The sequence below is a fragment of the Micropterus dolomieu genome, linkage group LG23 (genome assembly GCF_021292245.1).
Source record: "Micropterus dolomieu isolate WLL.071019.BEF.003 ecotype Adirondacks linkage group LG23, ASM2129224v1, whole genome shotgun sequence".
NCBI classification, from domain to species: Eukaryota; Metazoa; Chordata; class Actinopteri; order Centrarchiformes; family Centrarchidae; genus Micropterus; species Micropterus dolomieu.
In genome coordinates this window covers 24,277,343-24,348,670 of record NC_060172.1, presented here as the reverse complement: position 1 = coordinate 24,348,670, position 71,328 = coordinate 24,277,343, and the positions used below count along the sequence as shown (strand labels likewise).

The following is a 71,328-nucleotide window of genomic DNA, read 5'->3' as shown; positions in this document are numbered from 1 at the left end:
GAACAGCTTTACACTTTGTTTCACTTGTAATGTGTTACAGACAGCAACTTTCGAGAACTGTAAGCTTCTTTTGAATCAAATAATTCTTGTCAATGGTGTCAGCTGAAGAAAGTCTTTAAAGGTGACTAAAGGTTTAAGTCTACAGATTCTACTACTTGCTATTTGAGTCTTTAATAGAGCGTGTCTTTCAGATCTTGATTTAATTACTCTTATCAAATGTGCAAAAGCAGAGTCAAGTAGCTCTTGAACCCCTGTGCCACATAAAATTACATAACGCCATACTTACCTTCAAAAACCACAAGCTCTCACTAAAGAGACAGTGGCGGTGCAGTAGGGAAAATAAAAGACGGGCTATCAGTACCATATGTTGTTTTATTCTATTGTGTTTTTCATTATCCATAAATGTATTGATGCATCCGAGAAATAAGTCAGGTTCAGTATTAGTGTTTTGCCTGGGAAGGTTCATAAATTACAGTGGAAACATTTGCTTTACAACGCAAACTCTAAAACTGTAATGACTGAGGAACCAGTCCACTGTGTTTAGTTTACTTTATGTTCAATTATGATAATCCTTCCTTAATCCTCAGATTACCATGAGCAACCTGGGTGGGGTTAAAACTGCTAACATAAGCATGATAGCATTGTCATTGGGAGCATGTTAGCTCAGATCACTGCTATGCTTAAAGAGGTGGTATTATGCTCATTTTCAGGTTCAAAATCTTATTTAGGGGTTGTACCAGAACAGGTTTACATGGTTTAATTTTCAAAAAACACCATATTTTTCTCATACTGCACATTGCTGCAGCTCCTCTTTTCACCCTATGTGTTGTACGCTACACTCTTGAGCTACAGAGTGATGCATCTTACTTGTACAAAATCTTTGTTGGGAGTTGCACATGCGCAGTTCCCAGGTAAGGACTACTAACCAATCAGAAGCAGAGAAGGGCAGGTCGTAAGAAACAAGGTAGTGTGATCCAAATCAAAGCCGCTTCAGACTGCAACCGTAACAGATGGTATAAGTAACTCACAAGTCCACAACCACACAACATCATTGTTCCACATCTTACAATAAACCACAACAAAAATCACCATATTTCAACTCAATTTTACATAAAAATTGGCCAAACAATTTGAACATTTGCTCAGTAGCTTTCACATGTAACATTAGCATTATAGCTATAAATTTAGCTGTGTTAGCCAACGTTTACCACAACTCCGCACTTGAACAGTCTGTGAAGTTACATTGCTGTGTTTATTTTAAATATAATTCACAACCAATAAAGCATACTTACAGGTTGTGATTGTGAATTTCCAGGCCCAAACAGAGTCGGAGTTACTTCGTCTTTTAGGACTAAACGTTGAACTGTTGCCGGTGTTCTGACGATCTATGCTGCTTTGCTGAAAAATGCTACCATATTGCAAATCGATAGACTCGACTCTACTCGGCCCTGCTCCGTTTTGCATTGCAGACAGTACCCAGAGATAGTATGTAGCTGGTCATCATAGCGACGCCACACACAACTGCCACGACATAATGTTCAATGCGACACACACACCAGCGAACCACACAGCTTTCTCTTTTTTAAGTTAAAACGTTTCAATATTACTCAGAATGTAAATACAGATAAGCGGTATGAAAACCTTCCAGCTGTGTTTTCCTCTGCCGTTGTTGCTGCAGCGGTCTGTGTGACGGCGGGAGCAGAGGGTTCTGTGAGCGGGCGGGTGGCCGGCCTCACACGCTCCTCCCGCGGGTTGGCACAGGCATCACCCTCAGCCACTTGCAGATCTCCTTAACTCCGAAAATATTCAAGCACATTTTTGTTCTGCCATCACTTCTCGTAAAACTGTCAATATTTGAAATCTACACAGCTGATTTCTCACCTCAAAACTTCTCAGAAGTGGATTTAGTGATGAAATTCCATACAAAAACTGTAAAATATAAAACTTTCTGTTGCTGGTCTCTGTCTGGCGCACGCAATGATGATGGAGTGAATAGTGAATATTCTCTCTGACCAATCAGCAGTCTGTCATGTTTTCACTTCACATTATAGTATCCCTCAGCTTGCTTGGAACCTCTATGGAGGTGAGGTGATACGAACAAGAAGTACCTGGAAGCAGGTACAGGTACAACATTTCTACAATGGAAAACCAAACAAAGGCGAGTCGAGCCAAAGGGCCTCCACTCAGACTAGCTTGATTTGAGGGCGTGCCTGACCCCGCTAGCTTCATGACGCATTTTCATTGTGATGTCACAAGTAAAGGAAGTGAAGAGCTGGACTACAAACGAGCTGTTTTCAAGCGGTTCAGAGCAGAGCTTTCTGTGGGAGATGGGAACTCCCTTTGGGCTGGACTTTGGGGCTTTTTTACTTTGCAAACCTGTTACATGCACAAAAAAGAGATATTACTCAATAAAGGAGAGGGGAAAAGCCAAAAAGCATAATCCCGCCTCTTTAAGTATAGCCTCAGAGAGCCGCTAGTATGGCTGTACACTGTTAAGTCTTAAAAAACAAGGATCTATTTACACCCTTCAGTTTCAGGAGGAAAACTGAGTGCCTCTCCTCATTTTATCACTTGACCACATAGTTTTCAAGGTCTCCCAGGAGTATCACCGCCACACTGTGTTTCTATGGAAACTTTATCATAATAATTAAAGAGTTGCACCATTGATACTCATATTACGCACGTTATATTGTTAAGTTGAACTGATTAACTTTGATTCAGTTTTTTGTATCTTGAAAGCTGTATGTCAACACTTTTGCTCTAAAAGCTGGTGCCATGATATATCATAAATTAAAGTTCTGCAATGTATCACATTTCATTTTTTACATACCTTGATACTGTAGGATGTGAGTTCAAATATTATGTTTTTAAATGCATCACACAGGCATTCAGTACATGAAATTCTTTTTCTTTTTGTGGATCCTATACCTTCCTCTCTGTCCGACTGGAAATGGTCCCCTTGGTCCCCTTCATTTCAATAGGAACCCTGGAAAGGAAAACAGACATTATTCATCACCACAATATCAATCATTACTCATGTTGATCTTTGAGTTTCACAGCTGGAGAATGATGATCTGAGGCCGGTTTGATAAATCCAACTCACAGGATTAAATACTCGTAGAGACTGAGGCACCAAAAAAACAAAGGTGCACCTGATAATAATCTATCAAGTCTGGTGTCTGGTTTGCACACATCTAGAAGTCAACTGCAACTGGAAAATTACAAGTTTTTCAAATATGTTTTAATACCGTCATACTTTTGGCACCCCTTGATGTGGTGGACTGTATAAAGAGAGTTTTATTTCTTTCATTGATTTAATTTTTGATGTGACTGAAGCTTGATCAAAAAAATAGAACTAAATGAATAATGAGATTGGAAACACAATGACGCTTTCCATATACTTTGGCAGAACATGAGAGAGACCTGCAGGGACATTTGCTGACATTTATGACTTCAATTGCACTGCTTTTCTGATATGATTCCCAGTTCACCTCATGCTGTCATTGAGAAGCCAACAGGAAGACTTGGCTCTGCTGTTCTTATATACATTGTTCTGCTGGAAATCCTCATTCTTTTTCTCTTTTCGCTTCTTCTTTGTTTTATTTGTTCTGTTTTCACAGAGTTCTGGGCAGGTTTCATGATGGAATATCCACTTGCACATCTGCATATCATCTTGACCTGAACATTTTGACCTGAATGTCAGATTTGTGTTGCTCAAACCAAAGAAAACTTAAAAGTCTGAGTTGCACAAATCCTTTGTTCCTCTTAAGAACTCTATGGAGCTGCATCAATTTAGAACAAGTATACGTCCCTTTCTGCATATTATTTCACTAAACAGAACATGAGTTTTTGTCTTCACCCACTTTCATGAGTATATTATCCACTGTACAGCACAACCTTGTGTGTCTTCTGAACAGATCTGATGCATTTTCCAGGAATGTTTTAGGGTGTTTTGCCCACAGCAGGTTTGGATTAATGGGACCCTGGCCTTGATTGCTCATGTTCATAAATCATGACTTATGATTAGAGCTCTCAACTGCTCATTTAGGGATTAGAGACTTAAGGTTTGGGCATGAATTTCTATAATGCCACTTTGTCTGTTGCACATCGTAGTCCACATTTTAATTCAGACAGCGATACAGAAAAGTAAAATGGCCTTACTCTTGCTAAACACTATAAGTATAATATAGTAATAATAAGTTTATAGCATCAAATGACTTCATCCTCTCACTTCTCCCTTCAAGATGCTTGGCCAATGAGAAGGGAATTCAGTCTTCGGAGACTGGCGGGGCCAGACTGATGTGGCAGAAATCCAAACACACTAACTGCAGGCAGCAGGACATTACTTCTCTTCTGGGCCAAGGTCAAAGGCATAACTTGATGTTTTGAAATTCAGCAGATTATTTCTCGCCGCCAGAAACTTGTCACATTATAGGAAAAACTTGCCATTTTGTTTCCCTAAAATGGCTCGCTAGCATTAGCATTCCCTGTTGAAACCAGGAGGCACAGCCAGCCAGATACTCACAGATGCACTGCCGAGAAAGACAGAGAGTTTGCTCTATTGCTGCAAATGAAACCTTCACCTGAATATGTTATGCATATGCAATACTTTTTTTTTCTCTCCTTATGAATTACAGATTGCGTATATTTGCAAAAAGGTAACTCTTTGTCAATTTCTGTCCAGCTACCACTGGACTGCTCCTGGGCACATTATAGGCAAGTCAGACTTGCTCCGAGTTCAGGTTAAACAAAGGATCTGAAGCAGCCAGACCACCCAAAACATTCATGCGTAACATTATGAGCGGCCAAAGCTGCCAGCTCGTGTCCTGCTCTTCAGTGTTTTGTATACTCTCTTTGATCACAGCTCCGTGATTGATGCCATATTTTTCATTCGCATGGGTTTGTCTTTGTGCTCCAAATTATAGTGTGAAGAATAAATGTCAGAACTCTAAAACAAGCCCCCCACTTTTAGGTACTTACCATCTCCCTGCTCATAAAGACACACATGGTTCTACTTAATCTTTCTCTTCATTCTGGGACCTTAAAAACCTCTTGATTAGAGTAAATGGAATATGAAACCCCAAATGTGGGTCTGATGGGGTGCCTTTGGAAAAACAACTCAAATGAAACATTAAATTATTTCTCATACAGCTGCACTGAAGCAATGTTCAGCTGGACTTTGGTGCTGTTTAACATCAATATATGCAGTTACATACTGAAGCTGATGCTCTTAAGTTTTTGCTCATCTGAATATTAACTACTTAGTACTCCAACAAATCATTTACATTCCACCCTTGGCATCAGTGCAGCCAAAGTACATCAAACACACACCTTGCATTACACTGAAGCTCCTATAATGGCACAAATGTGTTAGTGCCTTTGGCTCACATGGTAAAATTTGCATAATGCACATGTCCACAGCATTAATAACATCAACAGCACGTAATCTGCTTTGAGCTTATTTTTAACAGGAATACTGCTCTAACTGATCAATTCATTCTACTTTTTTCTTTACTCATTTAGCTGACGCTTTTATCCAAAGCGACTTACAATTGCTATATATGTCAGAGGTCGCACACCTCTGGAGCAACAAGGGATTAAGTGTTTTGCTCAAGGACAAATTGGTCTTTCACTGTGAATTCGAACCCTGGTCTCTCACACCAAAGGCATGTATGTTATCCACTGTTCCATCACCCACCACATACTTTTTCTGTTATGTGGCTGTTGATAAAAGCCAACATTTCTTGCAAACGTTTCACAATAAAAGCCCTTGTGAGAAAGTTAGGAATTACTACATACCCTCTGTACTGCTGGAAGTGCTTTAATGTGAAATAGATGGGGTGTTGAATTTACATTAACAGAACACAACAAAAAATTATTATGACGAAAGGGAGAGGATCAGAAAACAGAAGGGCTTTTCTCTAAATCAGTGGTTCCCAACCAGGGGGTTGATGAATAGCACTGGAACCAGAAAAACTTTCCTATAATGTTTGCACCTTCTCTAGTCAATTTGTATTTATTTTTACCTCTCCAGGCCACTAAAAATAAACATATTTGACATATACTACCGCTGACGAGGACACAAGAAGCCTTTGCTTTGTTTTAAGCAAAAAAAGCAGGTGGACAATGAGTCCTGCTGCTTCGGCCCTAACAGGTTAACCTGCAACTGAAGATATGTTGTGAGTGCAAAGACATAATTAAGTAGTCCTTATCAATATATTTCCATCCTTAAAGGGGCTATATGTAGTTTTTAGTGGCCAGTTTTTAGATTGCAACAACTACTTTCCCAAACACGTTCTCGTGCAATGCTCAAACTCAAGATCGAGCACATTCCAACACACTGCTGCCACAAGTTACAGTAATAATTATAGTAACTAATCCATGCTCGTTACATGATAATGTCACACTGATTGCGTTTAGTGGACATGAGACAATCTGCGTTAGCTCGCTTAGCGGCTTTTCAATAAATATTTGTGTATCTTTCACCAGAGAGGCTCAGTGATATGAGGCCAGCTAAATATATATATATTTCACATACTTTGCAGTAATGTAAGTTTAACTGTCTAATAGGATGAAAGCCAGCTCTGTCGGTTTTGTCAGTTTCAAAACAAAGAAGACGTCTCTCTGTGATTCAAGCCTTTCTGATGTTGACTGTGTTTTCACCCAACGTCAGTCTGATTCTCATTTATCCTGATGGGCTCCATCATACAAAACTTAGTTGGTTTTTATCCTTACATGGAGTTTGTATTGTGCAGGGAGTTGTTTTTGGGTTGTTAGCAGACCGGATTTCTTTCTCTGTGTGAGTCAAAGGCTCGGGAGCGTGCATGCAGAATATCCAACCCTATTCCTTCACATAAGAACCAAATAATGGCAGTTCCAAGGGGCAGGCATGTGTTTCATTTTTAAGTCAGGTTACAGCCTTTTGACAGATAGGCAGTAAAAAAGTGATTGATTGAATTGATAAATGATTTTGTTAAAAAAAAAAAACTACCTATAGCCCATTTCATTCTCTAGGATAAGAGATTGAACTCACATTTTGTTTTCACCTTACTGGAGGCTGAGGCAGAGGTTTTCAGATTCTTATAGCAGGCTGACAAAGGAAAAAAAATATGCGCATTTTCTGTCTTCTAATGTATCTCATGGTTAGAGATGGAGGAAGTTGTTTATTATCTATCTATTATAATAACCCTGTTTTTAACAGAATGCCAGTAAGGATGTTCAGATGATCATGTGGATATTGAAACTGCACAGGCACTTATACTAACGTTTACTTTCCAACTTAAAGAAACACATTTGCACACACTAGTATTAGCCAGAAGCCTGCCTACTCTACCAATGGTTTGGTTTCTCGTCCATCGAATATAAATACTTATTGTTTGTCACTCAACACACTCAAAGAAAGCACACACATTTTAAATACACATCTCCTAATGCTGAAACTAGAGGCTGGTGCCATTGTTGGCTTGGTACTGATACCACGGTAGATTATGTAAAATGCGAGTCAGCAGATCTTTCTTTATAATGCCAGCCTTAACATTAAAGGGAACAGGTCTGTTCATTCCCATTACAATCAGGTAAAAGGCTGTTGTTTTCTGTAGTGTCTGGTGTCTGTACTGGCTTAATCTCATGAACATCATGGATAACGTCTAAAATGTCTGTATTGTGTAACCTGCTATCAAAGCTTTGCATTCACAGCACTGACACTAAATGCTGGAGCTAAGAAAGTGGTCATTACTCGTCTTAAATACTCTGAGATTTTGTAAATAGTAAGCTCTGGCAAAAGGAATGTTCTCAGTGACCCTATCCTCACACAGACATGCCACACAAACAAGCTCACACTGAAGTCAGGGATTTAGCTCTTTTCAGATCTCCCAAATACTCCCTGCAGTTGACTGTTCTGTCCTTTCTCATCAAGTTTTTTTTCAAGAAGCTATTATGAACCAGACATTCAGATTGGGCACAAAAATGTTCTCCTTTGAATGTTAGTTTTAAAAAATACCCAATATAGACAACAATATGAAAAAGCAGAGCAGATTTGGGGAGCTGTGGAACCTTCTCTGTCCCATTTGTGCTCATACATGCTTCCCCAGACAAGGTCAAAGGTGAGTGTTACAATGGCAGGTGACCAAACCATCTTTGTTAGTCTTGGAGCTGTGCCACAGTGCTGCAATCACACTGTGTCATCAAAGTGAACCGGTGCCGAAGTTCTGTATCAACAGAGGTTTTCTTTCCTGCAAAGTTCCCATATGACTAGTGTATAAATGTTCACATGAAACTGTCAGCTACAAGCAAACAAATGTATCCCAGATCCCTCAAGTTTGACTTCAAGTTTGAACGATAGGCCGCCGCCATGTTGAGTTTTTGCAACCAACAGCACCGGACGTGACCATATTTGGACGAGACGGTGGAGCTAACATTCGTGTGTGGAGCTAGCTAGCTTGCTAAGGTGTATCTGTAATTCACGTTAACTGTCGTTTAAACAGGGCTGACAATTTTGTCTAGCGAACAACAGTCTTAAAACTAAATGTTCTTACCAGTGAAAGTGAACAGTCAAAGAATGGAAGTAGGGGGAACCAGCTAGCCTGGCTCTTTCCAAACTTAACAAAATGTGCCTACTAGCACTTCTAGGGCTCACTAAATAACATGCTATTTAGTTTAATTGTACAAATATGGAAGCATTAAAAAAATTACAAATGGCGCAATGTGCTACACAAGACCAGTTGCCCCACATTTTTTATTATACCTTTATTTTACCAGGCACGTTAATTAACAACAGATTCATATTTACAGTAACGGCCTGGTTATGGCAATGGAGACTCCCGAACAGTAACCAGAAACAAAGGACGATTTTTAAGGCGGTTACCTTTGGTTTCTGTTTTATGTCTCTGTGCTAAGCTGAGTCAGCAAGGAAGTAGCTTCATATTTAGAGGAGAAGAGGTATTAATATTATCAACTTTTTCATTAAGTTGCTTTTTTGGTGGATACTCAGTTCAACAGTGCAGCAGATGACTAAATGATGTGTTCAGACAATTGCATTTGACTTGTTGATGATGTTTGGTGGCTTGCAACGCTACAACCACACAATAAATGTGTCAAAAAAATGCCATCCAGTTTAACTCAGCCACACTAAGCTGAATCAGTAGAATAGTTTTCCATGAGCAGAGGTCAGCTGTGGATCTGTTATCACTATTGTTTGCAGACCGATCGTGTTTCCACATACCCACTCAAAATCACATGGCCTGTGTACAAAGCCCTTCTTTTAGAGTGGTTATCTTTAAAATGGTCTGTGGTGTTCAGTCCATCTGACTCTGCAAAAACAAAAGTCTGCTGCTAATCAGACAGACGACGCCACATAGAAAATTTGTCACTGGGCTCCCCACCCTAATTACTTACAGAAACACTCAGGTCTTCACCACTTTATAATTGTTTCACTAATTATGGGTAAGGCTTTTTGTGGTAGAGGAACTATAAAAAGGGAGCAAAAGAATATGGAGTTATGGCATGTTTTTTTAACAGGAAATGCAATGATGCGCTGCTGGCTTACCCAGATAGATAAGTGTCAATGTTAAGAGCTGATGTGTATGAAGGAGCAGTCAGTGGTTCAGTGTTTTGCAGAAGGACAAATAATACTTAATATTTGTTCAAATTTGGGCCATGTTTCTGTATCTTTGGCTGGTTACGATAGCATTGTACTCACCAAAGACATTTCTGAGATCTGGGAACACTTCAACACCTCTACAATAAAATCCAATTGGGCTAAAAATCACAAGCAGTTAAATTATCAGATGGGTTGTGTTCAGCCAGATTATCTCAACCACTTTATTTGGAGGTACAATTGATATATATTTTATTAAACAGGAAAACTGTACGCACACATAATTACAATCCAAATGTGGACCAGGAAGTCAATCTGTAATCCGCAGCTGAAGATTGTTACAGTTTATTTTTGTTTTCTCTTTCAAATATGTTTTTTCTAACCTTTTTTAATAAACTACAATTATTTGTCATAGGACCAAAGACTTGGGTCCAACTTGTGAATTTCAATCATGTGACGATCGCTCTGTCCATTACCCCTCCCTCCTCTTCCTACTCTGAAGAATTCATGTTTTAGAGACTGAGATCACTTATCCTTGGTATTAAATTCAAATTTAACATGGGCCTCCCAATGTATGAGATTTATATTTCCAAATCAAAAACTTTCCTTGAGAGAAGTTGGTGAAGCCAAACATTCTTCTTGATAAGGAGCCTGGCTCAATTAAAGCCATCAAACCTGCAACTAGATATGACTATAAACCCAGGCAAGAGGCAACTAGGGGAACAAATAAATATTTCCATTGGCTCTTCTCCAGGTTTTCCTCTATCTGCTCTTATGTAGGTCAGACTATTAGGTCCATTTTGACATATCACTTCCTCCCCAAAAAGTTTAAAAAATGTCTGACACAAAACCTCCCATCTGACCTTTTTCTCTAAGTCCTCAGACACGCATAGGTCATTATATCAAAATCGCACAATTCAACATTTCTACCTTCTCACACACAGCTGCATTCTTGGACTGGTCATAGACACAGACAAGCAGAAGGAGTCCACGTCAGGCAGTGGAAAATATCTGTAGTTGAATGTCTGAAATGTTGACTGTGAAACAATTGCATGGCAAAGTAGAGTTTATAAACTGCAAGGCATGTTGGCCACCCATCTCACCTATTCACTCACTGTAGCTGCAAATGTGAGAGTAATTAATTTGGAAATTTCACAGAGAGGAAGCAGAGAACTTGGGCATATGTCCTGGCACATGTTTTATAGTCCACACTTCATCTGCATCTTTCTTCTGTTTAATTTTAATGCTAAACCTTGCTATGAGTGTGCTCAGCATGGGCACTGTAATATTTCTCCCTCTGGCAGTGTTGTACATTTTGTAGTAATAAAGACTTTATTGTGTTTTTAGAATTATATGTTCAAAGCAAAGCATCAAAATTTCTCGAGTTATACTTATGGACTAATGTGGCTTTCTTATTCTAAAAAAAGGTTTAGAATAACATGATTGTTAAGGATTTAAATGCACAATTTCAAATGTCAGGGCATCCCCTCAGAAATGTATATGTAAAAAATACTTGATTCATGTCTCTCAATAGTCAAATGATGGTTGATATCAATCAAGTCAAGAGCAACTGGACTTGCTATATGTTTTGAAGATGTGTCACCGTCATATCCAAAAAGCCATTTTGCTTTTAACTAACTGGTGCGGAGTACCAGGCATTTAACCTTTGTAGGGTTATTTATATCTTTGAGTCTTTGAGCTCACATTAAACCCATTAGAGTTAAAGGCCTGGTCACACCAGGAAGTGGCACAGCAAATTAATCCATAAATCTTTGCAAAATGTTTGATTCTGGCAGATTGGTGATGTAGTGACTACTTGTTGGGCTAGTTGGTGAACTTCTGCAGCTGACTTGACTATTAGTCAAAGGCGCGACTTTGGGGGTCAAAGCCTAAAAATGTGCATGTATTTACCTCACCCCCATGATTGAATCTACTAATTGCAGCAATTGCACTGGAAGTAATTGTATTGGCTGCCAAATTTTGCTGTTTTAAATGCTGGTGTGACCAGGCCTCATTATTAGCCATGTTTCCATCTAATTGTCAAGCGTATTTTAGGCGAACCTTTGAAATATAACGCTATATATATAAGTGCTGTTATGTCAGAAGTTGATGTTATGTTACATGGCTGTAATAAACAAGAAGTAGAGGTGGCAAACCAGACACAAAACCAGTCACATGGACCTAGAGACCATGGATCTCAGAAAAATGGAAAGAGGTCTTCAGAAATGTGTGTCAAGTGGGCAAGTTGCTATCAGCCATGCTTCCACTCGTTAATTGATGGAAACACAACTAATGACATTAAATCATTGCAGAACCGGAAAATAGATGCAATAATCATTATAACTTTTCATAATGGCTTTATTTTAGGAATAAATATACAGAAGTCAAAGACAATTACAAATGCCTGTGTAAAAAAAAGATTAAAAAAGTATTTACATTTTATGCACAGAGCTGAGTAAATGTATACATAGTATACAATGCAGCCCATGTAGGTCATGTGTTTCTTTTGCTGTACAAAGTGCAAAAGCTGATTAAAAAAATAATAATAATAAAAATGATAATCCATCCTGTATATGGATGCTGGACTGGACAATGTGGCCCCTTTAAGAAACAAAACAAGAATATAATGGATTACAGGATTTCATCGAGTGTGAAGAAAGCTTGGCTCAGGCTGTGGGGCCATGAACAAGGAGATCCATGAAAACACACATTCTGTACAGCATAACAGAGGGCTTGCCAGTTTTTCTTCCCTTCTCCGCTTTATCATTTCATTGATAATAAATTATCTGTGTTAACTCTGCCAGACAAGCATGGCTTAACATGGCTGAATACCATGAACTGAGAAGACAATTATTGTGGTCAAATGATAAAGGAAGGAAGCGATCCAACAAGCTGCACACAGGGGGCTAGGAACGTGAGTGCATGTGCATGCATGGGTGTGTGTGCTATGTCAGGCTATCTCAAATGAGCAGTGCAATTTTGGGTGCAGCCTGATGAAATCGCTGAGCTGGCAGCCACACCAGCTGACAGGGAGCAAACCACTGGTCATTGTTTCATGCCCTGCTTTGTTTAGTCAGATCTGTCATGAAAGCCAGATCTAGTTTAAACTGTTTCCATGACTGGTGCTGAGTGAGGTCTGCAGAAAAATCAGGGTCTAAAGCGCAGCTGATTTCCTCCTTGTTTGGAAGAAGTAAAGCTGGCTGCATCATTACTGTTACTGAATGTTTTAGGAACAAATGAAACAGTGGTTTTAACTACAGAAATCTATCCAATGTTGTTTCAACCTTGAAGAACCTACAGCTTTTAACCAACGAATTGAAAATGTATATATTTGGATTGGACTGAACAATGCAGCAGCAGCACAGACAGTATGTTAAATCAAGGCTACATCTGCACAACCACGCAAATTATGTGATCAGGTTAATTTCTGAATCAATTTCAAGACTTCAAAAGATTCCCTGAAAGACCACCTAAAAGATGGCCAATGAAGATCAAAGTTATTGTTAATCATTAAATGGATTGTCTTTCTCTGTGTGAAGTACTGTGCAGCACACGGGTATTTTAGTACAGTTTGTAAAAAGTTATACATACAAAGCATATACCCCTGTTGCCTGATATATCTGCTTCTTGGAAAATAAGTATGTCATTTTTGGACACCCAGAAGGCTTTGCTGATGCAAGACTCAACTAAAACTTTGAAACCTGCACAGTTCAAATATTGTGACAGGTTCCAGTCTCATAAGGTAAACAAGATTGATTGCTTGCAAATGGGCATTCTGTATCTGCTGACACAAAAAGGGATTCAACAAAATTTTATTTGACCTTCTATTATTTGATTTTGCCATCAGTTAGACTTGAATAATGTCTTTTGAAGTCAGCCAAGTGATGGCAGTGAAAAATATCTTCCAGCATTTATCCTGCGGCTTTCACTCTCCTTCCGATAATCTTCTTGCTCTTCCAAGTAAGTGTCCCACAGTGTAGGTGGAAAAATCTGCACCTGACGGACACAGTGCGTGTGATACTTGCAGGTGGATTCAATTCAGTCCCTTTAAAACGTAGCAAAGATTTGTATTTTATAAGTTTTAGTCACTAACAAAGCCTTAAGTTACAGAAGTCCAGCTCCTGTGGCTTGCGTAAGCCAGTGCAATGGTCTCTTGGGAGCAGATGCCCACTTTGGGTTTGGCAGTGCAATGGTCGTCTCTTGAAGCCCTTCCCACAGGTTCTAGAGCAAGGCGACCACTGCCCAATATGCCACTCAGGACATGGGTCTCCACAAACCCTGGTGGCTGAGGGTCTTTGTGAAGGATCACAGTCCAACCCTGGTTTCCCATCCGGTCTCAGGCACTGCACCATCCTCCTTTGGATCCCTCTGCCGCAGGTCACTGAGCATTCGACCCAACCTGCAGATATCCATTTCCCAAGAGCGGGATCCTCCTTGCTATAGGACTTCTTCAGGCTGTCTCCTTCCTTCTCCTTGACATTATCCTCAGCCAGGACACTGTTGTGGGAGTTTACATGCCCCTCCTTCTTCAGAGTCTTGTGCTCCTTCGTCTGACGGGCGAGGTAGAACGAGTAGCGAATGCGAGGAGGTGTCATCTGGCCCGCACACAGCACCTCAACAGTCAGGGCTTCTCCCAAGGGCTTCACGGCCTGCAGGGTCTCAGAGAGGCCAGCTGTGCCGCTGTATCGCAACAGGCTGCTCTTTACAATGATGTCTCTCTCCCCAGCTGACACTATGTAGTTCCCATTGAGCAGGTAATGGCCCTCGCTGTTCTTCACCGCCAAATAGTTGTCATCACTTATCATTCCCTTGTAGCCTCGCTGACGGATGTCTATGTTGGCTGCACCCGCTGGCAACATGACCACAAAGTTGTAGCCGTGCCTGCATGCCAAAACATATTACAGTCAATGAGAGCTTATAATAGTGGAGTGAAGTTGATAATACTATCATGTTTAAGTAAGGGGGGAAAAGAATGACGTAAAAGCAATATTCTCTAAAAGCTATCCCATGATGCTGTCGTTTTACTTACACAGGCTTTGTGAAGAGTCCCGACACCTTCTTGCAACCCTTGTTATCACCTCCACAGATTCCACACTTATCAAACTTCTTAGTGGAGCCAATTTTTCCATCACAGCCAGCCTTAATGCACTTCCCTTGGACACACACTCCTGTGGAGTCTGGGGAGCATGGAGTCCCATCCACAACCTGGAGTGTGCAAAAACACCTAAAGGTTAGCTTATCATTATACACTATACAGTACAGAATTAAAAAATCTTCCACACACTGCAGTCCATGTAACAGTCCATGTTGAGTTTAGTTTATATATTTATTCCAGGTTATTTATATACCCAAGTGGGAATTAATTCCATTGCACATTAACTTCAAACTGCAGACACAAGCATTTTTTCATCTTACCCTAAAACTGACACCAAATGAACCAAACTCCAGCTCAAGTTTTAAACTAAACTGCACACATAAAGGACTGCAAACTCATGTTAGGTTCAAAGTCACGACTCTGTAACATCCAGCTGCTCTGATTCACGGTTACGCGTCCCCTGAGTGCTTTTATCTACTCTTTCTAAGCCGCTATGATGGAGTGAAGTGTGAACTGACTCTCCCTGCTGCTAAAGCTCACTCCACACCTTGCTATCTGAAAAAGCTAAACTGTCCTCTCCTTCATTCCTTCCTTCACTCTTTGCACTTAGACCAGAGGCAGCTGGCTGACATTTATTCACATTTTGCCACATGGATTGTTATCTTGGCCTCATATCTCAAAATCTAATCTAAAATCTAATTTATTCAGACTTTTGTCTAATCACCAATCAAATTGTCATTACCTTGGGTGCCAGGACGTAAAAGTAACCAGTGCCGTTAGCCCTGCAGATGAGTTTACACCTGTCATTGGCAGACACTCCAGAGTACTTGGGTACCCACACCACAGAGGGGGCGATACGGTTACTGTTGAAACTGCGGCCACTGGTCTCACATTGCTCCTCACGGTAAGTCTTACCTACACAGAGGGAAGGGAGGGAGCAGAAGGTGAGAGGTGGGAATGCTCTAGGGGGAAAAATAACATTGGACGTAGTTGTCGGTTCAACGACTCATACCAGTGTCAGGGCAGTGGTTCAGGTTGCAGGAGCGGTATTTCACCCGAACCCCTTGGCAGTATTTACCCCCATTTGACGGAACTGGGTTGTTACACTCTCTTTTAGACAGCTGGACGCCGCCTCCACATGTGCGTGAGCATGAACCGAATGGGCCCCACTTACCCCAACGGCCGTCCACCTGGAAATACACAAACCGGTGGCATTCAGAAAGTATAACAATTTAATTTAATTATGGTATATATTGATAACAAGAACTCAGTCCTTGCGTGAGCCTTACCTTCACATTTTGAACCTGTTTGTCAGAGCAGATCCCTCGGTCGCAGACCTGTTCGTCCCCACAGTGGGTGCCATCTGCCCAGGGGAAGTGTCGAGTCATACACACCAAATGGCCATTGGATTTTCCTGTGCACCACAGACGACTGCATTGTGGTTGCATGAATGGACAGGGCTTGGAGCCTTCTCCAAACGCAAGCTCACACTGACGTTCAAGGCTGTAGGATGCTCCTGGCAGCATGTCGGAGAGGATCAACGGTTTCTGAGGCTGGTCGAGCAAACATTCCCCTAGAGGAGGGAGACTCTGTAAGCATCACACTGAAGCAATACCAACTGTCATCTCTGGTTCTACCAGCTATGAGGATGTACACACATTTATTAAAGATGGAAGTTCAAACATTTCACCAAAATATTATTGCAAATCATGAAAATCTATTCTATAATTATGCATCAATGCTACAAGTATCCTTTTCATTAAATGCTTGTCTGTGATGTAGGTGGGTGGGATTGTGGGTTGGGGGCAGTAAGCAGCCATTACCCTTGTGATTTGGGCTCTTTGAAGTGAAAGTATAGCTTGATGCAGTGCATGCAGTGAATGCCACATACCACACACAGACACATACACACAAATATGCATCAGCTCCCCACACACCCCCACCCCATCCCATCCTCAAACTCTCCCTAAAAACCCACAAGCTCGTCCTCTCATGTTTGAGCCCACCCTTGTTGCATGACTTGCAGGGATGAATTTATAATAGAATAATCTCTCAGATTTGAGCTTTAAACTCTTGCTTAGCATGCAGCTTGAAAATAGTGCAACGGTCAATGGCATTGACTCCATTTACAATAAATGTCGCACAGAAACCTTTCCAGGAACAGGCTAATAATATGAAGAGTTTGATAAGCAGGTGCTTGGAAACATGAAAGATCAATGTCACTGAATGAGAAGCTTTCCGGAAGGAGGTTTTTATCACTCAGAAACACACACACATTCTCACCGTTATGGGGAATTTACACATTCAAAACAAGTCATTTGCACTGGGGAAAAACTGGCTTCACTTACTTTGAACTGTTTATTGTGCCATTCATTTTGCGGTGAATTCACAACAGATAAAAAGGCATTGAGTGAATGAGCTGGTGGCAAATTAGTTTCCTCCCATTTCACCACAAATTTGGAAGAAGAAACACACTCATTAGCTGATATATAAACAAGTTACTCTACACTGAATAAGCCCGACCTCACCTCTTCCTTCCTACTCTCTCTCCATAGAGCAGTCATCAAAAACAATAGCTGGTATTGTGTGTGTGTGTGTAGAAGTGAACAGGTTACAAATGATTTTGGGCGCAGCACTGCATGAAAACTGGCTCAAACATGTGGCAACACGTTTTTTTTCTCCCCACTGCTTTTTGAAGTCTAGATTTATGACAGACGGCCAGGAGAAACCAAGTTTCAACATTGTTAGATATAAATCACTCCCTGTCAAGTCAAAAATGTTCTTCCATGTCCCACTCTGGACCAGTTTGTGTTCTTTTGCTCTTAGACCATCTCGAAAATGGACACAGAGAGAAGCAAAATAGTTGTCTATTTGGAGTAAACCTGCATGGGAAACACTGGGCAGATGCACGTTGCTGTCCAAACCACTGTGGTGACTCTCCCCAGAACAAGCTCTCTAATTTGGTACAGATGTGGAGGCAGTTTTAAAACAAACGTTTAGCATCACGCCAAGGCCAAGTCCTGTGGTCTGGCCTGCTTGGCAAACAATCTGCAGCCAACCAAATAGATTTCTTTTTGGCTTTTGCTAGTCTTTTCTATGAGTATGGTACTTTAGGCGGTTAGGCAGAATGTCACATGTGAAGCATAGATGGACGCTGAAATTCAATCATGCCCTCACTTGCATTTACCTCAAATGATTGAATTCATATTGCAAATCAGGAGGCTGTTAACCCACAAAATTTTAGTAAAACCCAGTAAATGTCAAAAGAAGAGCCTGCTCCTCTTTAACAACTGCATGGAAGTTATATCTTCACCATTGACAAACAGAACCGTGAGAAGACAAGTGTCTGATTATGTGAAAAATTCAATATAGACATAAGCACTGAAGAAAATCACAAACGCAACATTTTTGTTTTTGCCCCCATTCATCATGATCTTAACTCAAAGATATAAGACTTTCTCTGTGTACATAAAAGGCCTATTTCTTTCAAATATGGGTCAAAAATCTGTTAAAATCTGTGTTAGTGAGCACTTTTCCTTTGCAGAGATAATCCACCTACCTCACAGGTGTGGCATATCAAGATGCTGATCAGACAGAATGGGTAGTGCACAGGTGTGCCTTAGAATGACCACAATAAAAGGCCACTTGAAAATGTGCTGTTTCCATAACACACGCCGGCCCATACCATAACCCCACCGCCACAATGGGCCACAGAAGTGCTCACTAACACAGATCTGACAGATTGTGATCAATATTTGAGAGAAATAGGCCTTTTGGGTACATAGAGAAAGTCTTCGATCTTTGCATTCAGCTCATGATGAATGGGGGCAAACACAAAAGTGTTGCATTTATAATTTTGTTCAGTTTAGTATGTGCTCTACTAATGTGATCAACACCTAACTACATATTTGCTAAGTACAGTTAGCGGCTTCACGTTCCCTTAGAAGAGTACTCCACTGATTTAGCATTGCACTCCTATAACATTGTCGACCTCACAATGGAAAGTTTAGAAGAAAAAGTATTAAAATCAATGCAGCAGAACCACAGACATGGTCTTTGTTATTCCACACATTCTTTTTCTCTGCTGACAGTTCGGTCATAGAGTCAGGTGTGTTATGTCAGTAGTGGCTCGAGATGTAAGCCTCAAGTGGAGATAAGGAGCGGGCTACAGAGGCCTGATAAGATAACTTCTTTATAACTTCACACCCCCAGGTTATTTTTAATTTCAAACTTGTAGTCTTTAGACACAATCGACTCAAGTGGTGTCACTTGAAGCAATTTATCAGACTTTACGCAGCTCCCTAGGGAGCCACAAAAGGCTTTTTACAACTTTTTTCACACATGCAGTAGTACTCCCCAAGACCTGTAAACAGACTTTGATGTGTAAAATCAGCCAAGTTCCCCTTTGTTAATAGTTTGAAGTCAAACACAGGGGTCAGGGGTCTTGGAAACTCACCATGTCCGCTGTCCAGGAATTCAGTGATGATGGCAGCACTGCAGGGGGACCAGGGGCTGGTGCGGTTGATCTGAATGAGAGTGGGAGACATCATGTGGTTGTCCTGCAGTTTCCCAAACACGTCCTCACAGGCCTTCACATTGTCGTGTGGCATGTTGAATACGTGTCCTGCCGAGGTGTGCCGAGATGTCAGATGTCTTTAATAATTGCACGGATAATTTTTAACTGTGATTGTTCACACGCACTCACACAACATTAAATATTACAGTGCTAATGTGTATTTAATAATGGATGGTGTTGCCAGGGCTCACCGAGCTCATGAGCAGTGGTGAAGGCTGAAGGTAGGCCATCGTCTTCAATCACAGAGCAGCTCCTCTTGGGGTCGCACATGGTGCCAACATCCGCCATGCCAAGAGTGTCACAGGTGGAGGCTCCACACAGGTCCTGGACAAAAAACAACATTTTGCATTAGTACATCTGAGCAGTTGTAAAGGTAAAAAGCCAACAGAACATGGCACTTAAGGAACTTCAGTTTAAGTTTTTATAGCCTTGGCCCTCATTTCTATCTGTTATGACGCAATTGTAATCTGGTTGTAACATACATCTTCAGATGCACTGGAATATATTATGTGTAATGCACAGTGGGGTCACTGGGTGTCAGATACCCTAAACCAGGTGACCCCATCAGCTAACTGGGCTTCTCCAATGACCAAGTTATTTGCTGTCGTCTGGGAACATGGCAAAATACTAAAACAAAGGGCAAGAAAACAGCAGTTTAGCTTGATTATTTAAACTACTTTATGTGGAAGTACAACTTAAAGTAAGCACTCCAGACATGTCCATGATACTCCCTCAGGGCACAAGTAAACTGTGTGTGTAGGACAGCATTAAGTGCAATGGACAGTTTGGGTAATAATTTTACAGTTGGCCTTTGTTTTCTCTCCCAAATACATATGGCTAACCTTGAAATGTATGCGACTGTCTGACTTCTTTTTCGTGATGTTACCTTGTTTCCAGACCTCAGCAATTAAATTGGTGAGTACAGTGTTATAAACGATAGACAAAAACAAGACCCAAGTTGTAGCAAACTTGGGTTTCCCTTTAAGTTGTCTTGTCATTACAGTAAGATTTGTTTTCTAGAGAATGGGCAAATATTTCATAGCGTTAAGCAAGGCTTTTCACCTCCCAGTCCTTGTGTTTTTAGTGGGCAACAGTGTTTAGAGCACACCTTCTTCTATGAGGTAATGTAACTGTCCCCAATCACAACATTTCTATGCCAGAGCAGAGTTTCCAGATGACCTATTTCTCCACCACAAGGTTTTAAAATCCAATCGTAGAGAGTATCCATTTGGAGCTGAACCTCGTAATCACAGGACAACTTCGACAGTAACCGCCACAGAGACTCGCCTATCTGCCTGGCTCCTAAATGGCGCTGTCTCTACATACCCAGAAACACAGAAAACCAGTAGCGGTCAGCTATTACAGATAAAACACAGCACTGGTTCAATGTCACACAGCGCCTGAACTCCTCTGCTCCGCTGAATGTACACAGAAAACACAGTGCCAAGTGAAGACCTCGAGTGCTATGACAAATAATTCCTAGAATAAACCACAAAACCACAATTGTTAGCGTGGTGCAGATCTAGTCCAGATGTGCTCATGTGCAGACGACATCTGAACGTTTGGACTATTTATGAGCAAAAAAACTAAAAACTGCAAGGCAAACGGGAGAAGAAACAGCAGTGTCAATGAGTTTGTTCTTTGCTATGACCTACTTCCCGCATCTGTCATCTATCTTTGTATTTTATGTGTGTTTCTGCAATCTAAAAACAATATACAGGTTATCTCAGCAAATAAATATTTCCAATTTATTATGTGTTCAGATTTCGATGCATTTAACTACCATCTGGCCTATTACAGTTTGTGTTTTGGGTGCTCAGAGTTTCAGTTTGTCCTTTTTAGAGTGGAAAAACAGGTCTGAGACAGCAGTAACACAGACATGGTTTATGACATCCGGACATATTTGGGTGAACCCCTTTCTTTCTCAACCCATTATCTATCACGTAAGCAAAGACAAACACACTGTGAGTTAAAGTATAACCACCCCCCTCTCTCCCAGGGGAAAGATAAATACGTCAGATTTACAGTTAGATTTAGTCTTTGGGAGACCGGGTGTTCACATGCAATGAACCTTCTGTGTAGCTTAATGAACTGAGTAAACATTCTTTACACAACAATCATGCTGGCTATAGAGTTTAAAGACAACTGCAGTTGCCTCTGGACAACGCTGAGTTGGTCTTCATAAAACCTACAAATTACACTGTGGGCTGGTAAACAGCAGACAATGGACGTGCCTTAAATGCCCACTGAAAGCCGTGGTAAAACAGAACAAGACCACTGACTAAACTGACTAATATGGATATGTGTGCAGAAACCTTGTTTGATATCTGAAGCTTAAGTGTAAAATATTCTCTAAGTACTGGATCCTGGATGTTTTGAACATGGTGTTAGCAAGCCGCAAACAATTTTGTATATTGCTTTATGGAGGAAAGTCCATTCTGAGAGACTGAATGTTATGTTTATTCAAAATAAAGCTGAAATGTAATTTTTCATTGCATGGTAAGTGAAAGTGAAATGCATGGAAAAGCATGGATGTTGTGCCTAAACAGAAGATGAATGGTGATAAATGAGGTGTAAAACATACATTGTGTTTGTTGTACACTCTAAATGCTGCTCTCTGTGCACGCAACACTATGTATCCATGTATTATGACCATTTAGTTTTTCTTGCACAATTTAGGAAATAAATACCTAACCTAAGCTTTATTTAACCAGTCCTGGTAAATGCAGCTGCCTCTGAAATACGGAACTTGTTACAGTTTGTCAAACCTCTGATCAAAGCAGCTTACTGTAAGTCACTCATTCAGTCCAATATAATGTGTACTCAAACAGTGAATGAATCTCTTGACGCCTGTATTCCTGCTTTATATAGCAAATTACAGCCCCATGACTCACTGTCTGTAGGCATGTCCAGTACAGTTAAAATGGGGTCATCTGAACTGGCTACGGAGTTTATAACATCCACTCTGCATGTGGAGCTTATTATTCCAAAGCCTGGTAACACCCTAAGTTTGTATCTGATACTTTTATGGAAAATACAGCCTATCTTTGAAGTGTCATGACCTGAATTGGAAGAGCATACTGTACACACAAAGGAGCCTTATAGCAAACACAATGAAAAAGACAGTAAGGGTAGGACAGATTGAAGAATGTCTTGTAACGATGCAGTGGGGAAGGCTGACTGCAGCTGTGCACAACTGCCCCTCTGGAGCAGCTTGTTTCAGCCGTTGGGCAGAAACACGGAGGGATGTGGCATCTCTGACATACACATAGGAACCCCATCCACCCCATCACTCCTCCCTCCCTTCATCTCTCCCTTCAAGAGCCTGTTAAATGAGGAGCAGGCAAGGTGGTGGGTAGGGCTAGAAAACCTACAGCTGGAGGAAGAATGGGAACGGCTGAGAGAAACAAGACACTTCCGAATGGTGCATCCCTGAGGGCAGTGAGGGTCCTTACATTTGGCAAAGTTACAGGTAAAACAAGCACTAGTTTGAGGTCCAATACCATCATGTGTTGTGTCATTCAGTCAAAGGTAATTCAGCGCCTTATTATTTTACCTTTGATGTTTTAACCCTGGTGGCATAGGATCTAAGACTTTAATTGCGCTTGCTGTTAACCCTTTGACTGCTGACTGAGCAATATCCAAACATTATCTTTCTCAGTAAATAAACATGTATCTGCTGGGTTAATTGATGTCAAAATGAAATCAGAGTGGCTCGATTCCACAAGGCAGTTCATCATAGATCAGTGGGTTACACACTGACCAATGAATGTGAGCAATGACTTCATCTCTGATCCTGTGTCGTCAGCCAAATATTTGGGAGTGCAAAGAGATCTCGGAGGTGGGTTCCAAGTCTATAAAACTACCCTCTAAGGATCCATGAATCGCAATCAAGACTGTTTCTCTGTTCAGCTCAAGTCATTTCCTCAGTGACCCAGCCTCAGTGTCAAAGCTGTAATGGTACTGGCCCGAGTTCACCAAAGGTGGAGAGTGTGTTTTGAGAGGAAACCAATTAACTTGCACTGCAGGAGTGTTTGGGGGGAGGGGGTCTGTCATGTAAAGTCTGCAGCAGTTTGTAAACCAAGTTCATCTCTTATTAACATTCCTTACTTATACATAGAAATTACTATGAACATTTTATCATTGTCGTCATTGCTGTCATTATTTTAAAATATCATCAAGATCAATTAAGGTATTTGCTGAGAACAATCATCAGATTTACGCATTTGTGCGCAATTACGCCCACTAAATTACCACATTCTCCCCTGTTGCCTCAGCGCCTGTAGTTTTAACTCAAATAAAGCAGTTTTACCTCTCTAGTGAAAAGGATTGCGGTGTCCCAGTAATCTGGATGCTTGTCGTTGTTTTTGTTCATCTTTTTTTGCCAAGTGCAAAAGTTTCGCAGCGTCATGGCTGCGTTCCCTGACACCTTGGGTCCTTTGTCCTCCTCGGATATAATCACGATCTTCACAACTACGATGCTGATGGAGTTCAGAATACTCGGGTGTCTGTAGAGCCTCGCGGCCACTGACATCAGGGTCAAGAGGTAGTGTTTTAGGTCATCTCCATGGAACTGCGCCATGGACTCGTCCGCCACCACCAGCGTCTCAACGTACCTGGGAATCGAAGCGAACCTTTTGGCTCTCCCCATCCTCTTCATCATGGTTTCGGTTGCATTGCTGTAACCTTTTAATTGCTTGTATTTCTCCAACGATTGCACAAGCTGGATGCTTACGTCGCTGTCCACTGCGCACCTAGAGGTTAAATTGAGCTTCAGGTCGCTGCTTCTGCGTCGGATGATGTGCGCACTTTCTGCGCTTTTGGTGTCATTTTGCACCGGACTAATAAAATATTCCCAGCCTTGGAAGCCAAATGCACCTTGTAGACCCTTACAGAGGCTCAAAGCAGCATAAGAATTGCGGTCAGAATTCACATATCCGGAGTAAAAACACCGGCTCAGGTCAGTGCTGACATCGGTGTTAGAGAGCCAGAAGGCGTCTTGGTTAGAAATGAGAGGGGCAATGAAATTAGAGTCCTGATGTAAATCGATCACCAGTTCCTGCTGGAAAGCTCGTATTTTTACGACACACTTTCCATAAAGGATATCCAAGTCGTTGTCAACCCCCCCCCTATCATGGTTGTGGTTATCTAATTTAATCGGGAAGCAAAGTTCACTTTCCATGCAACGAACACATTTTGAGAGTGAGGCCACAAAGCAGAGGAGAAAAGTTGTTCTGATAAACATGACGATGCTTGCATTAAACAAAGAATGCAATGACATACAGAGAAACAAAATTATATTGAATCAGCAAGTTCAGTGGAAGCCGGGAGAGCCACAGATCAGGATGAAGAGCATAATCCAATGCGCAGGATTCTAAAACAATGCAGCACGTACAAGTCCACTCAGTGCAAACTCCTCCTGGTCATGACCCATTCCCATTCTCCATCTGTGTGTGCTGAGTCGACTCCGTCCTTCTGTGGACGTTATGCATTTTCGTCATGTGTGGAAAAAAAAATATGGAAACTCAATCTCTCCTTTGGAGGGGGCTGTCTTTGGAGGCACTCATTGGATGCGCGTCTCAGCGTCTGTCAGGACTTTTTCTGCGGCCACTTGAAACTCAGCACACAGCAGGCCTATCATCATGTCTCAAACACACTGTTATGAATTATCAGATATCTTGCTTCCAGGTTTTTGTTTGCCGAGACCCTGCCTGCCTCCACATAATCTGCAGAGCCCCATTTAGTCTTTACTAAATTGATACTTTTGGAAACATTGTGGAGATGCAGTTGATAAACACATAAAGAGCAGCACACTGATCAGCAATTTTAATATACTTACGAATAATGCATTGATAACTTACAAACATTGCATTAAATGGAACATCGGTGAGTTGTGGGAATATGCATTAAAAGAAGTTGATCATGATACAAGTCAATGTAATATTAGCTGAAGACCTTAGAGGAACACCATGATACTGTGATTCTTTATCAGCTCTTATGTCATGGTCAGACCTGTTTCTCTGCGTAAATCGTGTGCGACATCTGCTGGACAACAAAGGAACTGGGACCCGTCATTTTAAAGACTAAGCATAGTCGAATTGTTACTGCCGTCTGTATTCTGTAATGACATGAGTGCAGAGATAAGGTGAAACATTTACAGTAACTGTTCTTAGGTGCAATTTTTAGTACTTGGACTTTACTGTGGGGTTTCTATTTAATGCAACTTTATACTTCTGCACTACATTTCAGAAGGATAGGCCTAAATGGTGCTTTTTACTGAGCTGCAGCAACTAATTTCTTTGCAGTAAAATTTTTTATTTACAGAAAATATGATCATTATTTAAAACATGTTTCTTATTGACTAAACTGCCCAACTGTGTAGGCCTATAGTTAAAATTAACCAACTAGCTACAACATCAGCTTACACTGTGTTTAGCTGTAACATGTGTGATAGTCTCATCCAATGAATTTATAATAATAACACTCTGAATGGGGAAATTTTAATGAGTTAGGCCCTGCCTACTTTACTTAGGCTACATTTAATTTTGTTGATGATACTTTTATATTATTACTCAACAGAGTGAATTTACACTGTGACAATGACATTTTTTCTTGTAAAGGAGCTGGATAAAACTTCCTCTCTACCACTGATATGATGAAGAGACAGGCAAATTGAGAGAGGCATATGGGGACTATGATGGTAACTCAAGACAGATGTGGAAAGAGTGAGAGGTTGAGAGGCAAACATGTTGAAAGAGAAATGTAAAGTCAAGTATGTAAAGTCAAAGCTATCTGGGGTGTGTAGATGGTGGTTCAATCAGCACAGAAACTACTGGGAATATTACCATATACAGTAGCCTACGTAGCATTTTTGACATTTCTGTCTGTATCTCAGAGCTCCTTTAAGCCAGTTAGTTCAAAATGTGATATAAACTAGTTGTGTCTGCTGTCAAATAATGGTGGAACCGTTATCTCTGCAACACAAACAGAAAATGCATGGTTTAGTATCAAACACAAGGAATAAAATGATACATTTCACCCCATAGTCTGCGTTAGTTGTAACAGAAACTGGGGTAAGATATAAAATATTTTTGGAAACTGATTACCTTAAACTTTTTAAGTAGTGGTAATAATATTTTTGAGTAAACCTTAACTTAAATATAACACTTAGATTTAAGAAGAAAAAACTTTAATTTCTGCATACTAAATTACACTGATTCAATGATGCTTATTAAAATTAAATTCCACTAATTCATTACTCAATAAATGTAATTATGCACAACTTATAGTCTGAGATAGTAGTCCTCAAAAATATGAATACAACTCCATTATTACAATTCAAGTTCTCTTTATTAAACAATCAGTATCAAAACTTTAAACATCTTCTGTCATTTTTACATTTAACAGACACAAAATAAGGCACATCTTGCATAAAGCTGAATAGACGTAGAAGTAATTGACTGCTTGATCAGATAATTATCCAGCAACAATTTTGATAATCAATTTGTTTTCATTATTTTTTGCAATAAAGTTGAACATTCAAGATTCTTCATGAGATTTTTTGGCGTTAAGTGATAATAACTTGAGCAAAGTCCTTTGAGCTAAACAAAATTTCTTTTTACTACTTAGTTTACTGTGTTTTGTGTAAAAAGTGACCATGCATAATTTTATTCCATCAGCAGCACTTTCACTTAAATAATATAAAAAAGGGAGCTTTGAATGATGAGTAAGAAAAAAATTTCCAATAAATTAAAATAAATAAGAAATTCAACTTAAATGGAATCATAAGCAAATAAAGATTGTTTAAAGTAAGAAGTCCCGCACTATACAAATTGTTAAGACAGGTAGACGAAGTAATGGAACTGTCAGGGAGAGCTAGGATTGTATGTTGTTTTAGGGGAATTCGCTGGAACACCTCATCCACACAAACACTCCGATTAGAGAGCTAGGCCGGACACAGTAGGACAGTTAACTTGGCTTTACTGATGAAGCACAACTCCAAATTACATATAGCTCTGTGTTTCTGGTTTGCTGTTTACAGTTTGATTCGTTAGAATTTATCTCTATTGTCTGTTCTGTCTGAGACTTTACATTGGTCTGATTGACTCTCTTTCTGTACTGGTATCTGCAATAAACAAAACACAATGTACATGAAAATACTAGCTTAAAGAGCACACGTTAACTCGAACTTAGCTTTAGCTGATTACCAAGTCAGTTGGCACGATAAACATCAAATAAACACTGCTACGTTAGTAACGTTATGTTATATTAGCGGCGAAATTCAAACGCTTCATTTGCATATCAAAGGAACTAATTAGCAATCATTAGCAGTTCGTTACCACCCAACTTCATCACACACAGGCATCAACGTAAAATGAACGAGAATGCCGTGAACGGCTCAATATTATAAGGACCCCATAGCTGCCCAACAAGGTGCCTGATGTAACACTAAATTCAGCACTGAACAAATCCTGCACCACAAACACAGTAATAATAGGGAATTTACAACAGGAACAATATACAAATGAACACCGAGCAAAAACCTTTGTTTTGAATATCCTCACTGTAATCTTGCAGTAAACATACTGAGCATATAGACAGACAGTTCAGAAGTTTGTACATGAGTTACATTTACCCATTTAGCCGACGCTTTTATCCAAAGCTACTTACAATAGCAAATTATGCTTAGGGACACATTGGTGGACGTGTCACAGTGGGAAATGGAACCCAGGTCTCTCACTCCAAAGTCATGTGTCTTTCCCCTGCTCCTAACTCATTTTCCAACTAAGTTACTAAATTACAATAAGTTAACAACATGTATCTATCAAAAAAAACACAGATTCATACACAAATATGATAAATATTCCACCTACTCATCATTACCTTTTCCCATTAGAAGGGAATGTGAACCTATCACATATCAACAGGGAAAATGACATTTAATAACCAACACAAAACCTATTTTTATAAACAAAATACAAATAAAACACTTTGAATATAAAACTAAGAAAATGCCCAGGAGCTGTAAACATTAACAGTGGACATTTACATTGACTAAGGAGCGGGAGTGCTACCTGACATTTTTGTGTGTTTTACCGTTACTGTCATTCTTAAGACATTTACATTGAAGGAGCGGGAGTGCTATCTGACATCATTCTTAACGGGCGTCCACACAGCAGAGTGTAAGTAACTTATAATCAAATAACACAATGAATACAAAAAACAACTTAAACACAAGAGATAATGATTCACTATGCCTAATTATCATTTCTGTGCTTTTGTGTAACTCACTGACCTGTAAAACAGGAGAAATGAACAACACTGGAAACTTGCTGCCATTGGTCTTGACGGTCTTACCAGAATGGCAAGATTACGACAGCTACGTCATCAAAACAGTCGCCAACCGGCAGTAGGAAAGCACTCTGCTGCCCCCTACTCTCTTAGTGGAGTACATATTCGTAATGCTAAAACATTGGAGGACTTTGGTGACTCAACATCAAATTTATACGCAGTGTTACATAAAAATAAAATGTGACCATACATTTTGTGTGCGTCACACTATGATAAAAGAAAGCTAGCGCTCTATGCTCAACAGTGCCCCCTCACACTTAAAAGCATATCTTTTCTTTTTTCCAAGCCTGTCTTGATTCAATAGCCTACTCACATGCCAAAATGTTAAGTTACTGGTGGCTGTTATGATTCCTTCTGTCTCTAGGCTACTGACTTTATAACACTTTCTTAATCTGACTCAACTGTAAGAGAATGAGGACAAAATTCTAAAGTTCTAGGTTTACTTATTAGCTGTTTTTGAGTGCTTCACCCATAATGCTTATGAGTTAGCAGCACTGTTCGGAATAGCCTACAGCATTTCAGGTTTTGTGCAATACTGATTCCCAGGAACCTGAAACAGTTCACCTGCTCTACCTCAGCACCACTGATGTAGACAGGAGTGTGCGTCTTTATCTCCTTTTTCCTGATGGGGCAGGTCTCTGTAACGATGTGGGCACATGAGTCTCTGAATTCTGTTGCTTGGTCAACATGAGTCCCATTTTGTCAAGACCGAACTCAACAAAACTACAACCGCTTCACATCACGTCAACAAAAAAAACAAAACAGATGAAAAACAAAAGTGTAGCAAAGTTTGAAGGAGCTACCGGCTGCTTCTTCTATAGCGCTGCCAGTTGCCATAGCAATGTATAGCAATTAATTGGTTAAATGGGTTGGAAAGGGTTAAGATTGATAAGTTAAACAACTGCAATAACTAAATTTAATTAAAAATATTTATTCTAAGCTACGTATTTATGCAATAACATCATACGTTCAACTTTAGCTGAGATGTGTTTACCTACCTGCTGCTGCTTCTTCACATTATTTTGGGGGATTTGGTGGATCAGATCATGGAGGATCAAATAGGATCAAATGCCGCCTTCTTGTCTAATGGACTTCGACCTAGACCCTACACCTAGGGCGAGTTCAATCCAATCTCAAAATGTTTTGCCTTTTGCACCGGTTTGTTTTCGGATTGAAGGACATGTTTCCTTGAAACATTGTGCTACGTTGTGCAACGGCCTTTCCCGTTTGGTGGGTGTGTCAGAGATGTTACCCAATCAGCTGCAACACGTTTGTAAACACAGCTGTGGTTAAAAATGCAGTAAAAATCAGCGTGCTTGCATACATTGCGTACACAACTCATTTCCGTTAATATATATTTTGCTACGTTTTGTCGGCCCTGAATTCAGCCTAGATCTAATGTGACATCAAGGCCCTTTAGTCGCGCCCTTGCTCACGCCACGCCCCCTTCGTATCACGTCACGTGGAATTGGTCATTTATACAAGCGTCAACACGGCGTGGTCAGTCTCTCCTACTTGTTAAACCATTGGTTGGTTTTATCTTTAAACCGAATTCCGAACGTGACCGAGTTGATGGCTACGCTAGCTTAAATGTGTCATGGAATTGAAAAGCTAAGTAACTGTGCTAAGTTAGTGTATGTCAAACTAGACCCTGTCTTAACAGTTAACGTTAACATTTTCAGTGTAGAAGAGTAATTTTGTTGTATTATTTGTAACATTGTTACATCAATTATAAATGTCAGGAGTCCTTGTGTGTGGAGTTGGCCAACCTGAAACTAGCTAACTTTAGCTTGATGGGGTGGTGATGACGCATAGATAAGATGCTTGCCTTTGGTGTGGGAGACCTGGGTTCGATTCCCACTGTGAGACATCCACCATTGTGTCCCTGAGCAGATCTGCCTATTCAAAATGATCCACCTTAATCTTTCAAATCAAGAAAGCAAAAAATGTGTTTTAATCACTGGAGATGAAACAGTTGACGGTGATGTAATAGGAATATACTTAAGATATGAAAAACCTTATTCAACAGTACATTTTTAACAATGTCGCAACACATAGGAGGCTAACCCTAGCCGGTCAACATGCACGCAGTCACTGACTGGTTAGGGTAAGGGGCTTTGGGGAGCTGTCAACGTCTGTTATACTAACGTAGCTGGCTACCTAGCTAACGTTAGCTTCCGTTCTAGACAGGGCATCATACCAAGACGCCCAGGGTCGTCTCATACGGACGCTGAAGGGAAGCTTTTGCATTAAATACATTTCTGAAAGCGTTGGTATTTGACACCCTGAGATGAGAACAGACAACAACACACGAGTAATTGTGAACAGGCACATTTGTGGTTGACTGAATGGGACCATTTTTGCGCATATGCAGATGGGGATCCGGCAGGCAGTACAGATTTGGTACCTTCAGATGTGTCACAATGGAAAACGCAGGTCTCTCACAGGTGGTGGTCAGCTGGTCCCAAGACAGCTGGTGTGCTGTTATCCTACCTCCACATGACTATTTAATGCAGCATGATGGCTGAAGCTACATCCGGAGTATGGCTTTCAGTTAGCGCCTGCAGTTAATATTTACAGAATAATTAACAGCGCACAGTGCTGCAAGCTGAGGTTGTGAACTCTAGTTTGAAGTAAGTACAATCAGAGGGCAGTAACTGTCTATTTTAATGCTGACAAGATATATAATCTTCAAAACCACTACTACTTTCTGCAGTAATGTAAAAATTCAGACAGTGTGCAAGTGGTGCGCAATTAGACATTCTCAGTGGGATTACATAGGGTATAATATTAATGATATATTTTGTGATCACACTTCACAGATACAGACAAGGGCTTCGCAATTCATCTAAATATGGCCAAGTGCAATATGCAAATCACAGAAGCTACAATTTATTTGATCAAGCTTAAATGTGTGACAAAACGGCACTATGATGAGGTACTGTAGTTCTGAAGAGATGCCCTGGCCTAAAAATCTTGTCTTCCAGATTTAAGAAGTCATGTTTGTTTGGTACAGCAATGTTTCCCATATGTTCATTTATTTGTGGCAGCCGCCACAATATCAAAGCTGACTGCCACATATTGATTTTTATTTTATTTTTTTACTAGTTGTATTTAAAATCGTATTTGATTGCAGAGTGCCGACAAGACAATTAAACCTGTAGTCAGCTTTTTACAGTTCACATAATTTAGAGATTTTGAATTACCACAGTCATTAACCATCATTTTAGTCTTTTCTAACTCATTAGTATAATTTTGATTAGCATTTTGGTCAATCTGCTCTAACTAAATTAGAGATATATCATTTTAGTTTTTATTTCGCTCATCTCACATATAGATACAATGTTTTGTAAAATTTGAATGTTAGCTTTGTTCTCATTTTTATTGCAAAGGAGACATTAGCTTCTCAATTCCAGGCTGCTTCACGTTCGTAGTGTTTTTCCCCAAACAAATTAGCATGTTGTGTTCATCACCAGAGTTCGCATCCTCCACAGTATAGTAACGTTTTTCTCGCGCACCAGATGTCACCCCGGTCGGCCAGTGTGCAAAGCAGAGGCAGAAAAATAATGCTGAATCAACACACTGTTCGTTCAGCATTCTACAAAGTTAAAATTTAGAGGGAGAGTCTCCTCATTATACCGACAAAAACAATATTCCACGTTAATATCGTCACAGTTAGTGTTTAAGTACATTGTCGCCGTCTTGTCATCGTCTCGTTTTAGTCAGGGGAGGAAAAAAAGGTTGTTGACGAATATATTTCGTTTAGTATCATCCGACAAAAGTAACACTATTTGAGTTGTGCCTTTTTCACTCCTTTTCTAAGTTTCTGGGGACAGTGATTAAAAGGATCTGAATATGTTTGCCACCATAAAGAACTGTGGATTTGCCTTGTAGTGCCCTACAAACATTTATATTAAATGCATTCTCCCAGCTTCCTCCCTAATATATACTGACAGGATCTAGCTAGTGTTGAACTTTCCCTGTGTAAAGTATAGCCAGCACATTAAAAGTCACAAGAGCGATCACAGAAAGTTTACTGTGGGAGAAATAATTTGGTCTGGAGGGCTCAAACAAAAGTAGGAATTCTGCAGTCTCTAACAGGCACAAACTACTACTTTATTATACTATTACTTTATTGAATTGAGTTTGTAGGCAGGGTTTTCATGATGATCAACTTCGATCCACTACAAACATTAGTAAAGAGTCATAAATCAATGATCTACAAGTGTTTCCACATGTGATTACATTTGAGCACTTCTACATTCACTTAGCAGTCACTGATGTGGACGTTTCCATTCCTTGTATGATGGACCAAAAAAAATTACATGACAGGGGCCGGTATTTATCAAGCTCTCAAAGTGCCATTTTAGTCTTAAGTGCTGAGAATTCATGAAATTTACTCCTTTTAAACTTAAGAATAAAAGCAAGTTATCAAATTTCTCTCTCTTACACTCACAGTTATTTAAGACAGCTCGAGAGGTCTCTCAAGTGGTTGGGAGCTGCCAGTAGGGGCTTGTGAAGGCACTGTGGAGACTGAGACATGCACAAATCTTTCAGAAGAGTAAGAATGTTTCTGACTTATTTGACGACGCTCAGTTAATAAGACGGGGTCGGACAGCGCAGGCATAATCTTTTTCAGCGAGTTGGTGAGGAACGTCATCTCACCACTGATTTTACACACACAGTAAAATTGAAGGTGGAGATGACGCTTCGTTTCTTTGCCACAGGACAAACGCAGCAATGCTGATTTTGGCCATCACAACCATCAATAAGCCGAATAGTCATAGAAACAATTCAATTCAACAAGCTCCACACACTGTCACGCGTTTCATCGACTTCCCAACAACACCCCCGTAATCCGACAGAAGCAAACACAGTTCATGCAAAAAGCCAGCAATACAGGAGTAGTAGTAGTGTATTTGATGGCGCTCGTATAAAGAGAAACTTTTTTATCTTTAATTTATTAATGTGTAGGCCTTTATCATAATGTATTATCTTGAAAATTCTTTATTGTTAAGCGTGTGACTCTTCTTAGGGATTTCACCATTCAATGTGAATTTATCTGAGAATATTCTTAAATAAGGAAATCTATTCAGGGATTGGTGCTGGCTACATCGTCATCCAAAATCCTGTTTGCGGCACAGCAAACTGTCGTAAATCAGCACTAAGACTGACATTTAGGATTTAGTCGTACACTTCACTCAAATTAGGACTATGATGCTTGATAACTAACTTTTAAGCACAGCTTTGAGCCAAGAATTTTTTTACTCTTAAGTCAGTTCTTAGCAGTGTTCTTATGAGTAATTCTGAGAAACTTGATAAATATGGGCCCAGATATACACAAAACTCCCCTATTTAGTGGGAGAAATGCCCAAATATGAGATAATTCCTGCAAAATCTTTTTCCTCATGCCACAACCAAAACCAGTGGAAACTCGGACTAAAATAAAAAATATGTAATTGTTTGTATAAAATGAACAAATTATTGTAGTTATTGTTTTTCTGACTTTATGCTTTGGCAACATGTTTGAACTAAAATATCATGCCAATATAGCCAACTGAAACAAATAAGAGTAATAAATTAAATAATACATACAAATTAAAAATACACTTTTTGGTCATGAAAAAGGCTATTTCTATATTTTCACATTATCCAAATGAAAACTGTAATTAGTATTATATTGGTGGTAAGCTAAATAGTATAGAGAAAATATAATGACGAATGTTAGCCCTAATCAAACCTTAACCACAGTGGTGCAAGTAGAAAACAGTTTTATTTGCTCAACTCTTAAATGTTAGAAAAATCTGTAACCTTCAAACATCACAATTATAGTTTTTATTTAATGTTAATGTTGTTTAATTATACTAATTTATAGGAGCGGTGGGTTGGGTACAAGCTTGGGTACAATGTAAATTTGACACTGAGAAGTGTCTACAGTAAATAACATCCACAGTGTGTAAAGTGCTGTTTATTATTTACTCTTTTTATTTCACTCTTAATTAGTGTTAGACCTACTCGATACAACTGTTTACTTTTGCCTCCTGCAAATGGTATAATTCAGTCAACTTACTCCCTGCAAGAATTATTCCTACCAGACACCTTGTTAGAATCCTTGTAAACAAAATGCACTCTTCAAAATAATAGTGTTTTGAAATTCTTTTCTTTACCATGTCCAGCTAACACTTGAAAACGGGTACAACTTTAAATGATTGCCTGGGGGACAAAAACCAAACACAAATATGTCCATGTTTTAATACAGTTTATTAAAAATAAAAACACTCACCCTCAACCTGTAGTTTATGATTAGGTGTGGGTGTGTGTCCCTGTCCCTTATCACTTGCCATTAAACTGCAGGGTCATTTTAAAAGCTAAAAAAACACCAACATTGTTCGTAAAATACATGGTACATTAAACATTTCTCTTCAAGTGCATTGAAGATAAAGTCCAGCCATATGCAACCTAAAACAAACGTCATCATCGTGCCATTATATTGACTCTAGGGCTGCAGCTAACGATTTTAGTAATCAAGTATTCTACAGATTATTTCATTGTTTAAGAAGTACTTTTGCTTGGCAGCAGCAGCGCCCACCCCCATACTGGGATCAGTTGTGTAAGTTAACTTGTGACTGTGACGATGCAACCCAAACTCATGGCCCAACCAAGTGGAGAACAAACGCATGTGTATACATTTACAGCTGAGGATTGCGGCTTACTTTTGCTAGCCTTCAACTGAACAATCAATCATGATTTCAGTTAAATGCTGAAGTTGCTGTTATGCTACAGGCAACTCGGAACTGGGAAATTTCTGACCTCCAACTAGTAAAAGTACAATGGAATGCCACTTGAAGTCGGATTTCCTACTTGTCAACTCTGAGGAAAAAATATGTATGTATGTACCTCGACTTCACAAGTAGCAGCTGAATGCATTACACAACAATGGCAGCTCCCATGGAAGCATACCATAAACCATAAACTAAAGGGCAAAGTAAAGTATTAAATTAAAACAATACATACTAGTATCAAATAGTAAAACTTGAGTTATTAAAGTTAAAGTTATTCAGTAAATTGTTAAAAAGCCATCCTTTAATTAGCCTAATACCAAGTGCACTGCATGCTGAGGGATCAACTGTGCAAAAACTTGCCAAAGAAACATAAGTTTTTCGCATTCAGCCATGTTTATTGTTGCATTTGGCATCATGCACCACCATGCAACTGAAACGCTTTGGAGAGACAGCTAGCTCAAAAAGTGGCATCGGGAGCTACCAGTGGCATTTCCAGTGGCAGCTTGAGATGCCACAGATTTTTCCTGATATGCCACGGCACCTTTCGCCGTTTATGTGTATTTCCGGTGGCAGGTGGCACTTGCTGCTGTTTTATGTGGTATTTCCGGTGGCAATCTAAAAGTGCCACAGGTTTTCCCTGAGGTGCCACGTCACCTTTCGCCATTGGACCCTGACATGCCACAGATTCACCCAGGCACCTGCCGTTGTTTATGTGGGATTTCTGGTTGCAATCTAACATTACAATGCCACGGCATCTGCCGCTGAATCAATCAATAAATAAACCTGGACTGAGAGAAATATGTTAGCAACAGTAGTTTATTATGCAATATATAATATTGTGCGTTTCTTCATGTAAACAGCAAGAGTCATGTTTAATGTACGGATTGTTTGGTGCAATACAGTTGGTTAACCTAGGTAATTATTGTGTGTGTGCAGAGTTGTTACTGTTAGCACTATATTTTTAATATTAAATTCATATGTAATGTTGTTTTCATAGTAATAGATCTGTTTTGCCTTTCTACCAACAGGTGGCAGTATTTAAATGAATGTCCGGTTTGTGTCTTTGTTAACTGTTTTAAATACAGGTTACTGATACAGATGTATTTATTCTTCATTTCATTTGTTTTTTATTATTAAGGATTTATTTGTAACCTAGTTACCATCTTCATTCACCCACAGCCCAGTGTTAAACCTGCATGCCCTTCTGTTCTAACCTGGTTCTGCTGTCAGCTTCTTAGCAGCTCAGGCAACAAACACATCAGAAATGTCATAATACAGATCATCTGGCCAAAAGAATGATTTACCACTGTGCTATATGTACTGTGTGAACACTGTTTTGGGAGGTGAGTGTATGAGAAATTGACTGAAACATGGAAAGCACAGCTACTCTCACAATTTTGTCATGTCTCACATCTTTCTTCTCCATTTACAAGGTACATCACATTAAAACAGGGTTGTAAAATGAAATGAAGTTATACACTCTGTGTATAATGTACAGCATTTGTCAAAAGCATGCCACATTATGGCAACCATTTCACATCTGAAACATGTACAGAGGTACACAAAAGTTTGTGAACCCTTTAGAATTTTCGGTATTTCTACAGACATATGACCTAAAACACAAGATTTTAACACAAGTCACACAGAGTAGAAGAGGGGAAAAAATATTATCCTTGTGGCAAATGTATGTGAACTTTTGCTTTCAGGATCTCAGAAAAATAGTAGTTGATGCTTGAATACTTGAAGACCACTGCTACCCTGCATAGGAAGGTCATGTCAATGTTTATAAGTCCAACATCAGGAGAACACTGAACAACAATGGTGTGCTTGACAGGGCTGCAAGGAGAAAGCCACTCCTTTCCTAAAGGAACATTCGTGCCTATCTGCAGTTTGCTCAAGATTATGTTTGGCAAAAGGAAAACATTCCAGCATAATAACCTTATTCCATCTGTGAAACATTGTGATGGTGGTAGTATCATGATCTGGGCTTGTTGTGTTGCATGTGGGCCAGGAGGGCTAGCCATTGTTGATTCTGAATTTTAATACCAAATTCTCAATGAAAAGTTCAGGACATCTGAAGTGAATAAGAGAACGTGGGTCATACAGCAAGACAACTACCCTAAGCACACAAGTTGCTCTACCAAAAAAGGGTTAAAGAAGAATAAAGTGAATGTTTTGGAATGGCCAACGTCGATGCATTTCATTAATCGATGAATCATTTCAGCCCTACTGTTGAGCATACAGCGCTAGCTTTCTTTGATTATAATCCTCATAACTGGATTGTTTATATTTTGCAGTGCGAAGATGTTGCTGACACGCCTCACTGTGGTCACTGACTGTCTGGTCCAGTCCTCTTCAACCCAAGTGAAAGGTGGCTGTAGATGGATTTCTGTTTCTCTGGGGATGGTGATGGGGCAGTGGATATGACGCATAGCTTTGGTGTGCGACTTGGTTTCAATTCCCTACTGTGACACGTCCACTGATGGGCCCCATAGCATTTATTGCTATTGTAAGTAGCTTTGGATAAAAACGTCAGCCAAATGGGTAAATTTAAGTCATGTACAAACTTCTGAACTGTCTGTATATATGCTCAGTATGTTTACTGCAAGATTACAGTGAGGATTTTCAAAACAAAGGTTTTTGCTCGGTGTTAATTTTTATATTGTTCCATTACCTCGTCTACCTGACTTAACAATTTGCATAGTGTGGGACTTCTTACTTTAAACAATCTTTACTTGTTTATGATTCCATAAAAGTAGAATTTCTTATTTATTTTAATTTATTGGTCATTTTTTTCTTACTCAGCATTCAAAGCTCCCTTTTTATATTATTTAAGTAAAAGTGATGCTGATGGAATAAAATTATGCATGGTCGCTTTTTACACAAAACACAGTAAACTAAGTAGTAAAAAGAAATTGTTTAGCTCAAAGGACTTTGTTCAAGAGATTCAAGTTATTATCACTTAACGCCAAAAAATCTCATGAAGAATCTGGAATGTTCAACTTTATTGCAAAAAATAATGAAAACGAATTGATTATCAAAATTGTTGCTGGATAATTATCTGATCAAGCAGTCAATTACTTCTACATTTATTCAGCTTTATGCAAGATGTGCCTTATTTTGTGTCTGTTAAATGTAGAAATGACAGTTTAAAGTTTTGATACTGATTGTTTAATAAAGAGAACTTGAATTGTAATAATGGAGTTGTATTCATATTTTTGAGGACTACTATCTGAAAATGGGCATTTTGTAAATTTTAAGTTGACTAGTAGTAACTCTGAGTGAGTTTCCATTACTATTTGAGTCTAGCACAATTTTTTTGAGTAGATTTCCCTCAGACTATAAGTTGTGCATAATTACATTTGAGTATTCCATATTTATATATTTCTACATTTATTTATGCCAACTATGTTTGTCTACGTGTAGCACCTCATCACCAAAACAAATTCCTCGTATGTGTGTAAATCTACTTGGCAATGAAGCTCCTTCTGATTCTAATAACGACTTAGTGGAATTTAATTTTAATAAACACCAGTGAATAAATGTTATTTTAAAGTGTAAGTATTAGATTTAAGTTAAGGTTTACTAAAACATTATTACCGCTACTAAAAAAGTTTGAGGTAATCAGTTTCCACAAATTTGGAGTATTCTCAACTTATTTGGGTGTGTGTGTCAGACACATACTGAAATTAAATGAAAACCGTATAAATACAACTAAATGTTTTCTTGGGGTAGGTTGTAACATTTTCATTGTTGTTGTAACTAACCCAGACTCGTAGCCATTAACTAGCTCACCATTCAGCTTACAGCTTACTTTGATGAAAGATATCTACATAATAAACATGATTTAAGTTCAAAGAGTTTAACTACAAAGCAGGCAAGGCTATAAACAAAATAAATTAAGTAAAAAAAATACTTTCTTACCTCAGTTTATTTTTTTACCTTCTAAAATTGGCTGTGCTACTTTTTACATGTGGAATAAGAACTAAACTGAGCATGTGCAGAGTGAAAAAGGTGATTGCTAGGCCCATTTGTTCCTGATTGGAGATTTTGGACGTGTTAAACTGACCCATGTTATAACCATCCCCGGTCACCCCTACATCATTCATCATTTTGATCAGTGGACCATCCAGGGTGTGGCGGCTCTTCAGACGAGGTCGCTCTCCTCCTGCCTGTTTTGTTTAGCGGGCTCAGCCCGTTGCTAGGAACGCTACAGTGGTTGCTAGGCTAAGGACCCGGCTTACGTGTTGTCCACGGACACGCCTGTTTTGACTTTTGTATTACAATGTGAAGAAGTGTTTAAAGTGCTCGTTGTTAAAAAAAAAATAAGCTACTAATAGACCACCTATAAAAATACTGACTGTATGTGTGCAAAAAGCCAAACTTCTCTATGTCTTTTGTTACTTTTGTGAAACGGCAGTTAGACTTCTAGCGTGTAACGTTAGCGTTGTTGTTGCCACCCAAAAAGTATTGTTACCCAACTGTAAGTTGTACCGCTTTAAGTTAGCGTTTATTCAAGGCTATTGCTCCTAACTTGGGACTTGTAGAGTTACAAGTTTTGAATCCAAGTGTGTATACTGTATTTGCACACAAGGAATGAAACGACTTCGTGTTTTCTGACCAAATTGACAACTTAGCGGTGTTCACTTTCCGTTCGTTGTAACGTCAAGTTAGCCTGCTGCCATTCGCCGTTAACATGAATTTGTATCACGTTTTGGAGCTGGTGGGAGAGGGCTCGTTTGGTCGAGTTTACAAGGGAAGGAGAAGATTTACAGGGCAAGTAAGTAGCTTTTGTTGGAATGATTTGATAACAGTTTGAATTGTTTGTTTAGCCACACCGTTGCACCTTCTGTGGGTCTGTTTCCATGAGGTGGTGGCTCTTAAATTCATGCCAAAGGTGGGTCGATCTGAAAAGGAGCTGCGAAGTCTCAAGAGGGAAATTGAGATTATGAGGGGTCTTCAACATCCAAACATTGTCCAACTCTTTGACAGCTTTGAGACTGAAACTGAGGTATGTTTACTATAATCTTCTTTAAACACGGAAAACTAATTTTAGTAGTCTACATAAACATTTAGTTAACTTAGATTATTTGATCTACCTCACTGATTATCTGAGTTCCCATGACCATAATCCCTTATATGTTTGTAACAGGTTGTGGTTGTAACTGAGTATGCAGAGGGTCAGTTGTTCCAGATTCTTGAAGATGATGGGAATCTACCAGAGAGCCAGGTATTCATTTCCAGTGTACAGAGTTGTGCCAGACATTAGACTCATCAGAGTTTTACATGATCAACATTTGCTCACTCTTCCTTTCCTCCAAGGTCCGTGAGATTGCCTGCCAGCTGGTCTCAGCTCTGTATTATTTACACTCTCATCGCATTCTTCATAGAGACATGAAACCTCAAAATATACTGTTGGGGAAGAGTGGGGTGGTGAAACTGTGTGACTTTGGGTAGGTAGATGTTGATTATTTTAAAGAAAAAGTAGCTGTATTCATCATTTCCAAAAAGATAAACCATATGTGATGCAATCTCGCTGTAGGTTTGCAAGGGCCATGAGCGTTTCCACCTTGGTGCTGACTTCTATTAAGGGAACACCTCTGTACATGTCTCCTGAGCTGGTGGAGGAGAAGCCATATGACCACACTGCTGATCTCTGGTCTCTGGGCTGCATCCTTTATGAACTCCACACGGGGGCGCCTCCATTCTACACTAACTCCATCTTCCACCTGGTGCAGCTTATAGTGAGAGACCCAGTCAAATGGCCGGACTCTATGAGCACCAGCTGCACGGTACAGTACACCTACGTCGTGCTGTATCATGTCTGGGTCAAAACCAACATCTGCACTGAACAGTGAAAACAGACAAAGCAAATGTCTTTAATAATTTGGAGATTTGCCGTTCTTTCTTGCCAGTCTTGGTGAGTGGTGTGAAATTCTGATACAAATCCCTTGATCACATTTAGATCCTTTTGAAGGTCTTAAAAAGGTATAATGTGTAACTGTCAGTTACAGAAGATTAACTGCACTTCAGTCCATACTGAGGACATGTCGCTGCTGTCATCCGTGATAGCTACAGACGTGCTTAAGGGGGCAATGGAGACAAGACATAATGTTTTTGATGTATGACAAACAGAATATATTGCCTTAATCACAGTGCTTATCTGTTATTTCCCTTACAGAGTTTGCTGAAAGGTTTGTTGACTAAAGAACCTCAGAAGCGGTTGTCATGGCCAGACCTCCTACACCATCCCTTTGTTGCTGATGGTGTGCTAGGTGATACTTAAAACAATTAATTTTAAGGGAAAATGTCCAAATAGGCATGACGCTGGTTTGTTTTTCAGATTATTCTGATGTCTGATTTGAGATTTGATTGTTTCCCATATTGATGTGTTGGCACAGTGCTGTCAGACACAGGTGTTTTCAGCCCTCTGACTGTCACGCCCAGCCCAGACATACTGGCACTGAAACTTCAGCAAGTGGCGGCAAAGACCCTACCGACTGGACAGAGCAGGTTATTGCGAAAGGCCAGGGAACAGAAGGACAACAGTCACAGAGGGAAACCGGTAGGTGGTGGCAGTGTGAAAGTGAGTCACAAATTGATTTTTCAGTCTTATACAAGTCATGTGGAAAGTCATGGAGGAGCTTTAAGCTGTTCTCTGTACATTAACAGAAAAATAAGGATGGAGTGGCAAATGAAAGGACCAACTCTGCGATGGTCGCAGCATCCCCTAGAGCCAATCCCCCCGCTAGTGATGTCTCTGTTACCTCAGGCCACGCGGTCATGACTGGTGCCAATCAAAGCCTTAACCCAAAGAATCAAACCTGCCAGAGATCAAAACACAGGTGTATATGGGAGTTCAGAATAAAGATACGATATACCAAAACAGACTGAGGTGTGTGTTCATCGTTATGGGCGTTTCCTCTGCAGGGGTCAGATCAGCAAGGACTATGAACAAGAGTTCCCCTCTGTAGAGGTTGGGCCACGACTAGTGCGGGGATGCAGTGAGGACAGTCAGGTCATACTGCACAGGCAGGTCAGTGTCAGCTGCTTTTTTCCAGCTTTAGAAGACATTGTCTATTTAGAAAATGTGTCTTCTTTTTTTTTTCTTCCAGTAGCCCTGAAGAAACTGTGTCCTATGAATCATGTCTTGTTCTTTCAGGGTCCTGACAGTGAGGACTACTGGGAGAAACTGGCCCAAGAATCAGATCCAAGCAGGCAACAGAAAGAACTATTAAACTACAGTGCCATCATACCTCAACTTAAATCCAAGATGTTGGAATTTAAAGCTCAGGTAATTAAGAAAAATTTAAACTGAGCATAAATTGATTCTCTTGGAACAATTTTGCATTTTGTCTCCTTTTTTTGTTGTTTTCTTGGTCAGCTAACAGGTGGCGTTAAAGAAGTGTGGCAGATTCACCAACCACTGAAGGTCTTACACAACCTGATTCTGACCTCTGACCTCGAGAAGTTGTACCACATTGGCCGTGAACTTGGACTACCCCATGTCCTCTTTGACATAGTCCAAGATACTGTAGAAAACTCAAATTCCATCAAGGTTATTGCTGTGAAACATGATCAACAATTCATTATTCCTGCAGTATTAGTATAGTATTACTGACATTTTTTACTTCAAAATTTTCCTGCTCAGCCACTGTGGAGCGTGCCAGCACTTGGAGAAATTATTGTTGTGCTCATGATCTACTGGGAGAAACACTATGACTGGGTGGAAGAGGCGCATAGGTATAATTATTCCTTTTCTTCATTGAAGCTGAATTTAGTTTGTAAACACTGAGTGACTATCATACGTCTCAGTCATTCACCTGTTGCAGCTCATCATCTATTCACTTACTGTAGACTGGAAGAGTTCACCAGGCCCTTCATCACAATTCTCAGTCAACCAAACCTCATTCCTTTGGCAGTAAGTACTCATTGAAGTTAGTATGTATACACAGTAAATAGTGACTCTGGTAATTACTTGTGGTTTTACAGGTAGCTTGCCAGTTGTTTGACAAAGCTTATTCTTGATCTCTTCTTTAGCCTCTGGCTGCCTCTGCTTTGTCCCTGTTAACACAACACAATGTTGATGTGGAAGTTGATATGGACAATCTAACTGCTTTGCTGAAAATCCTGCTTCTGGACTCATATCAGGTACTGAATATGTGTAATTTGTATATTTGGCAATCATCTGATCATTGTCATGCAAGTTTAAAGTGATCCGCCAGTGTCACAGGTGTTACACTCTTCTCTGCCTTGTCAGCCCAAAGTTTGTCTTCCTTCTGGCTGGGGACTCTGCGATGGCCTCCTGTCTTTACTCCTTCACACACTCTCTGAGGTCAGAAAATAACTACTGTGTGATTAAAAAAGTGTTTTTGACTGCATGGAGAAAAAAAATTGTCTTTTTTTCCTCTTAACAGCATGAAAATGACCCTGGATCTTCATGTTTAGATCCAGTAATGTTTTTGGATCTGTGGAAAAGAATTGGCACTTCGCTACTAAGGAAAACACCAGACACAGACTTCTGTTCAGCAAATGGTGTGTGTATGTGTGTATATATGTGTGTGTATATGTATATATATTATATTTTATTTTATTAGTGTCTGTGTCCTATGCAGTCTGCCATATATAAAAAGACTGTTAGTGTATTTTACATATCTTTTCATTTTATTTGTTCATCAGGGCTGTATTCTTTCCTGTCTACCGCGCTGTTTCTCTTCACCAAGGATCCTTACTCGTGCATTCCGCTGTTTTCTGAGTGCGAATCAAAATGTGTATACACTCTTGGCCAGATGCTGGGCACTGACTGGTGGGTGTTCGGATTTCCTAATTAACACACTGTTTCATAAGTACCACCAATCTTAAAGCAGTACTGCTACTACGCCTAGAGCTAACAATAACATCTTTTATACCCAGCAGTCTTGATTTGTTTGCTGAAGGCAATCCTGGGAGACTTGAGGTGGATCTGAGTTGCGACAGCCTGTCTGTGTTGAGCTGCCACTTGTTGTGCTTTCCATTTGCCCTGGACCTGCCTTCACACACCATGTCCACCATTATCCAGTTGTATGACGGTTGTGGTATTGTTCCAAGCCTCCTGCAGGTTAGGGCCTTCCCATTCTCCGATAAATACCTCGCTGACAAACATAATTCTCTGATGCAACACAGGATAACTCTTGCAATAGGCTCACATCAGGCACACACTACTGTACATCTTAATGTCTCTGTGTTTTGTGAGAGCGTTGTGTTGTTTGTTGTCAGGTGTTTGATCTGTGATGAGTTGTCTGGATGATTTTGTTTTTTCGTGCTTTGGCAGGTAATTCAAACCCTTCCTCCTTCGCTACTGGAGCTGCCTCTCTCCCTGCTGAGCCGTTTGCTCCTGTGTGACCCTGAGCGCTCTGTTGCCTGCCTCAGAAAAGCTACCTGTGGTTTTTTTGCGCCACCCAGGAACAGCCAACTCTTTGCCTCCAAACACCAGACTCCACTAACCAGAACTGCCAGCTCTCTGCTCTCTGACTTGCTGCAGTTGGATGTGCTTTGGGACTCTGCCGTGGAGCTCCTAACTCTGTTGTCCCAAGTAGCCCGCTGTTCCCCTCGACCTGCCTGCCTTCAGCTTCACCTGGAAGCCTCGGTGCTGCACCAAGCGCTGGCTCACTCTCATGACCAGGTCAGGGCTGCTACATGCAGACTTTTGGGACATTTGGATCCATTCAGGCCTACTACACTGCGCACCCTGCAACCTGACATTTTCAGGAGCATGATAGACTGTCTTCACGATTCCTGCATGCCTGTCCGGCGGATGGCTTGCAAGGCAGTTGGGAACTGGTTGGGATACATTGCAGAAGGGGCAGGGTTTAAAATAGATGGGTCCAATGGAAAGGGCAGTGACACTACAAAGTGGGGCAGAGAGAAGGAACTGAATAAACACAAGAGTTCACACAGTGAGGGTGCAGGAGATTTGGCTATTATAGTAGAACAGGGAGTGGACTATGAGGAGGGGTGCAAGTGGGTAGAGGAAGCCAGCAGGACAGCGGCCATGCTGGCGCCTCTGATCGCTGACCCTGATGCCCTCACACGTCGTCACTGTTGTGCAGCCATGGGAAACCTGGTAAACGTTGATGGCGCTGTATCCTTGTTGTTGGAGGAGGATGTGTCCAGCTTACTTCTGAGAGCTGCATGCACAGACTCCCATAATGCAGTGAGACAAGCTGCCATAGCAACCCTGCGCCTGTACAGCGAGCGGGACGCAATACGTCAGGTAATGAGAAGAGCAGGTTACAGGAGGGCAGATGTCACCACAATTTTTCCTTTACTGTTTTCAGAATTCGAATATAAGGACCTTTTTGTAATTGTTACATGTTGTAATATATGAGCAACAATATATTTACTACTTTTATAGAAGAAAACAATTCACACTATTTTCTTTTAATACCTTTAAGACTTAATCAGTAGTTGCCTTGAGCTCCTTTATAGAAATCTGTGTACTGCATAGTTCATTTCATATCGTTTTATGGGTTAGTCAAATATTTTGTCATACCTCTGTCATACCTATGTGTTGGCACTTTAAACACTGTATAAAACTAGTTTCAAGTTTGTTACTTTCTATTTATTTGAAGGTCCTGATATCCTTTGATGCCGGTAAGAAACTTCGTCAGGCTTCACAGCTTGCCCCTCCACAATGTGACTATCATCAGCTCATTGGACAGCTGCAAGTGAGTCCAGTTCAGTAGAAATGGTAACAGGTTTGAATGCCACACTTGAATAGTCCTTGTCCTTCCTTACATTACAATAAGAATTCCCCCTGTGGTAAGCAATGTGGTAGAGGACTCAATAAGTATAATAATCCTATCCCGTTTCATATTGTTTCTGAAGTGAAGCTAATGTATCAAATAAAAATGGTGCAAATAAAAAGTGACTAATGAAGATCTTTGTTGGCACCACTCAAACTGTGGTTACATGAGTTGAAATAAAACTGTTACTGTTGATGTTGATCTGCTGTTTCATTTCATGACACAAGTTATCCAGACTTAATGAGAAGAAGCAAGGCAACTGTAATCGAAATGCGCAGAAATAACGCAGTTTGTTTTTAATCCGTGAAGAGACTCCTTATAGGCTACTTTTCCCACTCCCCAACAATCACGGATACGGTAGTCGCTATGAGGAACTATAGGAGGAATTTAGCTTTTGCCTTTTAAATGGTGCTATAATGTAACAGCAGTGCGGGTTTAAGTTTTTGTACATTTCCGTTGTGTGTTTAGGTGTGGCGCACGTCAACGATTTTTGATTATCTGAATGGACCATGTAGAAAGATAAACGGCATCATATGCTGAGCCGATTTTATTTTCTACACCTTTTGAAGCAAATTTGAGTTTTTTTTATTTCTGACCATATAAAGAAAATTGATTTGATTTATTGAACTGTCGGGGCATTGCAAACAACAGACTGGCATTTTTTTCGGTGTGTTGGACGTTTAATTAATTGTTTGTTCCTATTTAAATTGTTCTCTTTGCAGCGTAACATTGACTAAATAATAATAATAGTAATAAAATAAAAGTTTTCATTTCCCCTCATTCGGATCAGAAAGGAGCGCTTGTCGGCGTCCATCAGGCCCCGGATGTTTGAACTTTGCTTTGTCAAAAACGAGTTTTATTACATTCAAAAAGGCAGGACTTGTTTTCCAGCTCAATTAGACAGCAGCCTGTAATTTGTAATTATAAGGCTTTAACAGTCGGTGCAAGCAAAAATAATTCCCATGCAATTCACCAAGTCGAACAGAAAACCTTTGAAAAAAAACACCACGGACAGAGTTGATGACACACTTTATTGTTGAAAGGAAAAAAGTTGACGTATCACAAAGAAATATGCATATGGTAAAATTAACTTGAAATTACAAAGCGTTAGAATGTGCTGTCATTACACATTTTTGGTTTTTAACATCGAAGTTGATAGTACACCGCAGGGCAGTCGAACAATGTGACAAAGTTCTTGCCTAAAACTAAATAAACCACTAAATGTCAGCGCTCATATCCAAGATTGTCTTAAAATAAATATGCATAGAAAAAAAAATCTACCTCGGCATTGTTTAGCAGTAACAATAGTGGTTAATCGCTTTGCAACTAATGAACTGGAAAATTATTTAGACCTTATCCTCTTACACCAAAGCTAAGGCTGCTAAAGCCTTAACAGATAATCTAATGGGATTTCTTCGGTAAATTTTCTACAAAGAAAAGGCTAACACACTCCACTCCCTGAACATACAAAAGTTCTTACAAATTAGTGCAGATCAGCCAGAGGCCTATAAAACTTATTGCCATAACAAGCAGTTTAGAGAAAAAAATCCCCGTTCTGAAATACTACATTTTCTATTCCAAGAGAGAGATACGTTTATGGAAAAACATGCAGAGGGAGGCTGCTAAATCTCCACTAGCTACAATATTTGTACATAAGGAAACCCTTTTTTACATCAGAAAAACCTGTATGTCAACAGCAGGGAAATCTTCACTTCATTTTACCTGCCATGAATCATCCACTGACATTAAAAACTGGAGGACAAATTGCATATCCTGAGCTGCAAAATAGATTGTATAATTTGCAATATGCAAGAGAAGAAAAGTTTACAGATTGCCACAAACAATACAATGTCACTTTCCACCATCAAAACAATATAAATGATAAATTAGTTCTCTTTAGGTCACAGAATCTATGATTTGCAATCACTGCTGCTGCCAAAAAAAACCAAACTGTTTTATTACATTAAAAGTAAAGCAAACATCGGGAAAATAAAACAAAGGTAAAGAGAATGTAATGTTTTTAACAAAGCAGGGTAAAATGTAGATGTTTGACCTTCAGCAAAAAGAAAAGGGAAAAAAATATTCTCAAAACATACAAATGCCAATAACCAATTAGTGCTGCACTAAACCTGAAGTCAATCAAATAGTTTGTCAAAACATTTTTCTTAACCATATTAAAATGATTAAAATGGTTATTTTTTTCTAAAGTTGATTGTTTCTAAAATCTTTGTATGTTAGCGGTTCTTTCCGCATTCGTAAAAGCCAATAATCTTCAACCGCCATTATAATAATAATAATAATAATAATAATAATAAAAATATTATTACTACATAATATTTTAAAATATTCATAGCAATTAAAATATAATTTGCTGTTCAAAGGAGGGTAGACTCTAGAAAAGTATTTGGTTTGAAAGATGTGCTTAAAATAATGATGCTGTTTTACATGTTGACACCAACAACAATTTATTTCAAATAAAATTTGAAATAGAAAAAACATTAAGTACTATTGCTGACATCAGTTCCTATGTAAGGCTCTTAAAATGTTTAACCTGCATAATGAATAAACATTACCTCTTCAGAAATGACCCTATTTCAGTTAGTAGACTAACGCATTGTGAGATCTGTTAAAAATGATTGTCATTTAAAGCATTGCAATGCCACAGTGCAGGCTCAAGTGATAGAAAGCAATGGAAGCATTGGATAAAGTGTTGATTTAAAATGTAAAAAATACTTCACATTAGCAATGCATGCATTTACCCGCCCGCCATGAAAAAAAAAACAAATACATTTTCCCTGTTGCGCCCTCTTTTAATGTACTTGTAGGAGCTTGGTGTTACGCTGTTGTGCCCTGCTTGTGCCTTTGGCTACGGGCCTTGTAAACTTCAATCAGCAGGTCTTTGACATACTGGATTTCACGTTCTACCGACTCTGCCTTGTCTCGGAGCTCCCGGTTCCTCCCTTCAAGGCAATGCAACTGTTCCTCCAAAGAATCTAGCTCCGCCCTTTTTCGCTGGCGATACCTGCATTAAGCAAAACAAAGATTAAATTAAGCTCTGTACCTGTGAAATCATGTCAAAAGTTATATTTCATCAAGCAGAAACTAAAACCTACCTGTGAGCGGCAGTTTTGTTCTGATCTCTCTTCTTCTGTTTGCGCTCACCCCCTTCAGCTGGAATGACGTCCGCTTCATATTTCACAGCACAGTGGTCTTCCTTCAGCCTGCACGCTTGTCTGTGCCCTGAAGACTCCAAGTTCAGACTCTCCCTAGCCATTACAAGACACTCTGGGCCCTGATCCTCCAGGAAATTACAGTGTAAATCATGCTGCGCTATCTGTAGACTCTCTGATTTCACCTGTTCGTTGATGTTGCCTAAGAAGCTATGATAGGCCTCACACTGTGCTGGTGCCGGGAGATAACAACCCTCGTTGCCCTCTGTTTTCCAAGAAACGCTGGCTTTTGTCACCTCCACACTAGCTTTGATACTATTCAGCACCTCGTTGTTACCAGTGCCTCCGCTGACCTCCCTCATGCTGTACATCAGCAGATCCTCTTTCTTATGTGGGACATCAAGTGATCCACCAAAGCCAAATCCACCACCAACAACCTTCGCACCACCTATGACATCTTGACTGAAACAGCAATTTTTCTCTTCTTTTGGTAGAGCGGCACATCTTCTGACCTCAACTGCACTACTCAGACAGTAGCTTTTCCCTACCAGCTGCTGGTCCTCTTCACAGCCGTAGTTACCTGTAAGGGTCACGGCTGAGTTACCTGAGTTACTTCCTTTGGAACTCAACAAACTGTTATCATAGCCTTCACTGAACCTAACACCATCAGGAACTCTTTTCCTACCACACCCACTGGGGCGACTGCAGCTGTACGGGGCGTGTCTTGGAATTTTGGATCGCCCAATGGGCCCGCCACAGATACTCAGCAGGTCCAGTTCTCCGGTTGCCAGGGTAACAAGAAGTGGGCTGGATTCCGATTGGTTGGATGAAGAGTATGATGCATATGGCAGCTGACTGAACGACTGAGGACCTGCCGGCAGTGGACCCCTGTCGCATTTTCCCAGCCTCGGCCCTTTCTCTGGCAGTGGTTCAGACAGGAAGTAGTCCTCTAGTTGGGCAAGTTCCTCTTGCAGCAGAGAGGTCATGACCTCCAAGTCAGAGGGCACCTGGATATCATTCTGAAGGGGTGAAGGTGGAAGGGAGGCATTGGTGGAGGAGGGAGGGGAAGGAGGGTTTGGGAGGTACGAGGAGAAATCCACTTCTTCCGTCATCCAGTCAGTGAGACCATTACCTATTAAGGAGAGAAAATAAATTGTTCATCATGCAGTCGTTACAAGCTGTCTGGAGGAGGAAAATAATACAGCTAAGTTATAACGTTCATGCAAACGTTATAAAAATATCAATATCAAAAATGTCATCCAACGCTGCACGTAGCAGTTTCCTAAAAGCACAATCTGATCGACAGTAGTAAATGCAAAGCAAGATTTGTTCAAAATATAGTTGCAGCATGTGAAGATATTAGACGTAGCTAGTTTATTACTTACTGTTCAAGAAGGACGAATGTGCTGCAGTGCCGAGCCCACCTGAAATGGGGAAAAATATAAAAAAGCATACTCGCTGCAACTCACCAATTAAGTGCTGACTCTCCTCTGACACCTCCCCCCTGCACCCCTGTGATTGGCTGGGGTTAGCCTGTGGGTGAGAGAGAGCGAGGGGGTCTGCCGGGCAGACACGAAGTGTCTTCCAAACAGGAGCTGATGTTGCCATCATTTTGTCTATTGGTGCTTTGATTCAGTCCAAGTCCAAGCATATGCTGAGAGCAAGCAGGGTCTGACAGATGGGCCACAGAGAGCGGGGCTGGGTGAGCATAATGAAACCTAGAGGGTAAAAAGAAAGAGGGTTCAGAAATGTGCTGTTACAAAGATACAACTTATTCAGATGAAATCAGAAATATCACACTTGCTGCCCTCAGCAAGTTTCTCATCATGACACAATGATGAGCTACAATCAAGAAATCACCTACAAATCAATCATGTAAGAATCATGGGGTATTACCTCTCCTAAGCATGCACCTTTAAAAACACATATAATATAGTTCAATTATTTAAAAACTGAATTGAAAATAAGCAATTCCAATGACAAACTATTCCAAAATTGTCACGGTCAGTGATACAGAAGTGAGAGCTCTGTCCTTTGGGTTTTGACCTGCCTCAAAGCAAAATGCACTTGACGTCCTCAAAACACGTGGGACCTACTGTAGTGACGCTGTCAACAGCACAACTGTTGTCAAGAAGCACTCTCTGAGTGAGAGACACCCTGATCTTTAAATTGGATTAATACAGATCAGCTGCTTATGATAAATTAATTAAATTAATCACCTCTGTGTGATCACTTAAGCAGTTTAGGTGACAAAAATGTGGTATCAAATAAACCTGGCATAACATACAACTGAATGTGACATAAATGTGATACTGTAGTACCTGCAGTTTACAGAGCATACATTTAAATGAAAGTTACCATAGCAGTTCACAACTAGCCCATCACAACCTGCCAAGCACCTTATCAAAGCAACCAAAAACAGCCTAAACTCAGGAAGGAAAGTCAAGAAGCATAAAATATTACATAAATTGTCTAAACGAAGATATTAAAATAGAATAAAAAGTTTAAAGAGACACCTGCCAAATAACGGACCATTCCGCAGCAGCAACAACTTGTGACACACAAGCAGATACAACTACTGTACCAACACAATAACAAACTTGACACAGCTGTATGGACAGCGGCAACAGACAGTTTCACTTACTCCATTATTGCAGAGAAAACTGAAGAGCACTTGGGGGTGCGTTGCTAAAGCAAAGCACGTCTTCTTTTCGGGTCTGACTACTTCACGAGTTTAAAGAGCCATGTTTTAGCTCGGAATATCCGGGGCAGCGTAACAAAAGGACGAGTTGTTGCTTTGTTGTGGACGACCTGTAAACTGAGGCGCTGCTTAATTGTGAGAAAGCACCACTTCATTCACACCTAGCAACCAACTGCGTCACCGGGACAAACCGTGCTGCTGAGCGTAGATCCCTCCGCGTCTCACCGAAGGACGTCCCACAAACTCACTGCTGGGCTCCGCTGTACAAGATAGTTACTCGTTCCTTGCTTGTGTCAAAAGTAATAGGCTACACCCAATGTAGTACCTGATTGATGACTAGCGTTAATTGTAATTTCTTGTTACTTTTTATTTCGAATTCCAAAACGTTGTGGCGTGAGTAAAAAGGAAATTAGTTACACAAACTGTGCAATAACTGTGACTTTATTGACGTTAACTTTTCATGTATAAAAAGAGCTGGTTGTTCATTTTAACCCTTGCCTAATTGTTTAATCTGAAGGAAAATAGCCTTTAGTCAAGAGGACAAAATACTCATTTAGGCTCAATAATTAAATTTGAGCTGGGGAATTTCGAAGCTGAGGGGAAATAAGTGGTTCCTACAAGTTTTACTGTTATTTCAGTAGTAATGCAAGTAATCACATAAAGTAACGCGTTACAGATTGTCATTGTCTTTTCTGTAGAGAATGATTCAGCTGATGATTGAGCTCGACTGCGCCTTGAATGACGGTCCTCAGCCTGCTGATTGAGGTGAACACAGCTCTCAAATAACACACCAGTACAGTTCAGAGACTGCATGTACCCCACAATGTGGCGTGGTATTGTTTTGGAGGGGGACTATTTGATTCACAACGCACTTTGTTGTTCAGTATAGGTCTGTTGCATCTCCGTTGCATCAGTGATCTACGCTTAGAGCGATTGGCTGCGTGTGCTCAGACTGCCGTCCTGTCATTGGCTGGAATCGGCTGCATGTGAAATTTGATTGGTCGATTGTAGGCAAGGCAAAGCATCACAGTGTTGTTATCCCCCCCCCCCCCCCCCCCCAGCACATTTAGCAGAAAATATGATGTATATTTTATACCGGTATTCAGCCTTACAGTACAGGGATATGACTTTTTGGTCCATATCGCCCAGCCCTAAGGTCGGGCACTGTTTAATGCAGGCTTTTTGTTCGGCGGCAGTTGGGATGAAAAACAGCTAAGTCAACATCAATGTCAAGAAAGCGGGCTCAAGGTTATCCTTTTCTCAATTAAGCACACGGGGGTTCCGTCTTCTTCTGCAGGCAGGGAGTATGTTGTGTGGTGAACAACAATCTCTTCTTAGGATCCACAGTAAATGTGTTTTCACACAAAAATAAAAGAAAGAGGTAAAGAAGAACAGAGTGATCTTATCTGGTGAGTTAGTTCTATCTCACACAGGCTCCGCCCTCTACTGGACTCTATGGGTACTACCTCTCCTCCTATCACACGCACGTACTCAGCCACTGAAATTTTGCATACTGTAAGTAGCCAACCAATTGGACGTCGCTACTGTACGTGCGTACCGTATAAATAGCGTTGTCCTCACTGCTCAGCATCCTTTTTTCTTCAGACAGATGGCGAACCGCCCACTGACCTTCACCTCCACGGATGGTTTCGCCGCTCCTTGAAGCTCGCCTTTGCCCGTCATGCCCCGGTCTGATCGCCGGGGTAGACACTCATCACTTCTGCTTTGCATGCCTCGGCAGGGACCACGGCAGAGATGGCATCCGCCAACCGCTGCCGTGTGTTGACTGCCGAGCCATTCCTCTCATCCGGCGACAGCAGCACTGGGAGTATTTCCGGCAGTGTGAGCTCTCCTTCATCTGCGAGGAGAGTGAGGAAGACGCCGGCCCGGATCCCCTCCCTGTTGAGGGGGATGCTCTGGCCCCCGATCTACCTCCTCAGTCGGCTTCACGCTACCTGCCGTCCCTGCCGCCGCCGCCAACTGGGCGCGCAGCTGGCCGCAGCGGCCAACAATCTGGGTGTGCTGGACGTGTCCCCGATCGCCCCCCCCCCTCCTCATCGGACCAGGTGGATTTCCTTCCCCGAGCCATCGGTCAGATGAACAACCTGGTCCAGGGTGTGGCCACCGCTGCTGGGCGCGTGATGTCTCTGGCCACAGTAGGTTCTCCCCACGTGTGGTTGGGACTTACCGCTCTCCATGGGAAGGACCGGGAGGAGCTGTTGGGTGCCCCCATCTCATCTGACGGCCTCATTGGCTCCATATCCTCCGCTACTCAGCGCTGCAGAAGGCTGGAGGAGGAGAAGGTGCAGCTCAGTCGCCTCCTGCCGCTGGCTCACGGCAAGGGCGGCGAGCCTCGCCGTCGTAATGCCACTCTCAGACAACGTGCTCGCCGCCAAGACAGATCACTGCTGTCTTCATCACCGGCTACTCAGGGCGGATCCACGGATGCACCGTGCCCTCCCCGAGACACCAGGCCGCCCAGGGATCCCACACAGGCGAGGGGATCTACATCGAGGCCAGAGGAGCAGCCTAGACCCCCCCAGGAGCCTACCTGTGGCTGGGGGAAGAAGCGGCCGCTGAAATGACTGGCTGAGGAGGGAGAGCAGCCGGCCGATGTTGCCGAGCCCCTCCCCTCCGTCACATGTCCAAGCCACTGTGTTTTTACCTTGTGTGCTGCTTGTGACAAGGGTGTGAATGTACCAAATGTTTTGATTAAAAAAACCTACATTCCTCAAAGAGCTAATTCCTTCCCAGCAAAGTGTTGTGCTGAACACGCCACTTCAACACGGCGCGTTCACCGACGCTAAGCTAACGGCTTGCCCCGTGGCCCACACCGCTCTCCCGGCTAAGGCCAAATGAGACGGTGGTGCGGCCCGGGCATCCACAGTGCTCGCTACACCGCCTGAGCTGCGACACACTCTGCTTCCGCGGCATGACGGCCGAGAAACGAGCCGCTCTTGCCGTAGAAGCGGCACAATGATGCTATCTGATCCTAGCCTGTATTCCCAGCGCGCTTACGTGAACCTGCTCGGGGACGCTGCTAGCTCACCGGCAGTGTTTTCGTGCCACACTGACATACACGCTACGCTGCCGACAACTGCTCCAACGAGAGGTCGCAGCGCATCATGGAGTAACCGTGGTAGCAGCAGCCTAGCCCGCTATTGCCGGAGAGATGCTGCCACGTCTCTCCCGTCATAGCGAGGCAGAGAAGATCGCTCGTTGCCTCTGCGAGTGGCTCGCTGTGCCGTTTGGCCACAGAGGGGACACTATCTCTCCCACCGTGGCCAACAGCTGTGGAGAGGAGAGCTCCCCGGCTCGTCACTGCTCCTCATGACAGTTCTGCTGATAGTGAACGCGTCACCGTAGACACTACGACAACACTGTCGCAGGCAATGACGTCAACGGAGCGACCGGCCGTGATGCGTTCAGGACACCACAGTCCGCTCGTTTTTTTCAGGACTTTGGCCGTGGTGCGTTCAAGGTCAAAACGGCCGGTTTGGCCCTTTCGATTGCGGCCCCCCTTGGGCCAAACTCCCATTTATGGAGGGTTTGGTGGCAGTGAGTCTTCTAGTTCTTTGTGTAGAGGACTCAGTTGGCTGATGCTCTGATCCTGTCTCTGCTGTGGTTATGTGTTGCTCCAGGTATGTTAAAATGATCCAATCAGTCATTTGAGTTAGCTTTTCTGTGCTGCTCTTTGCTTTTGTTTTAGCCTCCCCCACCTGTTAATCCAATTCTGTATGTTAGTGCTCCTTGTTTAGTTTAGTTTGTTTTGCTGGTTATTCTTTTGACCAAATGGGTTGTCATTTGGTTTTTTTAGTGAAGCAGACTGCCATTTTGTTGGTTGGTTAGGTCCACGCTGAGATCCCCACTCTGTGAGAAAAAGCATTGGGACCCATTTCTGGATTGCACCTTTGTTTTGCTGTGAGAATTGATGTGTTGCACTAGAGGTGAGTTAAATGTAGCACCCTTGGGAACTCCTCAGTGTAGTCTCTCCACAATTGGCCTCAACTCACTTTGCGTAGTTTTGATTAGTTTATGTTGGACTGACAATTTTAGCTTGTAACCAATGGTTTTGGATGTTGTATTGGGCCTCTCTATAAAATCGTAATAAAGTTTTGTTATTCACATTGTGGATTTTAGACATTTTTCCTTGCTTGTTAATATTCTTTCTTTCCAAGCAGATCTAGTCCCTGCTTCTTTTGATGATTTCAATAAAACATTTGGTTTATTGTGAAAAAGCATATCTGTCTTGCCTCAGTAAGGAGCCTGTGTGCCTTCATTAATTATCCACGTAATAATTTGGGTTAGAGGTTAAATTATTTCCTGGGGTGCAATTCCCCAGGTGGTCTTTTCTCCATTCCCCCTTATTGCCCTCACTACACATGGATCATCCAGGCGGAGCAAAGGCTGAAAACCTAGGGCAGATGCTGGGGATGGGTTGGTTTATATATACTGCAAGTCCACTGAGAGGAATGGGGAACAGGTGGGCAGGGATGGTCAGGTTATGGGAACGCTGGGAAAAGGGGGTTACTGAAGGGAAGGGGAGAGTGGCTAGATCTGGGATGACAGAGTTAGGATATGGCAGAGCAGGCAGAATGAACACTAGGAGCTAGCTGAAGTCATGACAAAAAACATAAGTGCAGTCAGCAAATACACTTCTGCCAAAACATATTCGCTGTTGCAAATGAACTGTGTATAAACATAATATCTAACAGCGTTGGTTTGAGGCATACTGAGTCCTTTACTCACATGACTTTTACATGTCAGCACGATTTTGTGAAGCACAGGGTGTTTATTTGCGGTGAGGCCGAAGCAAATTCTAACTTGAGGGTGTGAGTTCTGAAGTTTATCACCTGTAGAATAAAAACCTGTCCTTCAAAAAACATCCTGTGAATGACATTGAAGTCTCCTCTCTTTCAGGAAACTAGTGACAGAATTAAGGATAAGGAGGTTTCTTTCTGTATTTTTCGACTTTGAGAATAAAGGTTTGAAAATGTATTTCTTTAAAGGTTATTTTTATGGCCTTTCCAGCACTGCACAGCAAATAGACTCGTGACATGACATATGCGTTTGTCTGCTGAACCATGCCCCGACTTCCAGCGGGCTATGCGAGACCCATGCACTGAATCCCAATGTCCTCACCCATCCTCCTGCATTAATCCTCCAATCCAGCTAAGGTAAAGCTGACTTAAATGATTGACTCGCTTGATTGATGAGAATGATTAAACTCCAATCATCATTTACTTGGCTGTCATTTGAACCAACTTCATTTACCAATAAAATGATACTAAAATAATTATAGTAATGGACTCGATCTGCAGTGCTTGTCTGTAGTTTTTTTTTTGTTTTGTTTTTTTTGAAAAGGAGAAAAAGAACACATTAATATTACATATAGGCATTTGGCTGACACTTATCCAGATCGACTTTAAATGACTGCAAGAGTAGAAAAGAAATGAGTGCATTTAATCCCTCCACAAGTTTGGAGGATATGAAATGTAGTTTTGATGAAGGATTTTGGTAAAATACTTTCCCATGCCTTCATAAAGACAGAAGTGAGGAGACCTTTAATACATCACGCAATGCAGGCTTCCCCTGGGATATTTTTAAATGTAAGAAAGTGATATGGGCAAAGTAATATCTGCAAAGAAAGAATAACATAGTACAGTTGTTACTTTTAGCAAGGGTGTAAAGTATGTTGAAATATTTTTTATTCATCTACCAAATTAGGGGATCCTGAGAAGAGCAGAGCATTCCTCCCATCTAACACGTGGAAATAGATTTGCCCTACTTGCAAAATTTAATTCTGGTGTCAGCTTAGATCAGTGATACCATTCCAAGCTTTGCAGTCACTCGCCCAGACAATATTTAGAACAATAGGCCTGTAAACCATTGTTTGTTTGGAAAACTGGCCCCATTAAAGTGTGCCGAATCAGCTATTAGCAGTTACTGATTGCACTGTACCAATGGATGTACAGACAGCTATCATTGGGTTGCTTTGATATTGAAGAAAACTTTAAATCAGGATAATTCTCAGGTAAGTTCTGCAGCTGTAAGTAGCATCTGTCTTCTAAGAAATAGACATTGCATATAATTATATTCTCTGAAAGTGTAAGTCAAAATGAATCTAAACACGTGTACAATGTCTGTGTTCAGATCTGAGCAATGAATACAAGGAGTACGACTTTGTGTTCTAATTGCAGCAGTTGGACGCTGAGGTACAAGTAAAGTATGTGAATAGCTTCCATGAGCTAATTTCCCATTGTTTTTGGGATACCACCATGCACCTGTCCCTGTCAACAACAAATCTTTGCCTTATGTGTCTCCCTCTGCACTTCCGCTTTGAACACCCCTGGTATATCTTCTTTGCCCTCCTTTACAGCAAGCACACAGTACATGTAATGTTACATGTTTTTTATGTGTTGATTTTAAATATGCTTTGCTTTTTAAAAGATTTTTTTTTTTTTATTTGCAGATTACAACAGATAACCTGTCTTTGCATGGATGCCTGTAAGCTATATTTATTGTTAGGAGAAATGGTAACGATTACTGTAATCACATACAACACTTGCTCAAGTACCGTGGTGAAGGACAAGGATAGTTAAAAACAAATTGTACTTATTTGTACATGTTGCATGGTGGATTTTTGGAGACAAAAAAAAAAACCATTACAAACAATTGAAACAAAATGATTACACCTTGGACGTAAGACCTGCAGCCTTATTTTGAGGATTTTCTTTTTCATACACACATAATACAGTCTAAGTGGCCCTTGTTACATAAATAGCTTATTGATATGATCTGAAGAGCTTTAAATATTAATTACCACATACAATTTCTACATACAAGAATGCATTTCACTGTCTGATTACTGCCTAGTGATGGACTAGCTGTCTGCCACTTTATAATATTACACTAGGCAGTAGTGTTGTAGACTGGTCTTGGTCTCGAGACCGGTCTTAAGACCACTTTTTGATGCTCATGGTCTTGTCTTGGATTCAACCGCATTTGTACTCATTCTTGTCTTGGTCTAGGACATTGAGGACTTATTTAAAGACCAGTCAAGACTGATTGACTGGTCTGCATTGTCTGATTTATTTGTTAACATCGTAACTCTGAAAGGAAAAGAGGCAGTTCATTAAAGCAGATGTGCAACTCTCCATCTCGTCAAGGGCTTTTTTTAAAATCTTCGGTGTAACCAAAAGACAATGATGTCAGAAAGCAAGGCCATAACAGGCTGTCAGCACTTCCTGAAGGTGAGAACCAAGGGATTGTCTACACGCAGAGGGTTGTTGATTTCCATTAACATTCATTAAGCAGGAGTGATTTTGTACCGGAAACCATTAAAAGCTCTAAGGCCTATTGTTAAAGAACACATTAAGTACCTGCAGGTAAGCGAGGAACTATTTGAAGAAAGAACACCCGGGGGAAGAGGCAATCTTGTTTCTTGTTTTTGATGTGCACGCTTGTTAGCATAGGGAAATCTGTGTGTGTGTGCATACTTGGGGGGTTGAATTAAAACAAATCTGGATATATGCCTACCTGTAAAGATATAAAGTTGTTGTAAACATGTGTCTGATTTTGCAGGATCCACTTTTTGCAGTAAACTAATTTTAAAAACCCTGATGGTCAGATTTATGTATATTCAACATGTTCACACGCAGAGGCCGTCTGATTTAAGTCAGCAGCAGTCAACTGATTAAACAAAACAGAAAGCGTTTGCAGACCGTGTAGACCACTGCAGTAGACGAAGCCGGCCGAAACGGAACAACTGGTTTCACAGACACTCAGACTAGAGCAGGTGGGGGATGCACATAGGACCGATACTGCTGACTCTGTCGAATTGAGGCCTTACAGGAGCCCAGTGCACACTGTCTGACCAAAAGAGTGCATTACCAGCTCTAATGATCCTGAAACCACAACCCTCTGTCCCCTGTCATCTGGATGATAAGTTTATTTTGTTTAATTTTATGGCTCTCTTATATATTTTGTGGTGTGCTTATTCTTCACCGATACCTTATTTCTATCTAATTTATCTTCCCCACTACACCCTTTATTTACACACCTTGTGCTTTCTTGCACTTTCTCAAATATCCTTATAATTTGCCTTGTCGTTGACATGGTGTGGGGTGTGTGGGTGTGTGTGTGCGTGTGCGTCTATAAAAATGAAAATTCAATTTCATAACTAAATTACATGTAACTACTTACTCCCCAACACTGATAACATGCATAAATACCAGATGTTATTTGTTGTGACCTTTATTTTAATCTGTGAGCATGGGTGCATTGTAGTGATTACTGCTTGTAAAAATATGTCTTTTCTAATGTCATTCAGTGCAACACTGTAGGGAGAGCACTGTCCAGAGTGTTCTCAGTTATTTTTCTTATCCCTGCTCAGAGGAGCACCAAAAGCGCTGCTGCACTGAAGCCCTTATCCAGAGGGCAAAATGGCAAACAGGTGTTGAGAGGATGGGCTCAGATGACAGCGCTCTACTTTGGCCTTTTTCTCGCTCTGGTGTTAGGTAGGTCTTGGATGGAGGGCAGCTGGTAGCCAACTACTCTCTAAGCCAGCGATGTACCGCCCTGTCCTAACTTTCAGCATGAGCAGCAGCCTGTGATAAATTGTGCGTGATGCATTTGACAAACTGATGAAGATGGGCTGTGGCACCAAATGCTGCCAATATTGACACCAAAGGAAGTCCAGGGAAGAGGTAGCTTGGGTCTAACAGTGAAATTTTTTTCATATAATGGAGGCATAAATCCATTAAATTTTGTTTATATATTTTGATCAAGGTTAATTATTTTCTTTTCAACATTGCCAATAAGGAAGCTTCACTGAAGTTGAAATGAAAAAAATAGCTTTAATAAAACTCTTTAGCTTTATAAAGGTGTCTGGTATAGACTTTAGCAGTGGAATTCAAAAGTACAGAGAGGGCAAAAGACCACCATATACCATCTTTGTTCGCCAAGAAATACCCAATCACTGTTGTTATTTACTGTATACATGAATAAAATGCAGCCAAGCAACTATCAGGTATATTTGACGTGCAAAAACCTTCATCGGATTTTTTTTTCTTACCTCAGAAGACTTACTCTTGGGATTTTGTTCTCAAGTCTGAGGCCTTTGAAGCTATTTTTGACTTGCTCAACCTACTTTTGAAATGACATTCACATTTTTGCTCTCTTTTCCCTTTTTTTTGAGCCAGGAATAATCCCACTTGACACAACCTTTGGTCCATTTTTGGGGGGTTTAGGAGGCTGTAAAACGACTACGAAGGGTTGTTGAGGCTTGCCACGCTGACTACAGACGTCTAGAGATTCAACTCCTTATATGATATGTGTGTATCATTCTTTAAAAGGCCACTTGTTGTGGTTTTCTTCTATGATAGCTGCTTTTTGATGCTGTATTTACAGCATGTTAAAAACAATGAAGATAAAATTAGTGTTACATCAACTCATTCTTACAGACAGTGGTCAGTGTTGCGGGGCAAACACGTAGTGTAGAAAACTTGGTAAAAAAGCAGGCCAGCTCTGCCAAAAAGTCAGCGGCGTTTGGCTCTGACATGAAACTGAAAAACAACCAAAAAGCAATGAGTAAAAGCGAGTGCTACAGTCTACACTCTATCTCAGTGTAACAGCCATGGCAAATACAGCCTTCTCAAGCATGATTAGCTTTACATTGCATTCACAATACTCCAGTGTGTGATGTAATAAAGTATTTTAATAATGCCATCCATACTGACTTCCAGAGAAAGCTGTGCCACGAGTTCATTTAAACTGAAAATATGACAGCTGCTGTCATTATATATTCATTCGGAGTCAATTAAGTCAGTGAATCAATTAGCAGAATGAACAGTATGTATGTGATATCTTCTTAATTACTTGCTAACGTTGTATGTCCTCGTGCCATGTGGTCCCTCTGCCTGCTTTTTTCTGCCTTCCTGCTTTGACTCTGGTCATTAGAGGAGGGCGGCACTGATGCCAGCGGACAAACCCGAGCTATTGGCTCCCTGTGTCCCTGTTGGGGGATATAACAGAAAGGAGTGGGCCACTCTGAGCCCTGCACTCCTCTTTTACAGTAGATCCACTCTTCTCACCGCCTCCCTCCCTGTCTTTCTGTTTGCTCCTGCTGAGTCTTCTTTCCCAGCGCGTTAGCTCGGCCTTACGGAGAGCTGCAACGTGCTGTGGCCACGTGCTGGCGGCCAGCTCACGCCAAAGACTTGAACCTTGACCTCACATCACCACCCACCGCGCACACACAGAAACGCAAAACAACCCCCCCACCATACACCCTTAAATCGTCCCACTTATTCCTTCTTCTCCCTCCTTCCCCTCTCCTCCTTCTTCTTCCATCCCTCTTTGTCCCAGTCAGAGTGCATCCTGCTCTCGCCGACAGTGAGAAGCCTGTGACTGGAATCCCTCATTACGCATGCCGAACGTGACAAATCATGAAAGACAGGCACCCCCATTCGCACTTCAAGGTCCAACTTGTTAGAGCTTGGAAATGTATTTATCTGCCGGGTCCCATATTGTCTTCCGCAGTATTTCCCTCCCAAAGAACATGCATGCAGACACATACATGCAGATAGGAAGGAATGAATAAACAATTATTACATGAAGAATAACCACAAATGGTGCCAGGCTTAAGTGATCATTATATATGTAGAGCAAGCAGTTTCTTCAACTGGCTGTCACTTCATTCTCTGATTAGAACATGCTCCTGGCTTACCTGGTAGAGCGCGAACCATTGGGGCCGGGTCCTGGCTCTGGTTCAGTTCTTGCCCGGCAAAATAAGTGCCTGACAAAATAATAATTAAAAATAAATGAAGATCCTGCTTGAGGCATAATTTGCATGCTTATCAATACAAAAATAGGTGTGGGGGGAGAGGCTCCGAAAAAGTGCGTGTGGAAGCTCATCGACTGGCACAAATGAGTGCAGCATGTTCAGATTCCACACATTAAATCAACACCTAAAGCATTGTTTTCCATCTGTCCAGCGACCCATTGGTTTTACTTTTGTCAGTTTAATTAACGCCAGTGAAAGCTCGACTGATTGCTTTAACGGCTCACTCTCATTACCTATCTCGGCACTAAATTCTGTCTCATTCGCTGGTAATGGCACACATGTAGTGCTGTTAACACGCCACATTCTCCATGTGAAAGGAAATTGACTGGCTCGCCTTTTCTGCGATACTGATGTTAATTTACACAAAGCCAAGAAAAAATGCAGCCTTGCTTTTTCATGCCCAATGAAAAGTATGCTTCGACTCACTTGCTTCCATAATATAGCAATAACAGGAGCTGAGAAAAAGAACTGCATCCTCTGAACACCTGAAATGGAATTTTAGGAATAACTTACTAAGTTTTTGTGGATATTTCCCTTTTGGACATTTTTCTTTTTGATATCTGCAAAACGTCCTTGAACATCCGTCGGTGGAAACCAGCCTCGGTGCTGATTAGATCTCCCTCCCTCACATGATGAGTCAAGTGTGAAAGTGTGTGTGCTACCCCAGCAAACCTACATGGCCTAGTTTCATCCCAACAAACACCTCACCTTAACTCAGCAAAGCTACAACACCCAAACCTCAGACAGAATTAAAGATGCATGCCAAGTGACGCACTCTGCCTGTCACGTATTTGAGCATATTTCCCTGATTGCTCTGTGAGATATCTAGGCCTTTTTTTTCACCATTCCCTTGCAGCTTAAGCTGGCTGGCAGTCAGCCCGCACACATTAACACTTGCAAACACACTCCAATACAGACAGCCACATGCAGACACAAGCACACACACACACACAAGCACACACACACACACACACGCACACACACACTTCCAAAGAGCTGCGGGAAGGCTGAGGCCGATCACATCATGCAAATCGCTGTCGCTTGTTGGGACGTGGACGGCATCATAAAAGAAATGGGGGGGCAGAGGGAGAGAGATGGGGAGCAAAGGCATAGGAGTTAGAAGCTGCGGCCATGTTTTTCAAAAGCTTTTGTGTTCTTGACCCCATCGGTTCTTCTTCACGCTTGCCTGGCCGTGGTGACAGAGTATGTGACATGCCGTCGGACACCACAGAGGTCAACAAGATAAGCATATGGCCTTTGGGATAATAGAAAGGGAAATATGTTTGTCGGCCTGTGTATGCGTGTATCACCTTAAATCCCCCTCTCGGCTGGTCACCGGCTACAGGTGGCTTGCAAGGTGACACGGCATCTTGTTGTCGGAACAGGAGCCCGCCATATGCCTCCGCTCCTGTGAAAAGCTGTTTTCCCTGTTAGGCGAGCATATGTCTGTGCCAAAAGTTGCTGCTACATTGGTGGACTCGTTTACTTTATTGTTGTCAGCGTTTGCTCTCTTCATCCGCAGACATCTGGGACGGTGACTGTGCAAAATTAAAGGGCGGAGCAATGTTCTTTTTTTCCCCATCTTCATTAATCTTGCAGATCGATACGGTATTAAAAAAGTTTTGAAATAAATTTTAAAATGTGCAGACTTTTTCTGACTGCTTTTCATTTCCACTAAGGGAAACAATCCGCTATCTGAAAGAATTATTTAGATTTAGATATCAACAACAGTCCTCCGGTGGTAAAACAGTAAAATATGCCATCTGTTCCTACATTACTAACATACAAAAGCAGTGAAGCTTAGGCAGCTAATTTATCCAAAATGTTGGTCTTGCAGTCTGGGAATTATATTCACAGCCAAATTATTCCTCCTGCATTGCAGCACTTTCTCCAGTGAGTGACTGTCCTTTAACAAGCTCCTCTAAGAATCTCTGAGCTTAATGATGTCTGCCATCACACCCACTGCTCCAACAGGTGAGGTCGGGATTGCAGTTTTGTCTCAGCGTGGGAAAAGTCACTTTTATGATGGTGAATAATTTGTTTGGTTTAATTAAGGACTTTGTTCCAAAATGATTGTTATCATGAAGTTTACACTGGGATAAGCCTCTGAAGTAGGGCTGAACGATCGTTTTCAAATAGAAATTTTGATTTGAAAGAACACGATTAGGTAATTGTGAAAACAGCGATTAAAATGTAGATTATTTATACAGTGCATCTGACCTGTTTTAAACAGTCATGTAGTTGCAAATTAATTCCGTTGTCATCCTTGTGTGACAGACCTGCTCGCCAATCACAAGCACCATGCACCTCACGTGTACATTTCAGAACAACAAATGAAACTAGAGGAAAACTTGGGATAATGGTGCCAGCCGAACTGACACAGGCAGCAGCAGCTGTGCCGCGGTTTTGTCCAGCGTCAACTCACACTGAAGTGTTTCAGCAGTGGAGCGTTTAGCCTACACGTTGTTAACATGTTGTTAATTTGTCAGGGACATAACAGCTCTCTTGTGGGCCCGTACCGTTCCGCTCTGTGCAGGCTAACGTTGCATTTCCACTTGAAGCCTTCCAGAAAAAGAACAATTTCCCCGTCTGATTTTGCTGAGTTGTTCAGATTTTGCTTGTTTGTTCAGTTGTCCTAGATTTTGTGCTTCTACTATGGTTAAGTAGGTTACATAGTTAAATTGTCTTTTTTAGTCTAACTGTGTTTATTATTGATGTACGATCAGGAGTCTGCAAAGGGTGTTTTATTTTGAAAATCGACCTGCTTCTCTATGCCGTTCTGTAACTTTCTGCGTGGTTCATCTGCTCTGTGCTGCTTGACACGGCTTCTGTGAAAAATAGATTGCAGTGAAACTTCATCAAATAATTAAAAAACGCAAATTAATTTGTTATCGCAATATCTGGAAGAAAAATCGCAATTAGATTTTTTCCCCAAATCGTTCAGCCCTATGTGATGGCAATTACTTGACACACATCCTGAAAACGTATCCTAAAATAATGGAGCTTACATTTCCAAAAATCACTTCATAAAAGCTAGATTGGGCCACTTGTTTGCAACTAAATCTTTAATACTACTACTCATTTTCAGGTTCATACTTGTTTATAGAGTTTCTACTAGAAAATGTTTACATGCCTTAATGTAATTTAAAACTAACAAATCCGAATAAAGGCCTGCTATGTAAAACTAGGCCTTACCAAAAAACCCCACAATTTTATAATGTTTTGGTTTTAGTGAAACTAGTGAAAATATTGTCTATACCTCTGCCTCCGCTTCTGGCGATTTACGGAGTTTGTTACTTATAAGCAGCTAACTAACTCAGTGCTATCAGCAGCTGCTGCTAGCTATTGAGTTAGCTGTGCGGCTAACCGTCCTAATGCTGATTTGGCCCGGACTGGAAGCTTGGTGCTCTGGGGGTGTGTTGGTGTTTACACCTCTAACATTAATACAGAAGCTTCAGACCGCTGGTTCAGAGCCAGCTGATAACAGAAGCTAATGTTAGCAACAGCTAGCAGTTACTGTAGTGTTAGCAACAAGTAAAGCTATCTATCCATCAGGAAACACTTTCTGTGAGACACACTGAGCAACCTCCAGCTCTACCTCCAGCTCGTATGGCTTCTCTGGAACGTGGGCTGGCATTTGTACATTTTTGGGACGAGCATTAAAGACCGCAGATGTTACGTCGCACCTAACGCTTGATGGCATTCGCCTGTTTTTCCGGGGTCTTTTGCATCTGCAAGATCTACATATGAAGGAGGAAACAATGGTGATGTCAGCTCCATGTACTGAAGTCTTTTTATTCAACTATGCCAAGGGAAATGGAGTATTCCATTCTACGGCACCTTTAAAGTACAACCTTGTGCCACAGCTCTAGATTTCTGTAACAAGTGTGGCTGGTTCACTTTAGTAAATTTTTGGTTAATCTACAGAATGCTGAAGTCTTCAATTCTAATATCCCATCAGGCAGGTTGAAAATACTACAAAGGCTATTTGCTTAGGTCCTATACAGTAATTTGGGTGTATTAATGTGATGTTAAAGACTAAATGTGTTTCTCATTGCCTAGATTTTAAGTCTTAAATTAATCTCCTCCCTCTCCAAAGTTACTGCAGTGTCACTGATAACATGTATTTCAGCCCGGGGGCCCACCGATGGCTTAAGGGTTGTTGTTAAGAGATACAAGGTATGTTTGGACACACTCCACGGTCCCGTGTGCACTTACCAAGGAGAATCTCCTTCAGGTGTGCACACACCTTGTGATGTGACATGAATCCACCACGGAGATTTCACATGCGCCGCCATCAGACCTGCAGAACAGGTTGCATACGAAAAAGGGGCCCTGCTAAATGTGAATCTCCTTTTTTGTCTTATCATTTCAGCTGCACGTGTGTAAGTTTTGGCAGGATGCTGGCAATGCTCTGGATCAGCCCAAGGGAAGCTGGGAGAGGGAGAAACTTGGAACGCACCTCATCACAGGACCCCACCAGATGCTGGAGTTGTTCACCCATCGAGCATGAAATTTAGTCTGCGGGGAGATGATTTATAATTTTACTCTTACAGCTGGGGGAAAACAGGGAGAGAGAGACTCAGAGAGAGACTGAAAAAGAAGGGAAATACATATCTAGTTTTTTTCTCTGCCAGCAAATTCCTGAATGGTTTCAAGACTTTGATTATGTTTCATTCTGTTGCTGCAATAACTTGGAGGGGTATGAAAAAATGTTAGTGATGAGGAGTACTTGGCTTTTAGTTGGGTTGTGGGGTTGGAGGCAATGGTCCTTGCTAATGTTGTGTTTGCATGAGTCTACAAAATCATTATTGCACATTATGGAAAGCGCCACATTGGCTGGCTATCTAGCATGCATCTACCACTGCATGGCGGGCAGCAGCCATCAGCTATACATCAATTTGTATTTTGAGAAAAGCTAAAATTGATGGTTTGTGTTTGCTCACAGTCAAGAGAGCAGAGTGGAAAGTCCCCCATTGTGGCCCAGGGACACCACAAACCTGTTTTTCTTTATTGCAACAATTAGTTTCAGTGCCCTGCTGCGGCAGTCAGGAACATTGCCTAGTTTTAATGACAAAAAAATGTGAACTAGATGCATTATGGGCTAAGGTTGGCACTGTGAACTCAAACTCCTTTTAGGAGCAGTAAGTAATATTTACCCCAAACCTTAGTTTAAATCGTGTCCATTTCATCCAGAATACTCCCATATTCCAAAATATTTCAAAAGGGTGTTTTCTTGCTGATCAAACTCTTTCTTTCTTTCTTTCTTTCTTTCTTTCTCTTTTTCTTTCCCTGCTAATTCTATTCATACTATCTCTGGACTAATTAGGCAGGCACCCACCCACAGGCCAAACCTACAACATCGATATGCAAGTCAATAAGAAGCTTGAACCTGCCACAAAAACAAGCACCTTTTGTGAAGTAAAGACGGAGAGAAATGGTGATATGATCGCCATCCCTGTTATTGTGGTGATATGTGGCATGCATTTGCTTAATAAATAATTCTGAAGTGATGGGGGGATCAAGTTAAATATTGGCAGTTATGGTCCATTTTCCATTAAAGTGATGATAAGTATGATTTTAACAGCTTATTCCACAAAATGACCATAATACAGAATGGGTGCTGATAAGGTTTCTGATCAATACCAGTATCTTTAAGTAAATTATCAGTAAAATTCCCATCCACCAGCATTTCACAAGAGTCAGTCATCCAGTCTTTTAATATTTCTGTTGGTTCTTTCAAATCAGTTTACCCATCTAAACAGAGCAATGAAGACAGGTGTAAGCATTTGGGCACTTGCACAGGACTTCCCACTTTTTTGATTCACTACATCTCTGGGTTTTCATATAAACAATCTTTATTGAGTAAAAAATCTTAAATTGAAGCAGATTGCGACTGACACGTATGTTTCGCATTGAGCGTGTCATCTATTTGCCCTCTGGCTTTTCTGATTAACTTCTGTGTCACTCCAAATCACAACTTGTGTCATTCTGAAACCCTTTTGCTTCTTCTCTTTGAATGAATGGATGTGGTACAGTGTCTGGATGCAATTGACCTTGCAAAAGCTGAATGAAACACCGCAAAGACAGAACTAAGTGAATTTAACTTTAAAGTGCCATCCATCCACATTCTGTTAAACCAATCAAGTGGCCTCTGGTATACCTTGATGTTCCTTTGAAATGACACCTTTTGTGGATGTGCTGAACTTTATGGAAATCTCAAATGGCTGGAGTGACTGTGTGGACCTTTATGCCCCCACCAACTGTGGTTCCGCTCAGTGCCTCGTCAAAAATCTTAAATAGATTTTGCTAACCTTCACTCATCCCGGAAAGTTTCACTTAGTATGCATGTATTCTTTGTTGTTATGTATTTGAGAATGGCCCACCTTCATTTCTATACACTTACACACATTCACGCCTGGGAACTGCCCAACATGACCACAGTCTTCCACTATTAGCCTCAGAGGAATTCCCCTGGAGCTGGTGGGGATTAATTGTCTTGCTCAAGGGCAATTCAGTGGGAATTGTGGAGGAGGCACGGGTGGGGCGGGGGCTCTCATTAACTTCCCTGTCCAGATTTCTCAAGCCGTATGGGAAAACTGAGCCGGCCACCTCTGTCATCTCTTTTTTAAGTCTGCATGAGTTATTTTGTCTGCATGAGTAACTCGTGCCCTCGATCTTCTGTTGTATAATTATATCCAGGGCTGCAGTGCTCGATTATGGTCTCTAGGCTGCTTATCAAAAATCTTACACTTGGTCTACTTTACTTATGTCCCATTTCAGGGGCCATCTCCTTTGAAGGACTTGGCTTGTGAAGACTTCGAAAGACTCTTCAGTAACTTAATCTTGCCCCCATGACATTTTATCTACATCTCCATTTAAATATGCCATTGCCTTGTTTGCGCTCCCTTATCAACAGTTCTTTGATATCTTCTGTCCTCTCTTGTATCAAACAAGTTGTTCCTCTCTGCCCTCTCTGTCCCAAAAGTGCAGACCTATTTCCAAGTTGTCTTATAGAGCCAATGTATCAGTTGTAAGCTGCCTAGCAATGGTATTTTCACATATATGACCATGGCATTTTTGACAAGTAGGCTTTCAGTCTGGCTTAGCTGTACTCAACAGAAACAGACATTCTCATCTGAGACTATGTATTGTGGTGTGCCACAAGGTTCGATGCTGGGCCCTATTCTGTTTGCCTTGTATACGCTTCCCTTTGGCAGGTAATAAGTAATTAGGTATCTCCTATCACTGCTATGCAGATGAGATTCAATTATAAATCTTGTTTAATCTTCAAAATGTAGCAATGCTTTACATAACTGCCTAAACTCTAAAAATGGATGGCATATCATTTCCTTATTTCTGCTGGTCTTGTCCATAAGGTAATGGAAAATTGTGGCTCTCTTTTCTCTTCTGCTAAATATTCCCTCCAAAATCCAGGTGTCACTGTGGACCAGTCACTGACTCCCTGCCAACATGTTAAGCATTTGATTAGTACCCATTTTATTCAGCAGAGAAATATTGAAAAACTCAGGTCCATTGTGTATGAACTGGGGATTATTATTCATGCTGTTATTTCATCCCATCTCAACTATCCTAACTCCCTCTTCGTCTGTCTTATCGACAAATTCCTGTTTTGATATGGGTCCTCCGATCGTTTTTTTTGGTGGTTTCTCTCCACGCTTAAAACCAATGGAATCTGTGCTTTTGTTGTTTCTGAATTTCTGGAACTCTCTCCCCTTAGACTTAAGCTTCTTTTTAAAAATGTGTCGACAGTGTTCACAGATTGTAAACCTACCTGTTTAGACTTTGTGTAATTATTTTAGTTAAGTGTGTATTTTATGTCTGTTGCCTTATTTTTACTCTGAAGCACTTTGTGACGTTCTGCCCTTAATAGGTGCTATATATTCTTACTTAAGGTCTCATAATGACAATTTCGAGCAGATTTTGGGACACTGAAGTCTGCAAAGAACACTTTAGCTGTGTCCTCAAATGTAGCCAAAATAAGTGTTTGTCTGAGATGAGGGGGTAGAGGAGGTGAGTTTATTGAGAAGTGTATAAGAATGTATAAGAGACAAATCCTGTATGCGTCAAAGGTTACATGCATACAATGATCCTCCCACATACAGTTTTACTAGCTGAACAAAATAGAGCCTTCTGACCTGGAAAAAACTTAAATTTAATGATACTTGACTGAAATATAAAGTTTTTCATGCCTTTGCACTTGGCACTTACATTATACAGAAAACCCGAGGTAATGGCTTCACAAGCTCCACCATGTGAGGGGATGCCATTGTGTTGTGGAAGAAAAGCTCCTTTAGTCAGTCATCCTTAGAGCCTCAATCATTAAACATACATCAAATTATAAGGTCCTGTCTGGGTGGAGTGCAGTTCTAAGATGTTGTAACTCTGACACAGCATTTCTTCCATCCAC

The 71,328-nt window shown here is 41.0% G+C and overlaps 3 protein-coding genes across 8 annotated transcripts; 1 reads left to right on the top strand and 2 right to left on the bottom strand.

Annotated features, from left to right (window-relative positions):
* Positions 1 to 11,935: 11,935 nt before the first annotated feature.
* Positions 11,936 to 28,864, bottom strand: LOC123963565 (A disintegrin and metalloproteinase with thrombospondin motifs 15-like). Of its 2 annotated transcripts, XM_046040492.1 has the most exons (10): positions 28,562 to 28,864; positions 26,112 to 26,240; positions 25,279 to 25,384; positions 19,458 to 19,590; positions 19,147 to 19,314; positions 15,980 to 16,263; positions 15,703 to 15,880; positions 15,433 to 15,605; positions 14,625 to 14,800; positions 11,936 to 14,476 (listed from the first exon to the last, which is right to left on the bottom strand). In XM_046040492.1, the coding sequence occupies exons 3-10, from the start codon at positions 25,339 to 25,341 to the stop codon at positions 13,684 to 13,686; spliced, it is 1,968 nt and encodes a 655-aa protein (XP_045896448.1). In that variant the 5' UTR covers positions 25,342 to 25,384; positions 26,112 to 26,240; positions 28,562 to 28,864; the 3' UTR covers positions 11,936 to 13,683. The 2 variants fall into 2 exon arrangements, with proteins under 2 accessions (XP_045896448.1, XP_045896447.1); XM_046040491.1 differs by lacking the exons at positions 25,279 to 25,384; positions 26,112 to 26,240; positions 28,562 to 28,864 and adding an exon at positions 23,579 to 24,732.
* Positions 28,865 to 39,647: 10,783 nt separating this feature from the next.
* On the top strand, positions 39,648 to 46,384 carry LOC123963918 (serine/threonine-protein kinase 36-like). Of its 3 annotated transcripts, none has more exons than XM_046041026.1 (20): positions 39,648 to 40,179; positions 40,270 to 40,410; positions 40,552 to 40,629; positions 40,722 to 40,852; positions 40,942 to 41,191; positions 41,581 to 41,674; positions 41,801 to 41,985; positions 42,072 to 42,244; positions 42,330 to 42,435; positions 42,562 to 42,693; positions 42,784 to 42,957; positions 43,051 to 43,142; positions 43,257 to 43,320; positions 43,440 to 43,550; positions 43,660 to 43,734; positions 43,817 to 43,934; positions 44,079 to 44,205; positions 44,316 to 44,496; positions 44,710 to 45,651; positions 46,010 to 46,384. In XM_046041026.1, exons 1-20 carry the CDS (start codon positions 40,096 to 40,098, stop codon positions 46,121 to 46,123), a joined length of 3,372 nt encoding a protein of 1,123 aa, XP_045896982.1. In that variant the 5' UTR covers positions 39,648 to 40,095; the 3' UTR covers positions 46,124 to 46,384. The 3 variants fall into 3 exon arrangements, with proteins under 3 accessions (XP_045896982.1, XP_045896981.1, XP_045896983.1); XM_046041025.1 differs by having other exon boundaries at positions 39,649 to 40,179; positions 44,313 to 44,496; XM_046041027.1 differs by having other exon boundaries at positions 39,653 to 40,179; positions 41,801 to 41,964; positions 44,313 to 44,496.
* Positions 46,385 to 47,195: 811 nt separating this feature from the next.
* Positions 47,196 to 52,354, bottom strand: LOC123963952. Of its 3 annotated transcripts, none has more exons than XM_046041084.1 (4): positions 52,246 to 52,354; positions 50,823 to 51,071; positions 49,297 to 50,485; positions 47,196 to 49,205 (listed from the first exon to the last, which is right to left on the bottom strand). In XM_046041084.1, the coding sequence occupies exons 2-4, from the start codon at positions 50,962 to 50,964 to the stop codon at positions 49,019 to 49,021; spliced, it is 1,518 nt and encodes a 505-aa protein (XP_045897040.1). In that variant the 5' UTR covers positions 50,965 to 51,071; positions 52,246 to 52,354; the 3' UTR covers positions 47,196 to 49,018. The 3 variants fall into 3 exon arrangements, with proteins under 3 accessions (XP_045897040.1, XP_045897038.1, XP_045897039.1); XM_046041082.1 differs by lacking the exon at positions 52,246 to 52,354 and adding an exon at positions 51,998 to 52,228; XM_046041083.1 differs by lacking the exon at positions 52,246 to 52,354 and adding an exon at positions 51,250 to 51,380.
* Positions 52,355 to 71,328: the final 18,974 nt, after the last annotated feature.

What these genes read in the sequence shown, in the direction of transcription:
- LOC123963952 (XM_046041084.1), bottom strand. Translation starts at nt 50,964, where the DNA reads ATGATGGCAACATCAGCTCCTGTTTGGAAGACACTTCGTGTCTGCCCG. An exon ending in GGAGAGTCAGCACTTAATTG is followed by an intron (nt 50,486 to 50,822) that starts GTGAGTTGCAGC and finishes TCTCCTTAATAG; the next exon opens with GTAATGGTCTCACTGACTGG. An exon ending in AACAAAACTGCCGCTCACAG is followed by an intron (nt 49,206 to 49,296) that starts GTAGGTTTTAGT and finishes TGCTTAATGCAG; the next exon opens with GTATCGCCAGCGAAAAAGGG.
- LOC123963565 (XM_046040491.1), bottom strand. Translation starts at nt 24,547, where the DNA reads ATGTCATTGCATTCTTTGTTTAATGCAAGCATCGTCATGTTTATCAGA. An exon ending in CAATCCTTTTCACTAGAGAG is followed by an intron (nt 19,591 to 23,578) that starts GTAAAACTGCTT and finishes TTTTTTGTCCAG; the next exon opens with GACCTGTGTGGAGCCTCCAC. An exon ending in TTTACGTCCTGGCACCCAAG is followed by an intron (nt 14,801 to 15,432) that starts GTAATGACAATT and finishes TGCACACTCCAG; the next exon opens with GTTGTGGATGGGACTCCATG.
- LOC123963918 (XM_046041025.1), top strand. Translation starts at nt 40,096, where the DNA reads ATGAATTTGTATCACGTTTTGGAGCTGGTGGGAGAGGGCTCGTTTGGT. An exon ending in GGAATCTACCAGAGAGCCAG is followed by an intron (nt 40,630 to 40,721) that starts GTATTCATTTCC and finishes CTTTCCTCCAAG; the next exon opens with GTCCGTGAGATTGCCTGCCA. An exon ending in GTGAAACTGTGTGACTTTGG is followed by an intron (nt 40,853 to 40,941) that starts GTAGGTAGATGT and finishes ATCTCGCTGTAG; the next exon opens with GTTTGCAAGGGCCATGAGCG.